This window comes from Babylonia areolata, chromosome 21 (genome assembly GCF_041734735.1).
Source record: "Babylonia areolata isolate BAREFJ2019XMU chromosome 21, ASM4173473v1, whole genome shotgun sequence".
Classification (NCBI taxonomy): Eukaryota; Metazoa; Mollusca; class Gastropoda; order Neogastropoda; family Buccinidae; genus Babylonia; species Babylonia areolata.
Genome location: NC_134896.1, coordinates 16,103,731 through 16,167,401, shown reverse-complemented (window position 1 = coordinate 16,167,401; position 63,671 = coordinate 16,103,731). Strand labels below are relative to the sequence as shown.

At 41.3% G+C, this 63,671-nt stretch overlaps 2 protein-coding genes across 2 annotated transcripts; both read right to left on the bottom strand.

Moving 5' to 3' along the window:
- Window positions 1–7,927: 7,927 nt before the first annotated feature.
- LOC143296346 (uncharacterized) lies at window positions 7,928–26,717 on the bottom strand. The gene is made up of 10 exons (XM_076608224.1): window positions 26,628–26,717; window positions 23,794–23,858; window positions 22,664–22,755; window positions 21,349–21,453; window positions 19,956–20,080; window positions 19,225–19,405; window positions 17,584–17,690; window positions 16,900–17,019; window positions 15,896–16,017; window positions 7,928–12,720 (listed from the first exon to the last, which is right to left on the bottom strand). The coding sequence occupies exons 2-10, from the start codon at window positions 23,846–23,848 to the stop codon at window positions 9,986–9,988; spliced, it is 3,642 nt and encodes a 1,213-aa protein (XP_076464339.1). The 5' UTR covers window positions 23,849–23,858; window positions 26,628–26,717; the 3' UTR covers window positions 7,928–9,985.
- A 2,131-nt stretch (window positions 26,718–28,848) lies between these two features.
- On the bottom strand, window positions 28,849–42,472 carry LOC143296289 (basal body-orientation factor 1-like). The gene is made up of 11 exons (XM_076608141.1): window positions 42,326–42,472; window positions 40,973–41,089; window positions 39,577–39,721; window positions 38,585–38,773; window positions 38,020–38,100; window positions 36,788–36,858; window positions 36,057–36,270; window positions 34,255–34,526; window positions 33,719–33,829; window positions 30,856–31,017; window positions 28,849–30,286 (listed from the first exon to the last, which is right to left on the bottom strand). The coding sequence occupies exons 1-11, from the start codon at window positions 42,361–42,363 to the stop codon at window positions 30,196–30,198; spliced, it is 1,491 nt and encodes a 496-aa protein (XP_076464256.1). The 5' UTR covers window positions 42,364–42,472; the 3' UTR covers window positions 28,849–30,195.
- Between the last annotated feature and the right edge of the window lie 21,199 nt (window positions 42,473–63,671).

Genomic DNA, 63,671 nt, shown 5'->3' with positions numbered 1-63,671 from the left:
TTGTGTTAAGAGGTGGGTCAAGGCTTGTTGTGAGGCCAGACTTCAAAGAGCTGAGTGCAGAGATCTGACGATGTTGTTAACGCCCTTTGCTGTCCCTGACAGTTTTAGAAAGTGACTGTCTGTCATGGCCACTGGGGTAGGTAAAGTTCTAATAGTAACGATGAATTCCAGACTTTACATTATTAATGTCAGCGAGTCCAACTCACAACGTGTAATAACTGACATCTACAATGTCCATCTTGATCTACCGCACACTGTGGTCGGGGTTGCCAATTAATGTGTGAGTGCGCGCGCGCGCGCGCGTGTGTGTGTGTGTGTGTGTGTGTGTGTTGACACGTCTCTTTGTGTGCCTGGAGGGTGATGGATTGGGGCCAGCTTGTGTGTGTGTGTGTGTGTGTGTGTGTGTGTGTGTGTGTCAGTGTGTGTATGTATGCGCGCGCGCGCGTTTGTGTACTTATATATGCGTGTGAGCGACGGTAAAATATTTATGTCTGTGTGTGGGGAGGGGGGCGGGGTCTTTGCGTGAAGGATGGTAAAATGTGCAAGTGTATGTGCATTTGTGTGCGCCGGCGCACACGTACACTCATGTACAGGGGGCAGCTGGGGCCCAACACATGTATAGGTACGCTCCCCATCTAACGTTTTTGCTTGCGGGCAACATGATGCCACGTTCCCAGGCGTCCCCCCATCAGAGTGCGGCCAGCCTCCTCCACAGGCTCCTCCTGTCCAGACTCCACACCCCCAAGTTCTCCACGTGATTCGCACTGGGAACGTCCCGAGTCGCTGTCACGTGCCAGCATGACTGGGCCAATCAACGTGTACCGGGCTGGCTTCAACGACGCAATGGCTCACCAGACTGCTGTGCGTCAGAGCGCCAGCACGTACACGAGTGGCCAGAAAGACTGGTAATTTGGCTGGGTTGGTGTTGTTTCTGTTTTAAACGATTTTTATTTAAAGAAACTACAAGGCATAAGCACAGAAACACAGACCCCCCCCGCCCCCCCACCCCCACCAAAAAAAAAAAAATCATGGGAAGAACACCTGAGTCAAGCATGGCTTATTTAAGCCCTTCTGCTGCTGTTGATGATGATGATTCTTTTGTTCTTTTCTTTTTCTTCTTTTTTTCGGTTCCTGTTTTTCGTTTCGTTTTGGTTTTGCTGGCCAACGAGAAGCAGTGATTGTCATCGAAACATAAAACACAAAACGTATTGCAGGCGACGCATTGCAACGTATTGGTGCAGGATGTTGATAATTTATTAATTACTCGCACACCCACATCCACCCACCCCACCCCTCCCTCCCCCAAACACACACACAAAAGTAGTTGTTCTGTGAAGAGCAGTGGAGAAGCCGTTTTTGTTCCACAGTACAGCAGTTAACGAGGAACTCGAATTACCAATTGAAAAAAAAAACATAACCAAAGGCAAACAGATTTATGGAAGAAAAAAAAAACGAAAAAAAAACTAGCCTCTAGATATGCATTTGTGCTCAGTAATTTGGATTTCCTGGTGTCAGCTAGAAAGTATTGGTTCAGTTTCAGTTGATTAAAAGTTTTGGTGGCATCAAAACTGTTTCCTTTGTTAGATATTTGGTCGCGTCTGTTTAACCGTTCATTCTCCTCCACTCGTGTATATCGCTCATCATGAATGTTAAAAACTTAAATATACACGTCTGTATGTACTTGTGAGATATTTAACTTTGCACCTATTGCTTGACGCAACATATATCTTCTCCTACAGTACGTACGCTCATAATGCTTTCTCTCAAGTCTTTTCCCTAAATATAAAATCAGAAATCAACTGGTGGTGGTTTTGAAAAAAATGTAATTGCAATTCTTTTTCAGTAGTTTGTTTTGATGCTGAGAAATATACTATTCATGATTTGACAATGATGCATATCGCAACTGCTAAGCAAAATCTAACTGAAAAAAAATGTTTTGCAATACAAAATGATGGTATGTTCCAAACATGAGAAATACACTACGCGTGGCTTAATAAGGAAGATAACAAGTAAGCTGGGCATGTCAGCTGTCATGATTTTGAGTACACATTAACCACCTTTAATGCTGTCGCTGCTCTGGTCTGTATGAATGAGTCTGAGTTTATGTGCAGCTGCAACTTACGAATAAAAATCTGTGAAGATCATCATGGAACTTTGCAGTATTGTTCTGTTCACCCGTTTCTCTCCTTGTATCTTTCTCTCTCTCAGTGCAGCCTGTTTGTTTTATGATGAGCTGATGTATTTCGTGTACATATATGCATCATTCTGACAATACATAGCTTTTTGTGTGTTTTTTTATGCATCCAGTACTCATTTTCATGTTATTTTTCAAAAGTTGAATCTAACGGTGTTTTGTTTTTTGTCATGTTAGGATGTTTTCTCGAAACGTTGTGTGTGTGTGTGTGTGTGTGTGTGTTTGGTCATGTAAGGATGTTTTCTCAAACAGGGAACAACTTTAGCAAAATATGTAGGTGAACATGACAAGTAATTTTTTGTTTTTGTTTTATTTTTTGTCTTTTTTGCTGCCACAAACATATGCGCCGTTTCAATGGCATTACTCCTGCGCCGCTCGTTCTGAGTCCCCCCATTCACAGCCACACCCGGATTCGTCTGTCACAGTCCCAGTGTCGCAATCCACGGGGAACCATTGATGTTAGGTCACCAGGAGGCCACACACCAGAGGAGACCCCGCACTGCTGCTGAGTCACTACGGACACTACCTACTAAGCCCCTTACTGACAACAATAGTGGCTTGGTCACAGAGCCAGACTGAGTGAGCGTCCCACCAAGAGTGGAGCCTGCCACTACGTCAGGCCCCCATGAACCTGCTGACACTGAAGACCTTGATAGAACTTATCCTAAACACGGAAGTAGAAAGGTATCGAAACTGAGGTCACCATGAGATCAGGGAATGGAAGGCTATATAATTTGGGATAGTTTTGCATTTTTTATGATGATGGGGTAGGGGGAGGATAACGGAACTGTTGACGTCGATGCTGCTATGGAGGTCCATTTAGGTTCGGGACTATTACAGGGCTGAACTCTTACGCTTCCTGTCATTATGATGATCAGCCATAACCAGGCCCGAGAGATACAGACACTTGCAGTGTTGGTCAGGAAATTAGAGCAACACACCCAGATGCATCCGTGAAGAGGAGGATACCCGACTGTGTGGTCTGTCTTTCCATTTAAGACCACAGCACACTCAACTCCGGGAAGGAGCCGGCAGCAGTCCGAAAAAAAACCCATCTCTGCTGGGAATTGAACCTGCGTCCTCCCAGCAGACAGTCCGCGACGCTGACCACTTCGACACGGCGACTGGTGCAGTTCAAAACTTGTACAAAATGGCATCTATCAGCTACTCATAACCTTACCCATGCACAAATATCAGCCAACAAAAGATATAGCTAAAAACGCCAACAGACACACACAAACACACACAAAGAGATTTGTTTACTCCCCATTGTATGGTTTATTTATATTCAAAACATGGTGAATTTAACAAATATGCACTTACAAATAAGGACATTGTACAAGTACCCAAATGATAAATATTACAAGTGTCCAGCTGCAGAATAAAAGATGGCAGCAGCAACTGATGTTAGGCACTACTGTATATCATACACGATACATTGAAACTATGGTCTGCACTCTGGGAATATTCACTCAGTTTGACTCCAAGACTAAGCAATTATTGTCATCAGTAGGGGACTTAGTAGGTGGTGTCCCGAGTACGTCAAATCAGAATACTCAGCAGGCACTACTGAACATCATAAATGAGACTAAGCAGCAGTGCTGGGTCTCCTCAGGTGTGTGGCCTCCTATTGACCTTACATCAATATTTTTCTGTAGACTGCCGACACTGAGACTGCGACAGATGAACCTGGGTGTGGCTGTGTATGGGGACTTGGAATGAGCAGCGTGAGAGTAATGCCACTGAAACGGTGCATGATGGGGCAGCAATAAAAAATAAAAAAAATTTAAAAGGCCTACAGCTGAGCTGAACAAAACAGAAAAAATGAAACTACATTCTTCACTGCCACACATGAACTGGAATGAAACGAAACTGATCTCATGCTGTGCTGAAGTCATTCTCAGCAATTGTTAACTACATCTTTCAGCCAGCTCAAACCAAGGTGAAAAGATAGTTTGAAAAAGCACGGTATTTTCTTGTTTTCATGCAACTCCTACCTCCACTCAAATCTAGCCTGCCATACTGCGACATAGGCATCCACACCATTTAAGGGGGGGTGTATGCTGGGTATGTTTATGGTTCCATTGCCCACCAAACACTGAAGTGGGTAATAAGATATAAAACGAGTTTATTCAATCATGAGGGCGTACACATGACCAGGGAGAATAGAAAAAAAGATCTCTATCTGGCAGAATGAAAGTCCAACGTTTTATCCTTTCTGCTACTGCACTCATCAGAAACGACTTGATTTGGAAGGAAAATGGACACCAAGGAGAGCAAGAAAGACACCATTTCTCGCTAAGTTTCTCCCCAGACGCCCGTTTGGGGGACATTCTGTAAAACCTGACACCCAGTCTGGCATGTTTCCGGAGGACAGAATGATTACTCGTTATTTTGGCTGCAATCAAATTAATGTGTACCCCAGCTGTAGAGAATAAGTACTACCACAGAGAAGATGAGCATCCTTTACAGCTATTCAGTTTTTGTCTCGTTCCTCTTTTACTGCACACCCCCACCCCCTATCCCCTCCCCCAAATTCAAGCTGTTTCTGTTCACAGCAGCTCTTCAGTTTTATTCCTTTGTGTAAATTCATGCTGGCTGAACAGACTTGACATCTGGTGAGAATCACTGTGGAACACCCGAACAGATTCTGAAGAGGTTAGCTTCCTTGTAATGTCAGTAAAACATGTTCCATAAAGAAAGTGGCATCCTAGAAAGCAAAAACAAAAACAAAAAAAACAAAACAAGGGGGGATGGGAGGTGGGAGGGGAGTCTAAATGAGAGTTGTGGAGGTTATTCGGTGGGGATGAGTGGTTGGTCAGCAGATTCATATCCAGAAGAACGCATTCACAGACTATGGTTGCCTATGTGGAGAAGTAAAATGGTTGAACATGCAAAACCCCACCAAGTTGTACACATGCATACAAGAGAACACGGGAGTTGCAGCCCATGAACGCAGACGTGTCAGGGCAGGGCTTTAAGTGGCGTTACTGGAAACAAAGCTTCAGACAGGTCTGCTTCCCCATTTGCAACAGTTCTAAACTTCTCTGCCTCAAATATTTTTGGTGGTTTATATCAATATCACTTCAGTTCAAAAGTTAACCGGTTCAGACAGTGCCTATAAGATGTAAGCTGACATCCTTAAAAAATTTTTGCCATGGTGTCCATAAGACGTCCATTCTGCATCTGTTCCAATTTTTCCTTCATCAGTTAGGTTCAATTAACACAGACATTATCTGAACAATTGTGCCTGGATTATAAATATACTAAACGATTAGTTTATTGTGTCTGGATTATAAACATACTAATTAAATGAGCATACGTAAGGTGGAGGTTCCCTTTCTTCTCAATAAAGTTTTGCTAACTGGACTTTTGTTGAGCATGCCAGAAAAGTGGGTTGGCATCATGCAAAAATAATGTAAGAAAATTTGTCCAGCTAAGACAGTAGTTACAGTCAACAGATTTACACAACTTTAGAAGCTGTGCAGATGATTATGTATGGTAATAACAATGAGAGACAAAGCCATCTTGTCTGATGATTGGTTTGAACTTAAGGTAATGACAACAACGATGAAACTGACAGCAGTATTCGACATCGACACTTTATCCAGTTCATCTGTTCAATCAGACATCAATGCTGAGCAGGTTACAATGACTGACAGTAAGAGTACAGTACATCCACTAATTTAAGAAGAGGGGAAGGAGAGAGAGTGGAGTAGTTTAAGACGACAGGTCGAAGACCAAACAGAAGGCATGGAAATAGGAGGTGGCCATCACTTCTGTGAACTCTCTTTCAGTGTTCATCTGGTAGGAACTGGACTGCCAATCATCCATGATTTTAATGAAATCCATGGTAGACAGACAGTAGATGGGTATCTTTTGATTTTATTTTTTCCTGCTTTTCCCCCGCCAATTTGTTGACGGACTCCTTTTTAGACCAGACAAGCCAGATGCACACGCCACAGCATACACAATGAGTTTATAGGCTCAATTGCAACCAGGAGGGAGCAAGTATCATCAAAGAGCTTCTCCATCTAAAGGGGTAACATTCTTTGGTGTGAAAAAAAAAAAAAGCTTGACTATTCTGTTTCTGAGAACATCATCAACATGACTGACTTTTTGTCTTGACAGAACCCTCATCTGTCATTGTTGGGACAGTTATTCACTTACATGTTTACAAGTGTTTGTTATCGTAACCATATAACCTGTTTTATTTTCTTCTACAGATATAATCAGACTATGAGCATGTTATTTCCAGTAGTATTTTGTTTATTTCTTTTCGGATATCATTCTAAGGCGGTGGAATTAAACATTTTCGTGCATAAAAATTATCATCATCACTTTTGTTGCAGTTTCAAATGCTTGAATAGTTACCTGCAATCAAAATAAATGGGGGAAAAGCTAAGATTCAGAATCCATATTAATTTTCCATCACAAAAACATTTAATTGGCTTCTGCATCCTGTATTACAGTATAGTTTTTGTACTGGATTTTTTTTTTTTTTTTTTTTTTAATTATTACCCTTGAAATGAATCCTCAAATTCCCTGGCAAGGGGAGTCACTTTTTTTCTTTTAATACAAAATTCCCTGGCACTGAATGGGTTAAGTATCTTGCCATGAATGTTAACTCAAACCTGAGGGTTCTCTCAAGCATCATCAATGATTCAATCATAACATCACACCACCTGGGAATATACTGAGATGGCAAATGTATTCTTTTTCACATTGTATACAAATGATAGCATGACATGTGCATGTTCTCATTCGCAAAATTTGAAACAACACACAAGGAATATGGCAAAACATATAATTAAGTACATTTGGACAATCCAGGAGCACTTAAAAAAAAAAAAAAAAAAAAGGCATGTATTCATATATATGCATACGATACATTCAAAATGCATACATGTACACTTACAAAAAATAAACATTCCATCTATATATACATACATACATACAAAATGTGCCATGACTTTTCATTAAGTAAAATACACTAATGCGCTGTGTAGAAACAGAGACTGCAAATAATCTAGGATGGGAAAGAAAAAAAAAAACAAATATATATACACACAGATACAGCAATATCTATAGACATTTGATAAATTTGCATGTTACCTGATTTGTAACCTGGTCAGCAGTTGTGTATCAGTAACACTGTAATAAGGATTCACAGAAGACTACTGTTTGAGAGTACGTTTCTTAAATACCTTCATAGTCCCAATACGACACCAAAAAACTCTTATCAACTCCCCCACAACATCCAAAGTCTTTGCACGGAAAAGAAAAAGGTTATTTGATCTTTACAAGATCAAGATGCACTTCAAAACTTCCTATGAAAATATCACTTCAAGCAAATTCAGGATTGAAATACACCTTTGTTTTCTTCAATGTTAAAAGAAGTTCGAAAGTTGACAAAAGCAGATAGCCATTTTTGTAAAATTTCAACAACAAAAAATGCTCAAGAAATAAATGAAGCAGTCCAGCAACAACTAATTATCAGTGGTGTTGGTAAACTTCTATTAACCTTCCAATAAAATAAATACTGAACACTACTGTGTACACTGGACAGAAAACTGTCAACAGATCAACCCCAACTATTTCATTCACCCAAATGCAAACTTAGAAAACCAATCATATTCATAAGATGCGTAAAGAAATAAACCCTAGGAAGCTTGCTCAAATTATTACACTCAAATCCAAGCGAATGACCGCCCAATGAAAGAACTGTTTAACAGCTGTTCTCTGTATGAAAATTCATAGGCAAGGCCTTATGAACATTGAAAACAAAATAGAACTGTCTGATCCTGAGATTAAAACAAATAAAGCTTCTCTGACTCTGAGGCTGATCTATGCTTGCTGCAACGTAGTCCAAACACAAAAAAGCATGACAGTCTACTTCAAACCATGTTAAATTAAAATGCCAAAAGCCACTGCAAGAGGCAGACAGAAGATCAGAGAAGAGGCAGAAAATCATGGATGGAAAAAGCAAAAGATACTGATTAGCTACTGCATCAGCTAACACAATTAAAGCAAATGAGTAGGGAAAAATCACTTTCATAGTTTAATCACATCTATCAAACTATAAAATCTCCTGATTATCATTATGGCACATTGATTAGAACAGCCAAAATGCAAAACTTTCCAAATTTATTATAGGATAAAAAAATCAGCAAAGAAAGCCTATTTACAGTTTATGCCCCAAAGATCAGTCAAGCTAGGGCTACACTGTGATTTCAGAAAATGGCAAAAGAGAATACTACACACTCAACTAAGTTCGAAACTTCCAGAAACTGGTACAAGTCAAGGTCTCAAGTGGTTTACATTGTTTATGGAAATCACCACATGACCCACTTCAAAAAACCCACCACAAAAAGCAATACATATCATATGGGACAGTATCTGGATTGGCATTAAGTCACACATGTGCAACCTCTGAAGCAACCTGCCTCACTGAATGATAAGTGGAAAGGAAATCTGCATGAGGACATACTGGGTAGATGTGCAAGGCATTACAAGTGTTTGCAACTTGGAACACCTGATATTAACTACCTGAATAACAAACAATACAAGAAAAGGCTTTCCCATCACCAAAAAGAAAAAAAGAAGTACCAGATCCATTTCAAAAGGGACAGCAAGATTAAGATTTAAAATCAAAATAAGATCTGATTTATTTACTGAAAATACTTCCCAAACAAGTGTAGGCTAGCTGGTAAAATTTGCAAATTCAACACATCTCAACAGCTCTAGTCAGCTGAAATGAAACTATTTAGTTTATGCCAGAACAAAATATAGTCAAGTTTTTTTCTTGCTACTGGTTTTTTAATTTGTTACAAATTGTGGCGATGATAACTGTGTGTGGCAAACATGTCATTAGGTGCATGCATCTGAGGTGATGAAATGCAGGGGCTGCAGTGAGTGATGACGCGACAAGGAACTGTCAGGGGAAGGCTACAGCAGGAAACTGGAAGGTGGTGGGAAGCATGCCACAGACATGCATGGATTGAACCTCCAACTTACAGACTAAGTCTTGCGTTCTTTCTGTTCATCTTAATGCATAGGTCACACCTATCTCCCTGTGTGCTTATGACTGTAATATATGTGTATGTGTGTGTGTGTGTGTGTGTGTGTGTGCACAATGCAACACACCTTACACACTATCTCATTGCAATACATGTTCCATTTCTTCAGCTTACACATGAAAATGCAAAAGAATGAATGGAGCCTTATGCATGGTACAAAGCTTCTCTATCATTCAAAAACTTTTAACAGAATACAAATTTGAGTAAATGTGTCATCTGACACACTGACTTGACAAATAAATTTTCTTGAAAGCCCAGTCCAGTACAGAGAAAAGGTAACACCACAAACAGTCAACAGATGGTGTCAAGATGGGGGTTTACAGAGAAGGGGTATTACATGCTAAAACTTTGTTGCAAAATCTGTCTATGCCATCCTAAGATACCATTACGAAATGCATTTGCCGTCCAAAGATATCATTACAAAATCCTTATGCTATCCTTAGATTATTAGATATTATTAAATCCCTAAGCAGTTCTAAAGCTGATGAAAGCCCTATGCTGTCCTAAGATATTACAGAATCCCTATGCTGTCCTAAAGAGGGCAAAGGCATATCAACACCCAAACAGTCTTCTGTTGGTCACTTCTGCAGGGAGCCAGTAAATCCAGTGTAGCATTCACATACTGCTGGCTGTTCCTTCCAGGCTGATGAAGGACCTGTGGGGAGGGTGGTTTTTGGCATTTGTGACGTCAGGGAGGAATGGCTGGGGCACATCATGCACACCCCGCAGCATCATACTGATAATGGCCCCACAAAACAGACCGCATTGACTTGGCACTGACAGCCAATGAGTAGCACGCCAAAGGGTAGGGCTGGAATGACGGACTCTCAAAGACTCCATCCAGCTCCATCCAACCGTCTGCATCACAGGAAGCAATAAAAGAGAGACATGTCCAAAATTCAGGCCCCACCGAACGACAAGTCAGCTGATAGTACTGTTCAACATGCTGTACACCATGTGTGATGGGATCTTCAGGGCTAGGCTGTGGAGGAAGAACACAGTTCCACTTAGGCTTCAGGGGCATGCCCATTGTCTGTGATAGAAAAACAACTGGATACCGCTCAAGCACAATGGGTGTTGGTGCTTTAAAATCAATAGGGCCTCTTCTCTGGTACTGCAAATTCCACACTGGGACTTTGCCAATCAGGTCTGTGGACAAGTCTAACAACTGAAACTGGGTATATAGAACACCAAGTGGAGACTGTCTGAAACATCCCCGGGAAGCAGACATGGTGTGAATAGAGGACCGACATGTCAAAGCTCCAGGAAGCAAGTGGAAACGCTCCAAGATGGCACAGGAAGGTGAAGTGGACAACAGAAGAGCAGTGTCTTGAAGTGGCGGGTCAATGCCATGGCTGGACTGTTCACTTGGAGCAACATTACCAGCTGCATTCTGATCCTGCCCTCCACCTGAAACCACATCGCCAGCTGGATTCTGACTGTGCACTTGCACAGGACCATCACGCGATCTCTTCTGGAAAGATTTTGATCTCAACTTGCGACTTTTTTTCTTCCTGCCTCTGATAATCAGCTGACAGTCCTGTTTCCTTTTTTCACCAGAAGATTTGCGTGAAGTTTCATTTTCTGCTGCATCATTCTTTGGGACAGATGCTGAAGTGTATGATGCAGGAAATGACTTCTCCTCAAGCTGGAAAGCAGAGCAGGTGTCAGCAGACAAAGTTGTGTCATTTTTCTGGCTGTTGTTCGCTTCAGTCACATCCATCATGGACTCTGTGCTGGACTGTACATCACCTGTGTCTGTCAACACGTCTGTTTGGGACGTTACCTGCACCAACACCATGGAATCAGAACCTACTGATTTGTTCAAAGACTGATTCTTGTGCAGTGTTGCTTCTTTCAGATCTCTCTTAGCCTTATCCATGATGGATAAACCTTTGCTGCCCTGACCTGGCACCACAAGGTATTGTGAAGTGTCAATGGCATCAGACAAGGGTTTCCTTTTCACAGTGAAATCTGGAGACTCTTGTCTGTATACATGGAAGACGGAGCAGCGAATGAGGGCAGATCGGGTCATTCTCCCTGGTCGCCTGAGGCTGCCAGAATCTGACTGGAGATGGCTTTTTCCCAGGCCAGCATTTTTGTCCGCCAAATTGTTGTTGCCATCACTGTTTTCAAGACGCTGGTTGTTGGCCCTCAGTTTGCGAGGCCTTCCAACCTTTCTTGGAGCACAGGCTGTGGAAATAGATTCATTCATCTGCAAGCGATGCCCCACTGTCTGCCTTCTGTGAGATGTTTTTCCCTTTTCCTTGTCCTGTTCTTGTGACAGTTTTGATCGCTTTGCTGCAGTCCACTCAAAAGCCTGCTGTTCTGAGGAAGAGCCGGCTCTCTTCAGAGACTGGGAGTGAGCTGATGCAGACCTGGTTGATCTTTTCATGAAAGTGGACTGACTTCGAGTCACACGTAGACATATTTTCTCAGGCACACTTTCATTCTCAAATATTAGGCGACGGATTTCAAGAGGTGTTCCTAGACACCTTTTTCTTGATGATTTCTTTCCTGTCCTCTGCTCCAGTTGCCTTTTGTTGGGGTTTACTGTCTGTCCAATATTTTGGTTTGTATTGTAAGGATTCATCCTTTCTACGTCCAGCTCTGTTGTTTCTGGTTCACTGCTCTGTGCTGAGATGTTCATAAAATGTGGCGTATTCTGCACAACAGGATCCACACTCTTGTCCAATGGGCCTGCCAGTGTCTGTGTGTCTTTCACATCCGTTTCCTCCCATGCCATCCCTTCTGGAGATGACTCCCCAAGGGATAATAAAGTGGATTTGGATGAACTTGTATCTGCACCTTCTGGAGAATCCAGTTTCATGTCAGCAGGCTGCAAATCCTGTGGTACTGTGGCAGGTTTCCCATGTCCTGGTGGGATATCATGCAGAGACATGGCACATGCTTCTGAAGAATCATGGGCCACTCGAGCATTCTCCGAGGAGTTTGGTGTTGTATCTGTCTGTCCTGATAGCGTCTGTGTCCTGTCAGAGTGGGGGCCATTCTGAACCAGAACAGAGCTTCTCCCTGGTGGATCCCTTCTCCCATGAGCAAGTGGTGCCACCACACTTTGATCTGACCCTCTATCAGCATCCTCACTCTTCAGCTGCCCTGTCCTCTTGGTGCCAGCTTCTGGGCTGTCCCCTTCAGCCCTTTCTACATACACCACTGGTATGCTGCTGGTCAAACGACGATCCCTCAACAGTTTTGAAGCTCCCACAGCATCCACATCTGAGTCCTCTTCCTGTGATTTGGCTCTGTGCTCTGCATGTGATGATGTGGTCGAATGTGGTGATGCTGATGAACTGGCATGTCGACGAGCTGCACGTTCGGCCCTCAAAGATGCAGCAAGTCGATCTTTTAACAGTCGCTGAGCATTCTCAACGCCAAGGTTGGCTTTTGGTGATGAACTCTTCTTCTTTGTCAGTTTTTTCTCTTCAACTGAAACACAGTGAAGGTGCTTAGGTTAGTTCCAGATCATTCTGTCTACAAACAAGAAATCTGAAGTATGGTTAAATTCCAGAGTGGTTAATAATATACTTGATGCATCAAAATGGTCAGTTCTCTATCATCCATCAGCAGTACTGTTTCCTGAATACTGAAACAAGGCCCAACTGCTCCTGAGAAAAAATAAAGCTCTTCATATTAAGGATGATGCAAAATACTCAACTGTAAGCCAATGTAAGCCCACTTCCTTTTTTCTTTGTATTAACCCTTAGCCTGCCAAGGCATTTGGCAAGCAACTGAATCCTATTTGCCCAGGTAGGTGTAGAAAAATAAATATTCTGGATACATTTCTCAACTGACAAGGCCAAAGGGTAAAAGTATACATTAATATTAACATACATACACAGGGATGTGAGAGGGACTGAACCAAAAAAGCATACTGTAGGCGGGTGTGTGGGGGTAGGGAGGCTGCAAAAGCCCTTGGTGTGATGGAAAGGTGGTACCTCACTGGGGGGTCTGGGGTGTGATGCCCCACTGAAGCTGACAACAACAACAACAAAAAATTTTAAAAAGCCCAATAACAGTGGAGGAATCACCAACATTTCACTGTTCTACAGGGGTCAATATTCGCTTTTTTAAGAAGGAACACAAACACTCAAAAGAAAGAACATTGTTTCCTATAAGCCTAAAATCTGGTATCAAAAAAAATTTTTTTTTAATTAAGAGTTGCAGGGTTTTGTTGTGTGAAGTGACTAACAGCTTTTGTGGATAGACAGAGACACAGAGATGTGTGTGTGTGTGTGTGTGTGTGTGTGTGTGTGTGTGTGTGTGTGTGTGTGTGTTTTCCATGTTAAAGCTTGTGTGAAAAACATATCCGCGCATCAAGTCATGGTAAATCGGTACGCTCGCGAGGACAGGAGTGAATCATTTTTGGCTTGTTTGCTTCTATTGCTTTGAATTCAAAGCACGTTTTGTTTGTTTTTTTGTTTGTTGTTCTTAATTCAAAACGTGCTAGATTTAATCAAAACAACTCAGAACCGACATTCAGCCAGATCTAAGTAATGCATAATGTTTTGTACTAGAGTTGGTTCCATCAACACAGAACAAATTTAAAACGGGCCTAAAGAGTTTAGCAGTTTTATTTTCCCCGATTCTGTCGTCAAATGCATCGGCAGTAGCGTTGCAACAGCTGATGTCTACGACATCATACATAAGTTTCACCACCTTCTCCCTTGCCCATTTTCCCTCCAGATTTACACAGATCTCAGGAATGGCCTCTGGGACTTTTCTGCACCAGACATGCCCAACTGACAGACGCTTTTTTATTTTTTATTTTAATGAAATGGAAAAGTGCATTTCTGTGTTTGCGCATCACTCTCACATCCCTGTATGAAAGGAAAATGAATGGAAAATACAGAAAAAAGTGCCCCATGATGTATATACAGGGTTCGTCACTAACGGGAGCGCTGAGCGGAACGCTCTGAAAAAACAAATTGCGCTCTGGAAAATTCCTTGACTCAGAGCGCTTGCGCTCTTGATTTTGAAAAGACATAAGCATACACTAGTGTATCTAAATTGTTATTCCATTGTCCATCACAAACAAGAGTCAAAAGCGCGATCGTTTTGCATTTACCGAAGTTTGAAAGCCGTCTGTTTACGTTTTGTTAGTTCAACCGGAAGTAGGCCTAGTGAATCAGGGGAGGCTATGCAAAAGAGCGCTCTTCAGACTTGAAGAGTAGAAAAGTGGAGCACACGATCGATTTCGCGAACGTGCAAAATCAAAATGCTGAAATATTTGATCCCAAAAAGGAAGGCTGACGGTGAAGGGGATGGCGAAAAGAAGAAGAAGAAAGAGGACGGGGAGGAAGACGGTCCTACTGACGATGTAACGAAGAAAGGTGAAAGCGGGTCCCGTGAAAGTGGAGGTGGGGATCGGAGCCGTCAGCCGGCGGCTGATCAAAGTGAAAAAGAAGAAGCAGATACGAAGACTTTGACCCTCTTCCTTCTATCCATCATTGGTCTAAGTGTGGTCCAAGGAAGAGAAGGCCAAACTTTCAAAAGCGTCAGAAAACTGAGAAGCCGGAAAGTGAGAGTGAGGAGAATGGATTAAGTGACTCAAGTATCGAGGAATTGATGTAAACAAGAATTAAAGGTGAGAAAATGAATTTATGTTTGAGACTTGTTGCTCTATGTTTTTAGTGTGCGCTCTTAGTTTTCAGTTTGCGCTCATCAAAATTCTGAAACTAGAGCGCAGGCGCTCATGTGAAAAAATGTTAATGACGAACCCTGTATATATATACTAATATGTCATGAAAAATGCATGGCTATTTGCCCCATCACGTATATATATGTCAGCGTCATTTCAGGAATTTTCACAGTTCTGTTTTAAAATAACAAGTGACAAGAATCTTTTCAAAATAAATTTAACACATGCACACAACCATCCCCAACAAAGGAATGTCTGGATCAAAATCATCAGCCCAATGTCAATCCCACTGATCTGAATACTACCTTTCATCCAGCCTGTTTGTCACACACTGCATGTTCTGTTCTCAAATCATTCAATGCTGTCTGCTAGGAAAGTCAAATTCCTCTGCTCTTCAGGTGAAGAGTACACTGATATTCCTCAACTTTCTCTTCCAAAGAATCATCAGACTGAAGTTTATCTTCATGTTCTTCAAGCATTCATTTTAAACTTCACTGAGCAGCAGCTAAATCCAGTGTCATGGCGTTTACTTTTGCTCACATTCATCTTGAACAAAGCATCACCATTTTGCTTGCCCACACAGATAATGAGTTGGTGACATGCTCCAGTCAGCCAATAAAATCCCTTGAAAAACCTGTATGATGTAGGGTGTTTTCATGTTATCGTAAGCAAAGCTAAACCTACTAATATAATTCTGAAACAATGTAAGTTTGTCTACTGCTTTTTCTGGCAGTGGTAGGAGATCAATAATATGCCGTTTGAGAACTGTTAAGTGGCAGTCTTGGGTGAAAGTTAATCCTTAGCATAATAGCTTGCCTTATAAGATAATGAATACATTTGATTTTTTAATATGTTTCTTTTTTCTCACAGTCATACCCTCTTCCCAAAAATATGTGACTAATATTGTTGCACAAGTACATCAGTACTTTTGTTAACAGTAAGACAGACTATTCAGTGACTTACTGATAGCGCTGATTTCAGAACATTCCTTGCACACAGAGTCCTTGCCAACCCTGGTGAAACCATTGCATCCGTTGTGTGTCCCACTTGATCCGCACCAGTCACACAGGATTATCTCCCAGCGGCTGCAGCACACAGAAAACAGACACAGCGTTAAGACAGCATTTTTTTCTTTATTCAGAGATACCGTATTCACCATCTGCGAAAAACACATGCGTAAACCAACACAGCTAATGACTGAACCTGCAAACTATGAAAACATGCCATTAAACTGGAGCAGAGGATATGCTGAGATGTTTCAACAACAACAAAATGTCTAGTGGTGTCTATGGGATACAATTTTACTTAGTTCAAAAAATGCCAGAACAGGAATCGGGTGTTATTGTTTTTATGTAACAACTTCTCAAAAAAACATGAAAACCCTGTTATGGACAAAAATTTTAATCAATCAAAAACCCTGAAGAATTTCACGATACTTCAAGTGCCAGCTTATTGTACTGTACTGTATTGTATTTTACTGCATTGCACTTTCTCTGTGTGAAATTTGGGCTGTTCTCCACAGGGAGAGTGTGCAAAACTACAGTGCAGCACCACATTTTTTTCTTCTTTCTGCTTGCAAGTGTATTTTCTTCACTTGTGTCCAATGAGCAAACTGACACTGACAGTCAAACATTTTGCTGCTTAGCTTTACTAATCATTGACAGAAAAACAAAATTTGCATTCAAGAGAGCTAAACTTCAAAACTTTCACAAACCTGAGAAGAGGGATATATGAATGGTAATAACAATAAACTCAAATGCAGCTTCGGAGTGAAAGCAAGTGAAAGGAAACTGACTTCAACAGCAGCAGCATCATTATCTTAACCATCATCAAATATAAAAATATCCCAAATTCTGGGAAACAGATACAGATGCACACACACACACAGAGATACACACACAATTAGAAATACATGTACAGACAGACAGACAAACACACAGGACAGCCCAACACAAGTGTCCCCTCACCTGCCCGGAGCTCCATCATGGTTCCGGCCACTTGGACACCTGCAGTCGTCAGTGTCACACTGACCATAGCGCTCCAGCAGCTCTTGAAAGGCTGACGGTTCTTGCTCCCATGCAGCGTCTCTGCACCACATCGCAATAGTTAAAATGGAACTACTGCAAGATTTTGCTCATCTTATCCATTTTTTCTCCACTTCCTCAAGCTCTGCATTTGGTCCGATTCTACTGAATAAGTATGTAAAAACAGCTTTCGTGATGCCACTGTAAAGTGCCTATTGCCATTCAGTAATGCTAGAAATAGCCATTACTACTATATATTGTCTGTTTGTCTCTGCAGAACTGGTGCTATTTTGTAATTGAAACATCTGCTCAGATTTAGAAAACGGTCAACAAATTGGTGTGACCATCCATATCCAACACCACGGATAAAAACTATTCTGTAATTACACGGCATATTTTTACTATTTCTTTTCATTATGTGCTGCTACTGAACACCTCTATCTAGAAAATTAGAAACAGCCAAGAAATGCACAAGTAATTACTATCTACATGGAGAGACATCACACTGCCTCCTGTGACCTTGATATTGACTCAAGCCACTTGAAAAGGTTTGAGTTTTCTGAAACTGGAAGAACTCCACACATCCCAGCAGGAGAAGTAAAGAGGTTAAGGAGAAAAAACACTCACTGTTCAGGAAGGTAGATTCCAAACTCCAACATTTCAGCCTCAAACAGATCCTTGTTGTTGCACAGAGGGCACTTGAAAAAATAGGCTCCTGCTGATGATGCATACCTCTGGAAAGAAAATACTCCTAAGTTATACAAAAAAATACAGTAAAGGCCACAGGACAGTTCCAGCAGAGGAAAGAAAATGGGGATGGAGGAATAATCATAAACAGAACAGTGGATACATTTGCAAAAGTCTGGAACTTGAACTAAGTTGCTCTTGATGGCTGTCCTTTAGAATGTCAATACATGTAAACTTTAGGAAGCTTGTTTTGTGATAGCATACATTAAACAGCATCTTTTGCTATTGTAATACAGAACACTATTATTACAAGTAGTGGTACTGCCCTACAATGTTACTGTTCACAACTGCTATCTTCACCATTTTCATTCTAAAATAAAGATAAGATATGGAAAGCAAAAGGAACCACGAGTTTGGATGAATAGCCATGTTGAATGAAATCTGATTACCAGCGCATGTGTTTGAATGGATGGGGCAAAGAAGGAAGCTCTGCGTATGTGTGTACATGCCTTTTACTGTTTGATCTGTAATTCAAAAATAAATATTTGTAAATGCAGACCTGTCTACCCTCAGATTTTCTTGACAGTATTCCAGAGAGTAAATTTCTGTACTTTCATGACTAAAACCAGATTTTCATACATACTCGCAAGAAACACAAAGAAAATATCAAATCTACCATTCAGTGTTCAAGATGAAAAAAGCACTTGTTTTGAACAGTTGCATTCAGTTTTGGAGTTAACTTGTGTCCACAATAGGCTGGCCACAGGAATTTTTCTCTCTTTTTTTTCTTCTCTCTCTCAATAACTTTGAAAGACTCAATTGATGGAAGAATTGATTTCCTCCTCTAGGATCCTCACTACTGAGTTTCTCTAATTTACAGTTTATCAGAGGGGCTGACTGCAAATTATAAATTTACTGTTCAAAACACAAACATTCATTTTTCCTATTTCAAACAAGCAAACAAATCTGTCTCAGTTGTGTTGTATTTTAATCTGAGAGTATGAACTCTTCAGGTGTAGCAGGTATTCACTAGTAAGGGATGTAGAAGGACTGGACTAAAAGACAAGGCCTCCAAGGTATCTTGGCCCAGCGATGCTCTTCGTCTGTAGTTTTTTTTCCTCACACAGGTGAACACTTTTTCTCATGCAGCCCTACTGTGGGGGATGGTGCCTATACCCACTATGAATACACCGAGAGCCTAAGGTCCTTGTGTGTGTTGCCAGTGGTTGCCCAGGTTTGATCCTCTCTCTTTTTCACTTTCTGTATGAAACAGATGATCCTTGACTGTGTGGTTTAAGTCTTCCAATTTGAGCCTGCAGCACTCTCAACTCTGGGTACAAGCCAACAGTCCGAAAAAATTCCACTTCTAATGGGGCTCGCACTTGCATCCTAACCAGTTCCTCATGGCTGCTGGTGACAGGAATCTATTCTGTTTTCTCTCTGGCAATACATTTGTTCTGCACAAAGTAACAGTTTTCAAAAATAAAGATGGTTGTTCATAGGTTTCAGTCATCTAGCTATAATATCCTGGATGTCCGAAAATTCCCCAACAACCATCTGATTTCACCCATGTCAGCTTACCTGAATACAGTTTCTGTGGAACCATGCTTTACGACAGCACGGTGAGCGAAGCGTGTCATTGGAAGCCCTGGCCTCCACAGACAACATACAAATAGAGCAGGTGGACTTTGCTGTCCCATAGAAAGCAAGACGATCGCTTGTGGGCGTTTCCTGGCAAGGCCGATGATCCGGGCAATACGATCTGAAACAGGAACAGCTTCTCACATTAAATAAATCATTGAATGAATCATCTTCACTGTTTTGGGCAACCGTGTCCTATCCAGGTTTGTTTACTCCACATGTGGCTGCTGAACACACACACACCTTGCACTCAGTCATGGTGATCACACAGACTGATTCTGTTTACAAATCAACGCCTTGAACACGTGAGAAATATGTCAACACCGTAGCAATATACAGCAAAATCTGCCTCTTCTCAGCAGAAAGTTTAGCCACAGAATGGATCAGAAAGCAAGTTCTTCTCCAGATTACGAGTTAACTCAGTGCGGACTGGCTGAGCTAGAGCATGGGCCGTGAGGTATTTTGTCACTCAACTTCCTTACAGATCCTGATCAGACAAACAAAACCAAGCATTCATAATTAGAAACAATGCTTGTTAGAAACAATCTGACATGGAACAAAAAATTACGCTCAAAATATGAAGCTGGAGAGAGAACCTGAAATGGGAGGAAGAGACAGACAAAGAGAGAGTGGGGACAGAATCATCCACCCAAATTATCTTACAGAATTACCTGAACTCCTGGAAAAACTGCATTAATCCACCTGCCTCCCTCCCACAGCGGAAATGAAAAGTCTTGCGGCAGTTGGTGATAACACAACCAATGGTGGCACCCTTCTTACGGCAGTACTGGCAAGTCTGTAACACAAAACATAGCTGGGTTTGTGACTGTCCTTTGTAGACATAAAAAAATAAAACACAAGCAATGCAATGCAGAACACATCTTCATTAATTCAATCTCTTCTAGAAATTATACTGTGCAACCACCTGATTCACATCTAAGTTGAACCACACAAACCACAGCCTGTCTCCTTACAATTTAACAAGCATGTGTATGTGGCAACAAGCAACAATCAGAGAAGCAAAACTGCAAGACAAGAAATGTAACAAGATCTAATAAACAAGACATTATATTCATAGTAAAATCAATTGTATTCATTCTGTCAGTTCTGTTGTATTGGTATTGTGGCATTTCCAAATAAACTACAGTTTATATCAATGAATATTCATGCCTAATATTTCAAAGAGAGACATTTAAATAGCGACTGAAAGAAAGAATAGTGTGTCTAAATGGTAGGATATAATTTGAATTAGAAATATGGTTTAAATGTCATTCAGAAGGCTCTCCTGCAATCAAAATGGAAAATTTCATCAAAAAATGTACTTAGAAGGTGCATGGTGAATCAATTAATTGGATGTAAGATCTATAAGCATACAGATACACATAAACTCATAAAACCACAAGCATACCTTTTTTGTAAGATCTGAAATGGTATAGAATACCTCCTCTAAACTAAGAGTTGTGTCTATGTAGTGTGTTCTGTTATCAATGCAACTCCGTGTGTGTGCATGTGCATGTGTGTGTGTGTTGATTGAGGGTGTCTCAAATTGACTAGTTTCCAAAAAATTTTTGGAAAAATCACATCTCTGAAAACAGACCATGCAAAAGCTAGTGGATTTTAGCCATATCAAAAGAAGGAAGGGGAAAGACAGGTCAACACACACATGGGAATGGATTGGGGGGAATACGGCAACGTCCACATTAAGCCCAGCCAGTTGCTGTCAGCCTGACACAGCAACACACTTCAGTCTGACACAGCCAGTTGCCGTCAGCTACAGCACTTCTCCTGACAGAAGGAACAAATATCATTGGGATTTACCCTGCTAGTATAACTGAGGAGTTCTGTGCCTTGGACCAGCCATCAGACATATGTGTGTGTGCACACTATAAATCAGACAGGTAGCTGTAGACGGCTGGTGACCAGTGTAAACAATTATAGCCAGCATACATGGAGGGAAAGCACAACATGATGTGCGCATAATTCTCGGACAGCTGTTGTCACCAACTGGGTGGGCCTAGTTTAAACGTAACCTATGGGCAGGTGGGTGAGATCACAGATACTGACCAGACGATTACCACGTTTCTGTTCACGGTAAATGTCATCAGGCATGAATCCCAGAATTCCATCTCTCTCCCGCTTCCCTCTCTGCCACAATCCACTTGAAAACAGCTGCAATCAAAATCACCTTCTGAAATGGGTTACAATTGGAAGAAACCTCTCAAATGAATACATAAAACGTTTTTTATTAACTGAAAAAATATTTCTCAAAAAGGGAGCATGAAAGTCTCTTGAGTCCTCTTAGGCAGTACACTCATTCACTCAGCTCACATCATACATTGTCATTTTACAGATTCAGAAATCTGGACAGGTTTGCCAGATTTACACCAATATTTTAAATAAAAACTGGGTCTGATGTTCAACTATCCTCATCTGTATAGTTTGGTGAGTAATTAAACTTGTTCATTTCACACTGGGCTGATACTGATCAAGACCACCAATGCAGTCTTACATGTCTCCAGCTGAAAAGAGTCCGACAGACCTGCTTAACTTCAAGCCTGTACTCAAGTACCTCTACCACTCAACAAATATATGTGCATTTTGAGAAAATAAACTGTGTACTTCACATTCGCCAACAAACTAATGGAACTTTTACTTGAAGTACCTTGGATCTTCACCTGTTGCACTCGTTTCAACCATGTGTCCTTGCCTACAATTAAGTAATAAATTGTCTCAGTTTCAAGAATACTTGTTATAAGATTGCCACTGCCACTATCATGTATCCATTTTGATGATCAGTTCTGCCAACACTATTCCCTGTTAGTGTTACCAGTGTCAAAGCATGTTGGACTGTTGACACAAAACCAATTACAGCACATGAACTCACAATCTTACTTTCTTCATGAATCCTTATCCATAAGCCAATGTTGTTTTTCCTGTCAATGTTGCATGATCACATTCGACTGAAAAGCTCTGATCAAAATTTGTCAAAATCATACTGGTGGATAGGTCTGTTCTGGTTTGGACTCTGTAACTGGAATAGACTCAGAAGAGAATTACTTATTTCTTCCTGTGTCTGGCAAGAGTCATGACATGAAATCAAATTATTTTATTTTTGATTATTTCTTTTCAACCAGAGTGACAATTTGTTGGGTAGATATACTCAAGATAAATGGAGAATTAAAAAACACATTACATCTACACACAGCAACAGTCATGTTTTCAGCATGGCTCTGGGTTCATTTTAGATTAATCGTCTTTCATCATACTTTTATAGCAGTCCTTTTATCTGACCTATAAAACCATGTCGATTCTGAAACATGTTTAACATGCCACACATCATAATCAATTCTCAAACTTGAAACTTGTGCATTGCTCTTACCATGCAAAAGTAATGAATAGTGATGCCCGACTTCTTCAGCAGCTTTCCGTAAGCCTCTTCATTGTTTTCATCAGAGTTGCAAAACAAACAGGCTGCAAATGAAACAAACTAATGAGTTAAACTAACAGTTAGTAAAGGAGAAGTTCAGACAACTCCCCCCACCCTACCCCCCATGTTAAAAACAGCGTCTGTAACATATACATCCCATCCCTCCAAATTCAATAAAGGATATAAAAATAAGTTTCACTTTTGGAAATTATACTTCCACTACGTAATTCAGAAGTAAACAGCAGTGTTTCACAAGCCAAGCAGGAAATTTCATTTATTTACACAAGTTAATTAAGAAAAGTTCTTTGATCTGCACAGAACTAGAAGAGCTTTTGTTTTCTTATTGTGCTATTTTATATCTTGACCCAATACCTTAAATTTCAGTAAAGTTTATGCTCTCACTACAGTCAATTACTTAATTAGTTGAATTACTATAGTGTACCTTCCAAGACTGATGAACAAGACCTAGGTTTGATGTTTCTATGTTTCTTCCAATCTTTTTGACTATGAATATGAATTATTCCAAATTTTATTAGTTTTTGGGGGGGTTTTTTCCAAGGTATGCTTCATAGTGACTTAGACATTCAATAATTTATTGATTCAACACCCAACTTTCTCTTTTAATAGGATTCATCTTTTCTGTTATCACTGGCCAATAACAAAACCAGATTGGAGGAAGATTAGATCAGAAGCAAACTATCATATCAATATCATGCTGACAAGCATGTTATATAGCAAATTATGCCAAGAACCTACCATGAACTTTGACTCAGATTTTGAGTTGCAAGCTATTTCATGAAACACACAGAAACAGATGGCAAGAATTATAATGTAGAAAGGTTTTATAAATATCTTTCGACCTGTCAAACTTGGCCCCTCTACCTCTGTGGTGGATGAGAAAATGCCAATGATTACTTTAAGTTGATAATGATATATCATGTGTTTCTACCATGGATTCCTCCACATGCATGGATAGGGGGATTTCAATTTACAGATTAATTTTCATCAGAGTTCAAAGCAAGAAAAGGAAAAGGAGAGAAAGAAAAAAGAAACAACACTAAGAAATAAAAAAATAAACTTACCATCGACAGATCGTGCAACATGTGCCTTTTTCTTGGAATTCTTTGTTCGAGGCATGGTTTATAATCTGAGGAAAGAAAACTTTATTTTAATCAATTCAAAAATTTATACAATGTCTAAATTTACATAAAACATCACAGATCAAACTATCACCAAGCATCATTGATAAACTAAAATGGTTGACATTCCAACAACTGTGACACAAGAAAAAAAAAAAGAAGTAAAACAGTGAAGATAAATTTCTTTAGACTTTCACAACCTATCCACTCTTATCAGTCTTTTCACTTCAGCTAACCCCAATCAAGATGTGAAAAAGAAAAGATATGTAAAATAAAATGGCATGATTTGGAAGATAACAGGGCTCCCATTGAGAGAAATCCAAAATCCCTGGAACTGTAGGGGAGTCCAGGGGCATGCTCCCCGACAAAAAAAATTGAAATTGAAATTGAAAATGGTGCAATGTGACACAAATAAGAGCAGATTTATAGCTCTTTACTGCCATTATTACAAATCTACAATTCACAATGAGCACCTCCAATATGATATCTACTGCGATGAAAAAGGAATGATACATGTATACCAGCATTTCTCAGTTTTCACCTTCACAGCTTTAGTACTAGTAGTGACTCACAGTAACAATATACCAAGTTATCACTTTAGGCAAATAAGGCATTCAGTTCAACTGCTCCTGCAACTGCCACTTGCTGAAATATTGATTTTTGCTAAAGCCCCCCCCCTGCTGAATTTCATTTTTAGGTTTCACTGAAATCCACAAATATGTTAAAAAGAGGGAGTCCTGAGATAGTTAAGAAGTTAAGTATAATTAGTAATACTTTTTTTTTTTAAGGATTAAGTTACATTCACAAATTTAATTACATAAGTTATAACATAATCACAATAATAACAAGCTTTGCATGACAATCCAACTCAGGTGCATAGCTCACCTGGGGTGAATATTGGGCTTGCACTTGTATAATGGCAGTTTGAATCCTAAGAACCAAAAAATAAAACAAACATTTATCTACCCTTCTCTGAGTTCTCACAAAGGCAGGTGAAAAATTTCCAATTTTTAAAACCAATATCCTGAAAACTGGCCTGCTCAAGTATTATTCCTAAGGGCACTGTGAAGTACAACCCTGATAAAAGTTTGAGTTGTGTGCAATGCAGTGCTGCTTGCACTATGACTGTCAATGTGTCATGGTATGTTTGACAATGTGTCATGGTAATTTTGACAGCAAGAGCTTGCTTACTAATACTATGCAAGGTGTAAGTCATCATTTTAGTTTTCACACAATCGCAATACGGCTAGTCCTTTGATTTCAGCATCAGGCTTCAAAAACTACGCGGTCCTTTTGATATTTCTTCACTTATCCAGACCCATCTTCATTTGTTTTCACAGCAATTTCTTGTGGATGTCTGCACTATAATTTTCTGTTCACTGCAATAGCAATAGACGGTAGTATAGGATATGAAACAATGACTGCATTGGGCATCTTGCATCCCCCCTAAAATTAGTAACCTAAAAGGTAAAACTGTTAAATTTGCAAAATCAAATTCGAGGTGCAAGATGCATGCCAAACAAAGTAAATTCTATTCAAATTCATCCCAGACATTTTTCACAAACATATGTGCACACCTCTGTTTATCAATATCATTTTTTCATTGTATCCTTTCAGGATGAAAATGAAATTTCACATTACTGTATAGTGCACATTTACATATTCACTTATTTGTCGTTAAGCCTGATTACTTTATTCAATTTTACTTAAAGAACTTTAATATTTACTTTTACAGAAACCAAGGGTTGGGGAGTAGTAGGCAATGAAGGCCTTATCAACGCATTCAGTTTATGTAAAGGTCAGGCATCTGCTTCTCTCTCTCTCTCTCTCTCTCTATCTATCATACACACACACACACACACACACACACACACACACACATATATATATATATATAATTCTACAGATCAGTCAGCATCCTTTGACACCTCCTTGAGACTGAAGGATATGACTTTATAGTTTATATTGTGCATGGATACTCAGTCATGCAAAGCATGTAATGTAAAGGTCAGTCAAAGAGTGGAGGGGAAGAAATGAAGAGAATACAGTTCAATGTTATTGACCAATTTGCTACTTTTTTGTTTCAAACGAAAAAGTAATGGGTAAGAAACATGGACATCGCCCACATATGCATGCACAAATATTTACAAACACAAATACACATCTCAAAATCTACTTTTGAAGGGTTCAACTTCCTGTACTACTTTCAGTTTCATCTAAGAATGTTTACTGAGTTTCTGTGGGATTTCTCTTCTGTCAGCTGAGTGTGGTGTTTGATCTGTACAGCACCACCTCTACTCTCCCCTCGCTGTCGTGGGCTTGTTATCCACGCCAGTATATTAGTACTAGTAATCATAAATAACTAACCTGAGATGGGTGTCCGACGTCAAAGTCGAAAGTGGGCATAAAACTGGAAATCAGCTCCCGTTTCTGATTTAACATTGCTGCACAGATTGTTAATTTCACGGTTACGCTCGCCTGAATGTTCATTATCACCTATGGATCTCTGGTAACAAATTAATGCAGCGAAAGCGTAATTCAAACAGAAAAACATGTTCAAGTGCCCATATAACTGCACCGGCGCGTGCGCGATTATGCATTCAGTTTCAGTAGCTCAGGGAGGCGTCACTGCGTTCGGACCTGCGTTATGCATTTCATTAGGCAAGGGGTCTGCGGTTTCTGACACTTTGTTTTTAATTTCATTATGTTGCACATCACGTGATGAGCTTTTTTCAAAACTATCAAACGAGCAAAAACATGAATTAAAAGTTACTTACTGAATTTCTTGATTATGATCGCTTGTTCATTATCAAAAGCCACACATACTTGCCGCCTTTTTGATTTTCACCCAACAATTTCGATTCGCGCACAGGAAATTACGAAGTAAAGCTAGCCCTCACCCATCATCAGGCTGTCGTTTCGTTATGCTGTAATATCACTAAGACTAGCCCATTAAAGGCTTTAAGTGGATAGACTAAAAGGATTCATTTTCTTCCTCCCCATCCTTGTTTTAGTTAGAACAAAGGACGTAAAAACACAGAATGTGAAAGTGCTTGTTCACATTGTACGAAAACAAACTTTAAGCTCAGATCATAATAAAGACTGTCCCGAGTTTTGCATCCAAAGAGAATGTAATGTTTACACTGTATATTTTGACTCAATGTGAAAAGTGAGTCTGTGTAACACACCGTATCAGTTGTCAATGTGTGTGTATACTTCTAAGTGATAAACTTTAACGTTGGCATTTTCTCGACAACCTGCAACAATTCCAAACTGGAAGAGTGGCTCTTTTTACTTCCAGGTGAGAGGTCAAAGGTTAATGTTAGGGTCTCCCCACCCACTCACCCTCTTTAATGTGCTAAGAAAAATTAGGCTCTGAGCCCAGTGTAAAAACCGATCACACACACACACACACACACACACATGCAATGATGTGCGCACGCATATACACACATACACACAGGCGAGAGGAAAATGAGACCAACGGGTGAGGTGGTGGGTTCAACGTTACAAAGCTGTGCCGGGGTTTTCATGGAATACTTGAAAGATTTGGAACAAGAATTCCTGATTAGCAGAGGGAGTTGGTTCCAGACAGATGGGCCATGAAAAGAGAAAGAACACTGACCGAAATACTTTGTTTGGACGGTGTCAGCACAATAGTCCCCCGTGTCGACCCAACAAAAAAAACAAACAATGAAAACGAAATACAGCAAGGCTGTTTTGTTTTGACAAACTAACTTTGTGTTATTACTGATTGATAATGGTTTCTGTTTTCTGATATTTAACCTTGATGAAAGATGTGTAGGGGAATGATGAATGTGTAGTACTCTTCTGACCAGCCGTCTGCCTTCAGAGTTGTGGTGAAAACATGCTGCAGTCAAGCAGTGTGCGGCGTGTGTTGTGTGGGCCCGCTGTTTGCTGCCTTTGTGAAACGTACTTACCATGCTCTCAGCTCGGCTCAGCGTTTTTTTAGAGGGAAACGGACCGAAATATTTTCGTCCGGATTTCTCTCTCTCTCTCTGATTCTTTCTCTCTCTCTGGTTTCCATCTCTGTTTCCTTCCCATATCAAACGCACCACCCCCTTTAGTGCTCTTTCTATGTACGTCTGCCTCTGTGTGTGTGTTTGTGTGAGTGTTCTGTGTGCAGCGTGTGTACGTGTGTGTGTGTGTGAACGTTTGGTCCATCTCTGCCTATTTCTAAATCCGTGTATACATACTCAGACACACTCGTACGTGCGCACACACATAATATATACTCTCTCTCTCTCTCTCTCTTTCTCTCACATGTGCGTACATGCGCACGCACACACACACATACACATTCACTCACACACTCACTCAAGTCTATGTCTCTGTCACTCTGTGTATTTATATCTTACGCACACACACAGGAGCAACGTACACCCACCCACTCCCACCCACACACGAACACACACACACACACAAACTCACACGTGTGCATGTGCGTACACACACACACATACACACATGCATACGCTAGCAAATTCACACTGCTTTGCCAAGGTAAGATGGGACACTGAGGATGATTTGAATGTAAATTGATAATGAAACAAAGAAACCGATGAATTGTTGGAACTGATTTCAAAGGCATCTGTTTTTAGGGGGTGGGATCATTGTTGTTTGCATTGGTTGTTCTTTTTTTACACACACACACACACTCAGACACACTCACACAGAGACACACGCATGTTGCCCCAGTTGTGTTGATGGATGAGTCGTCTGAGCCAGTAGTATGAGTGTACATGACAAGATGTTTTACTGACATGTGAGAAAGATGGAGAGAGGGATGGGGAACTGAGTGCCGTACAATGTCCCTACAATATCCCCGGCCATTAGGTGAGCAATGGCGACTACTGTTCACCATTACTGACAACCACACCACACACACACACTCTCTCTCTCTCTCTCTCTCTCTCTCTCTCTCATCAGAGGCAAACATGCAAGCAGACGGATAAAAGACACCACTTTATGTAACAATGTAGTATGCACATTTAATAAACAATATAAAACAGGTGCAAATTTTCAGCAACACATTTTTCTTCAAGCAAGCTGGAGCACAACTATTTAAATGAAGACCAAAACATCCTAAATTTCTTCAAGCAAGTCATACAAGTATCACATATAGTATTGTCAATTTGCTTGAAAAAAAAAAGGAGTCAATTTCACAAACACACTCACACAAAAACACATGCCCACATTCACAAACACGCTCCCATTTCCCACTCCAAACAAAGCTCCAGCTTCGTCTATAAAATCAACACCTTCCACCCCATAAGAAAATTCAAACTAATTTTCAGACTTTTCTCCTAACATTCAGTTTCATCCCTGTCGAAGTTCATGCTACAGACAGGTGGCAAGATCATATGTTTCCTTTGTGTTTAGGCATATTTGATTTATTCCATTCCATTCTTTTCTCTTTTTTTTATTTTCTGTCCTATTTGAAAGGAAAGCTACGTAACCTGTGATGTAAAAGTTGTGGAAAATAATATTTATACTAACTTGACATTACCCATGAATTACGTCACGACTTGTTCACTGTCTCCAATTGATGAACGGCCAGCTACCCATGAATTATGTCACGACTTGTTCACTGTCTCCAGTTGATGAACAGCCAGCTACCCATGAATTACGTCACGACTTGTTCACTGTCTCCAATTGATGAACGGCCAGCTACCCAATGAATTATGTCACGACTTGTTCACTGTCTCCAATTGATGAACGGCCAGCTACCCATGAATTACGTCACGACTTGTTCACTGTCTCCAATTGATGAACAGCCAGCTTAACCTGTGATGGTTGCCGCGAGATTGTTGAACCAGCAGAGATGTGGATTAGCCTGACTTGTCAACCAACTATATTAGTGTACTGGCATAAGTGTGAGTACTATCCCAACTGTTTTAAAGTGTTAAAGTGGTAGATACGTGAATTATTACTTGATCCTATTCAGCAAGTGCAGTGCTCCAGTTCACCCCTTGCCCTACCTGGCGTTCCCTTTACCCTACCCTACTTCCTCTACATCCCCTTCCATTACACTACCATACCAGTCACTGTTCAAGAACTTAGTACTACACTTGTTGAAGAGATGGGGTTCAAACAACTCATTTGGAAAAAAAAGCATCTATTTAATCTCCTGACAAATATCATTTACCATCCTGCATCTTCAATACTTTTCAATATATCACAGTTGCTCAGCTGCATCAACCATTTAGAAAATAATAAATAACTTAACAAGGCAGACTGTTGTACTACAGGCCAGTCACATGTTTAGTAAACACATCCTGTGCCTTAATTAGTGTACATCAAAAAGACCTCAGGTTGTCGTTTTCAGCTGGCCTGTTCTTTCATGGAAAGATCAACATCCAGGTTTGCTTGGGTCAGGAAGGTCAGGGAATCATTGCCCTGTTGCTCCTCACCCCTGAAACGTAGGAACAGTATCATCAATCACTTTCCCCCTTTCAGTGACCATACATAAAACTGCTTCTGCTGTAAGGGTAGTCAGGTCACAAAGCACACACCATAAGCTTCAGATGGTAAACTAAAAAAACAACAACAACAAAACAATATACCACAAGCAAAATAAACATGCATGGTGTGGGAGGTTATCAAGAAGCAACCTTATGACCTGCCAGTAATACTGTTAATTCCAAAGTCAACTGACCAGTCTCTGCATGCTTGCCTCTGTGTGTGTGTGTGTGTGTGTGTGTGTGTGTGTGTGTGTGTGTGTGTGTGTGTGTGTGTGTGCTACTCTTGTTGTTTTGGGGGGTTATTTTATTTTATTATTTTCTCTTCCTTATTTTACTTGTCACGGTTAAGTATGTGTAATTAAATTTACTTTTTATAGGCAACAGACTTTGAGAGAAATGCATATGCGTACATACATGCACATACACACATATGAACACAGATACACACTCTCTATCTCTCAAACACACACATGCACACACACACGCACACACACACGCACACACACACAATTACACCCACCTCTCAGTGGAAGATGGAAGTGGGGTGAGATGTGGAAACTTGGACTTCTTGCTCTGCTCTGGCTGTTGGGTTGTGTTCATGCGTGCAAACAGGTACCGAAGTACACGCTCTCTCTGTTCCCAAGTAAAGTCACCAATATCCACCTTCCCAGCTACCCCGTACCTGAGCAACACAAACCAGAAAAATAAAATTCTTACACTAAGTGACAGTATCTGTTGCACTGCTGTTAAATTTAAATCAGTATTTGATGAAAATGGTAGCAGTAATCATTTTGTGCACAAAGCATGAGCCTTATGGCAAAGTAGTGTTGATAATATGAAATCAAAATTGTACTACTGAAGAAGCCTTGTGCATATTTTCACCCCCATTATGGTTTTGTGCATATTTTCACCCACATTGTAATGGACCAGAGGCCCCTATGATTAAACCATTTTGAGTTCTGTTGCAGTTTTACACAAGCCACTGACTTCACTGTTAAAGTTTCTAAAACCAGCAGAAACTAAAAACTTATAACCTGAGGGCAGTTTCTCCAAAGAAGCAAAATTGGAAGCTTTTTCAAATCCAGGGCAATTTTCACAAAAGTTACATTCCATTCTTGCACAATAAAGTTCATTATAAATGTTTAAGCACTGGAGTGAGCTGCTTTCAGAATTGCATTGGCTTGAATCCCAGCGCTGTGTTAAGTTCAAACGTTTCAGTGGAAAAGAAAACCAGGACAGAGAGCCTGCAATTAAAATGCGTCTACACATAACTGAATTGAAAAACATGAAACTGATAATTAATGTGGGTGTGTCAGTTTGCAAGAAGACATCAACATGAGCTGTTATAATGTTGTAAGCATGTTATTTTCTAATGTTTATGTTCAAAACATGAAATTTTCTGATAATATTTCCTTTCGTAAGAGATGCAGTAAAGAGGAGAATCTTTAAATTCTTGAGATGTAGTTTTGATAGTAAAGTACTCCTTGACAGCATGTATATACATATTAATGGCTGAAACAGGTGCCACAGTCTATGCATGAAAAAAACAAATCAGTTGAACACAGTCTGTATATGGGAATAAACTAATCATTTTATGTACTCAAAACTAAGAACCACTGTCTACATTTTAGTAAACTAATATTTTTTTTCACTCACATCTAAGAACTTTTTTCTTTGTTTTAATAAACTAATCATTTTATGTACTTGCAACTAAGAACCACTGTCTATGTTAATAGACTAATCATTTTATATACTTTCAGCTAAGAACCAATCAATGTTTAAACCTTTGCTGGCTATCGTGGGTCGTACACGACCCAGAAGGGTACAAAAACGCAAATATCTCAACCAATTCTTAATATTTTTCTACAAAATTTCGGAAATGCTTCCTACACCTAAAAGGTCAAATTTTGTCAAAAAATGAAAAAAAATCATTAATTAATGAGTAATTAAAGGTGGCGTTTTAACTACACACGGACGCTTGTGTGGGTCGTGTATGACACATGCTTTTTAAAGAGGAAAAAAACGTGGTCACCCCTCAAAAGCTCGTGTGGGTCATGCACGACCCATACCTTTTTAATAGTGATTTCAGAAGTTTTATTTGCAATTAGTGAAGGAAAATAAAGACATTTTACTTTCAATAGCCTCACTACCCCACTACTCTCCCACTACCCCACCCGCTCCCCACCCCGTCCCTTTTGCCTGTCTTCAGCTATAACCCCCTTCCATCCCTTTCTCTAACAGCATGTACCTGTGTGACTGAATATCTTTGATTGTGCATGTATAGGATGCTATGAGTCATCTCTCTCTCACTCTCTGTCTCGCTGTCTGTATGTCTGTCTGTCTCTCTCTCTCTATGTCTCTCTCTCTCTCTCTCTCTCTCTCTCTCTATCTATCTATCTATCTATCTATCTGTGTGTGCATAAGTAGGGTTTGTATGTATGTGCATGTGGTGTTATGCGTTTGTGTGTGTGATCAGTTGTGTGTGCGTGTGTGTGAGTGTGTGTGTGTGTATGTGCATGTGTGTGAATGTGTGAGCATGTGTTTCTTCTGAGTGTATGTGTTTGTGTGAGTCTGTGTGTGCATGTGCGAGTGCATGTGTGTGTAATCAGTTTTTACAATATGCTTTCCTTTTCTATATTTTGTTATAAGCTTTGGAGGAATATACAGGTTTTTGTCCCTTTACAAAGTATGGGTCTTGCATGACCCACACAAGCTTTGGAGGAATATACAGGTTTTTGTCTCTAAAAGGTATGGGTCGAGGACGACCCACATGAGCTTCCATGTGTAGTCAAAAGCAACAGCGGTATGGGTCGTGAACGACCCACATGAGCTTCCGTGTGAAGTCAAAAGTGACAGCCAGCGAAGGTTAAAAAAACAAATCTGTTTTTGTTCTGTTAACTTGGAACCACTGTTTGTATCAATAAACACATGAGTTTTATACTCACTACTGATGGGCACTACAGCCAAATGGTTCAAGCATTGGACTTCCGATCTGAGAATCCTGGGTTTGATTCCAGTAAATGACCCTGATGATTTAAGGGTGGAGATACTTTCAATGTCCCAGGTCAACAGTGCAGACCTGCTAGTGTCCTAACCCCCTTCATGTGAATGTGCATGCAGAAAATCAAAATTGTATGTAAATTAAAGATCCTAATATCCACATTAGCATTTGGTAGGTAATGGAAACATGAAATATCCAGCATGCACAATCCTGAAAAAAGAGTATGGCAGCCTTAAATAACAGCAGTGTATGAACAGTCATGGATGTAAAAGCCCACTCATGCATGTGAATGAACATGTGAATTACAGCCCACAAACAAAAATAAAATACAACTGTGAAGCACTGTCTATGTTTTAACAAAGAGGTCATTTTGTGTACTCACAACTCTCCGCCTGCCTTTCCCCCTTTACTGGCACTGATGGCCACAGTCTGGCTCCCATCCTCCACATGGTCGGTGAGCATCTTGTGTTGAGCATTGAGCCTTTGTTGAGCTCTGTCAAACACAGATAGTCATCTGGAGTTTATTTCCTTGTGGTTTGTTTCAACTGCATTGCTATGGCTTTTTGCTGGGACATTCAAGATCAGTACTCAGTTCATATGACAAAGAGTAAAAGAAATGCTGAACAAGATTCGGCACACATGCACGCACGCTCGCACGCACGCATGCACATTCATACACACATACCAGCTGACCCTATAACAACACTAACAGCAACAAAGAAAAGCAAAATACATCTATCAAATTTGTACACAACTGATTCTTGACACTTTACATACCTGTATCCATAACTGTAATTCTTCACACAAGCAAGCCAAAAAGCAGATGTGGTGTAGCGTATATGGATCAGTCTGTAAGCTTTGACGTCTCCTTAAAAATGAAACCGTAAAACGAGAGAAACCAGCAACAAGCACACTCACTGTGTGACAACAATTTCCTGTTTGACCTGCTCAAGCGACTCCAGAAACTGCTGTTCCAGGTCCGTCCTCTGGTCCAAAATGTTTTTGGCAAGGCGCTTCACTTTGGCCATCTCCTTGGTCTTCATTTCAATGACACGCTGCAGCTTCGCCAGCTCCACGTTGGCGGCTTCCGCCTCCACATGAGCATTGTCCGTGGTGAGTTTGCACTCCATTTCAAACTCCTTGACAATGTGACACAGCGACTTCTCCAATGTTTTGGCTTTGGACTGCAGCTGTAAACAAAGCGCACTATTAAAGAAACATCAGCATTTCCCCCACCAACATAAAATACTCAGTTCTGAAAAAAAACTCAAATAACACATTGATGGTTTTTTCCCAGTAAAATAATTTTTGCAGTTCATAGCAAAATAGCTTCCTTTCTTTCCCCTTCTCCAATACATGTGGTTTCCAATACAAATTGTACTTTATGTTGACACCAAAGAAAACAAAAAGCATATCATCAATCAGCTTGGTTTCAAATGATATTTGTGTCCACCTGAAGAAAGGTTTTTCTTTTGTGTGTGTGTGTTTAACATTTTTATTAAATTTTAATATGTCAACATTTTATTAAGCAATCAACTCTGAAAGCATTAGAAAATATACACAAAAAACAACAACATAAGAACAAAGCTAAACAGACAGATGGCAGACAGGTCGACACACAGACAGCAGACTGAGCATAGGTTGGATGCTATCATGAAGTGTTGTCATTCATTTGTTACGATATTTGAAAATGGACCCTACACAACCTGTTCATGATAAGTGATTATGACATCCATTTCTTGCAAAATTGCATAAAATACAAAACCCTCTGGATGGCTATATTTTTCATTAAGTGTAAAATGAAGACTAAATAATTGCAATTGATAATTTGTATGCCAGTCATCTGGAAGAAAATAAATATAAAGATTTGTTTATCTTCTTTTTTGTTGTTGTTTATTTAAGTTTGGGTACTTAAGCAAACTGATCAGATCTTTTTTTTTTTTTAATAACTTAATACAAAATTATGCACAATGCATTATCAAAAATTTTGTTTCCAGAAAGATACAATACCTCATGGCTATAGCTTGGAATAAAAACCTTAACTCACTTAGTACTGCCAGATTGCTCCCCTGATTTTCCCCACAGATGGCCCATTTGAATGGGTAAGAAATAAAATTGCCAAATTGAAAATTTCCAAACTGATCAGTAATATATAACGAGTTAGATGGGGACAAAATCTAAAACTTCCTCCCTTCTTATGCTGTCATTCAATGAGATGATGAAAGTATCCAATGAGATGATTAAAGTATCCATAATTTTTTTTTTATAGAAATTTGCACACACTGATGACTTGTATAGAATCCAGGAAAGCACATTTTGAAACAGGCTGAATTCAGAACGTTATATTGACCTGACAGGGCCCCTTCATCCAATTCTGTTATCTGCCTTTTGACAGAGAAGAAACTGGGTCAGACGCCATTGTTGACATGCACTGTTCACATGAAACAGTCACCATTAAAATTACTCTCCTGCTCATGAACAAAGCAACACACTCTTCATTTCTTGGTCACAGTGGAGAGTGGAAAGGTCAGTTAAGACATTTGAAGCTTTTAACATCATTATGCAAAGAAGGTGCCACTCAACCAATCCAAAACTTTCTAAAGCCCCCATCAGGCTCCTTCATCTGAAACAGTTGTAAACAGCAGGGCCTCGATCAGGGGGCCCATTGTGCCGGAGTGAGTTGAAAGAAATGTCAACCTCATCCTTGCATGTGGGCCTACCTCTTTAAGGAGTTCTTTCTGCTGTTTGGTGTGTACAATCTTATCCTGAACCATAGCTGTGTCTGCCAACTTCTCATCCATCAGAACAGAATTTTCCTCGCTCAGTCGCTCTCGCTCTTTCTTCAGCAGGTCAGCCTCCTTCATGTGATAGTTCAGGGCTTCCGTCAATCGCACATTCTCCTTGTACACAGACTTTGTGGTTTCATCCAGATTTCTGATGAAGAAGAGATAAGCAGAAATGTTAGCCTAAATAAAACACAGATTTGTGTTTTAGTGAAGTATCAACAACATTCACTTTTCATTTTTTGTATTTTCTGCGTTTTTTCCCCAAAAAATTCTTGAAGAAATAAAAGACAATGAAAATATCACATGCATTTTGATCAAGCAGTTGTGAAAATTATTGTTAAACCATACACTCCTAAATTTTTGTTTTCAAAAAATTTTTTATGGAAAACAAAAAGTTATGTTTTTTCTTTCAAGACAATACCTTCTTTCTTTTTTTTTTCCTTTTTTTTAACCCAGCTCTGATTACTTGTATGAATGTCCATACTGTTACATGGTGGCTGTAATAATAAGATATGGTTTTTGCTTCCAGTTTCTGTTTCATGTTTTAGTTTTAAGCTGTTTTAATAGATATTTTTCACAATGGATATTTCACAGTGAATATGGGAATCTAGGCCATCTATGTTCTTAGAATATACAAAGGTAAATCACATCACAATATCACTCACGCTATTGCTTCAGTGTGGGCTTTTTCTGCCAGTTCTGCTATCTTTTGGTTGGCTTCTTGCTGAAGTCTCATCTACAACAAGCAACAAAAATTTATACAACTCTGGAAAAAAAAAAATCACAAAAATGAGACTATTTTATAGAACGCAATAGTTGACATGCTTTGTACTATGACATGAAGTTAAATTCTAAAATTAACTTACTTTGATGTTCTATTAGTGTGCCAGTAGCTTCACCTGTTTTATACTGCAGTCATGTAGGAATCACGAGTTAGTGTGAAAAAGAAAATTCAACTTTAACTCTGTTAATCATGAAGAGGATGGAGCAAAATCGTGCTAAGGTGGACACATATCTCCACCTGACGACACAGAGGACAGACACAGCACTGGAAACATAAACAGACACTTAACTTTTATAAGATGATATTCATGGACACTGCCATGACTTTAGAAGGATATGTGTGAGAAACACATGCCCACAACCATTATATTTAAAAGTTAATCATTACCATGAAAGATGATCAATTATATATTAAAAATCAGGACAAAAACCCCAGCTATGTTCAGGAGTGTAATATTAGATTTTTCATTATATAAACTTCCCAACATTTATAACTTGGAAGGTGGGGACATATCTTTTTTCTTTCTTTTTTTTTTATATCTTAAAATTTTTTTTCCATCTTTGGGTTTACAGATTTGACACAGTGACACAAGAGGTCAGTGGGGACACATCTCTATTCTATTGAACCAAACCCATGAAACAAATGACTTACATTTCACTTTCTTTTTTTTCACAGAACAATAGTTAAATTTGTTAAATTTGCTTTTCTTTTCTTTTTTTTCCCTTAAGCATTATTGCCTTAAGTTTTGGGACTGAACCTATGTATAAAGAAACTCCTGAGTTCCCACAAACATGTATACCTAAATACATCCAAGTTCTCACTGTACTTACTAAAATTATCATGTGGCTTAACAAACAAAAGCAACAGCAACACCACAAAACCACCACCACTTCCACCACCATCCACCCCCCAACCTGCACACATATGTATGCACACACACACCCACACACATGCACACACATGCGCGCGCGCACACACACACACACACACAAAACACACACACACATGATCAAACTCAAAACATCAACAATTACAAGGCAACTTGACATCCCTCAATAATTGCTGCCCACGATGCAATGCCTTCCCCACCATTCCATCTGACACCAAAGTCACCTTTTCTTCAAAGAACTTCTGCTCCATGCGTGCTAAGGTTGACTTGTGGTCTCGATTGGCATTGTGCATTGACTCCTTAATCTGAAACAGTCAAATATAGGCAGAATGACCAATCATCAAAAATATCCCCGCTTGTACTTTTGAAGTTACAGCAGGGGATGAGTTCTACTATTTGTTTATTGTAATCTGTAACAATCCGGATAAAAACATGCTTGCTTGTACTTTTGAAGTTACAAGGAACATACAAGCTGTGCTGTTTGAAAAGGTGGATTATTGTAATATTCCATGAATATCAACTTCTTCCTCCTTTTTTGTATTATTATCATTATCATTGCTATTATTATTATCATTATTATCATCATCATCATCATCATCTATATAGTAGTAGTAGTAGTTGTTGTTAATTCTTTTTTCTCTTATCATTCTTCTTCTTATTATTGTTGTAACTATCACTACTATTATTATTATCATTATCATCATTGCTACTATTCATGTTGGTATTATGTATGCACCCTCAAACAAGTGTCAAAATGTATACAATATATATCCTTTTCCCCTCAGTCACCTCATCTAGCTCCTTCTGCATGAGGCCCCGCTTGCGCCGGAACTCCTTGACCATCTTGAGCTCCCCCTGCATGATCTCCACCTCCCGCATCTTCTCCCCCAGCTTGTCCTCCAGGTCACTGATCTGCTTGCTGAAGCGCTGCACGATAGCCTCCCTGTCATGCCGTTGCTGGGCCTGCATCTCCTTCACCTGTGATAATAACAATAATGATTACAATCATGATAATGATAATAATGATAATAACAATAATCTTGTTGTAAGGTTTGTTCTTCTTCTTCTTCTTCTTGTTCTTCTTCGTTCTTAGGCTGCAACTCCCACATTCACTCGCATGTGCACCAAGGGCTTTTACGTGTAAGACCATTTTTACCCCACCATATAGGCAGTCACACTCCGTTTTTGGGGGTGTGCATGCTGGGTATGTTCTTATTTCCATAACCCATCGAACACTGACACGGATTACACAATGGTTAATGTGTGTATTTGATCTTCTCTTTGCGTAAACATATGAAAGGGGTTTAGGCACAAACAGGTCTGCACATATGTTGACCTGGGAGATCAGAAAAAATCTCCACCCTTTACCAACTAGGTTACCAAGATTCAAACCCGGGACCCTCAGATTGAAAGGCCAACGCTTTAACCACTCGGCTATTGCGCCCGTCAGTTTGTTCATTACATCCAGACAGAACACTGGTTGGACTTGTTTTTTAAACATTTCATTTCATTCAATTCTGGCATTTATTCAACTATAGTAAAGAGAGGTCTATGCACAAAGAGAGTAAGAGTGGAAAGTACCGTAAGCTGTGGCATCATGCCAGGAATTAAGAGGCAGAGCAGAGAAAAAAAAAAGCGTAGTGCTATAACGTGGCAAAAAGGATGGTTTGTTTACATTCCTTGACTGGTGGTGCAAGAATTATCAATTTTATTCTTAGGGTTGCTGCAGGTGTTGTACTGGCCAAACACCACCAGCTGTAAAAACACAACTGCTACGTCACCTGGCACTCAAACCGCTCCAGCTGCACCTCCTTCTCCAGGTCCTGCTTCTTCAGGTAGGAGATGACGTCAATGGTGTCCCGCTCCGTGGTCATCAGCTGGGTCTGGAGGGCATCATTCTCCAGCAGCAGCTTCTTAGCGTTCTCTCTGGAACAGAGGAATGGCACCGGATCATGGACAGTTTAAGCTAACGAGGGGCATGGATGTGACACAAGGACAGAGACACGAGACACATGGATGAAGAGATGCAAGGACAGACACGCATGACGCATGGACAGTGTGATGCAAAGACAGACACATGTGGCACATGGACAAAGAGACGCAAGGATAGACATGCATGACACATGGACAGAGTGATGCAAGGACAGACACATGTGACACATGGACAAAGGCATAAAGGGACAGACACACATGACACATGGACAGACTGATGCAAGGACAGACACACATGACACATGGACAGAGATATGCAAGAACAGACATGCATGACACATGAAGAAGAGATGCAAGAACAGACATATGTGACACATGTATGAAGAGATGCAAGGACAGACACGCATGGCACATGGACAAAGTGATGCAAGGACAGACACATGTGACACATGGACAAAGTGATGCAAGCACAGACATGTTACACATGGACAGAGATGCAAGGACAGACACATGTGACACATGGACAAAGTGATGCAAGGACAGACACACATCGCACCTGGACAGTGATGCAAGGACAAACACACGTGACACATGGACAGAGTGATTCACATGGACAGAAAAATGCAAGGACAGACACAAGACAAATGGACAGAGACAAGCCAAGATAGACACATGACACAAGGACAGAGTTTCATGGACAGACACACACATGATACACAGACAGAGTGATGCAAGGACAGACATGCAGAAAAAGTCAGAAACAAAAAAAAGATGATCAGGTACATCTGTATCTATACATAATTATAGGAATAAACAAAAGATTCACAGGTAGAAAGACATACAAATAAACAAGGCACTGAAAGTTTAACGAAAACACACACCCACACACACATACTCACACACACACACACACACACACACACACACACTTGTATCAACACACACACACACACAGAGTGAGAGAGAGGGGAAGAGACACACGCACACATATCCACAATTGTATATACACACACACACACACACACACACACACACAACGCACACACAAAGCGAGAGAGGGGAAGAGAAAGACAGATACACAAATAGAATATATAGCAAACACACAGTCACAGACAGATAAACAAATATATATAATATAAATGTATACAGCACACACAAAGTGAGAGAGAGGGAGAGGAAAAGAGACAGACATGTATTATATATACATGACAAACACACAGTCAGGTACACAGACAAGCATATTACCTGTACTCATCTTTTGCTCGATCACATATCTCAAGACGAGCTTCCCATACTTTTTCGTTGGCAGCAGCAATCGCTGTGACGGATTCTGGCTTCTTGGTCTTCTTGCCATCCTTCTTCCTGTCACCACACATCAAGTCAATGAAATTAATCTGTCACAAACTTCTGCTTTGAGTTATAAGAATCACAAATATTTGATTTTTGTACAACACATGCTTCAGTTTCAGCCTTTATCCACAATATCATTTGCTTTTACTTCCAGGTGTAGACTGTTTGTCAATCTTACACTCAAGACAGGTTTGCGCTTTGTCTTACACATGTGAATGGTGCTACTAAGTTGAAGAACTGATACTTTTTTCTTGTCATATATGAAAGTTGAATATGTGCTGCATGTGTGCAAAGTGACATACGTCACACAACGTATGGCACAAATTCTCCTTCTTCTGGGAGAAAACACTGCAAAGCAGCAATAGGGAAGACTTTTTTTTAAAGTTTCAAATGTCATTAAATTAAGACTCAGATTCAGGATTTGAAGCCTTCCAGGGTTGGGCTGAGGGCAATCTCAGCAGGAAGGCTGTTCCAGTTTGTTATGGTTCGGGGAAAGAAAGATTTTTGTCTGTACAGCGTCCTGCAGTTGGGGAGATGGTACGCTGCTGGGTGCGATTCTCGGGTCCCCATGGATGCTGAAGGATTTTGAGAGGGCTTGTGGCATGTGTTGATGATAAGACTGCTGCTGTGGAACTTATAAAAGTTAACCAGTCTTGCCTTTCTCCTTCGCTCTTTGAGGGGGGACCACTGAAGAGTCTCCATCATGTCTTGCATGCTGGATGTTTTCCTGTGTCGATGGGTCACCCAGCGAGCAGCCCCGCATTGTACTGCTTCAAGTTTCTTATTGTCCTTCTCTGTATAGGGGTCCCACACAGAGCTGGCATACTCCAGGGTTGGGCGGACCAGTGCTTGGTAGGCTTGCTGTTTGATGCGCTGGGAGGCTACTTTCAGGTTCCGTCTGAGTAGGCCTAAGGTCTTGTTGCTTTCACTACAGGCCTCTAAGTGAAATACTTTGATCAAAATACTGGAAGAAAAAAGATTCTAGATTGAAACTTAATCTGCACAAAAAAACGGTCAGATATATTTTCTTAAAGACCATTTGTACTTAGTGTCATCAACATAACATAAAAATGTACATTCCATGACCTCTAGACATAAGATATTAGTAAAGATTTCCAGAGGGCGTGGACATTAAACTGCAGTGGGAAAAAAAACAAAAAACATTTGGATGACTTCCGACATGATGTTTATTTTATTTCCGACTCATTATAGACATAATGAAATCTTTATGTCTTTTGCTCAACTTACCCCTTTTTTCCCTTTTTCCCCTTCTTCCCTTTAGGCATTCTGTTCTTTTATGTTTCCACAAATAAACCAGTCAGTAACAAATAAAAGGTTTGACAATGCTGCGACTCGGCCACTAGTCGAGTATCAAACGACAGCCATTACTGTACATTATCGTCGCTATGGGTACCCCATGCACAATAACACATTAAGTTCAACAAAGCTTTGCCAACATGCAGCGAAAAAAATATCTGGGCTTATGAAAATTTTGATTGTTAAATTTGTTTTTAAATGCATGCTTTGTGTAATCATAATAATCTCTCCCCAATTTATCATTCCGAGGAGATTTTTTTTTTTTTTCTGAGCTGAAGAAAGGTACCTGACGCGAACGAACCGCTAGAGTTACCCCTCTTTACAGCTGAGAGGAGAGTGAGTGGTACAAGGGGAGGTTTGAACACAGACAACTACGAAAAGAAAGAAAAAAAATCTACACGAACGATTTCAATAATTATGCTTGAAAGATCTTTAAGTCTACCATTCAGGCCTTTTCATATTAATGTCGCGCGCGTGCGTGAGACCGGAGAGAGAGGATAGAGAGAAAGAGAGAGAAGTTGAGTCACTCCCCCCCCCCCCCCCGGTCCCCCCACCCCTTCAACTCGTGACTACACACATGCATAACAGATATGCAACAAACATGCAGTTTCACATATATGAAAGCACAAACAAATACACATAAATGTACACGACCCCCTCAGCTTCCACGGCACACACACAGACACACACACACACACACTTACTTATACAAGCACACACACATACGACCATACGCCCCACCCCCACACATATACAAATATATCGATATATATGTATGCACACCCGCACGTCACGTTCCAATCAGTATCAGTAGCAAGGAGGCGTCACTGCGTTCGGTCAAATCCATATACGCTACACCGCGCTTAGTCAGGCCTTGAGAAAAAAATTGAAATAAGGTGAAATAAAAAAAAAAAATAAAAAAAAAATAACAATAACAACAACAAAAATAATAATAAATAAAAGTATTCCGTTCAGTTGTTCCGTCAGTGACAACTTCATACAGACATGCACACACACACACACACACACACACACACACACGGCACACACACACTGACACACACACGTGCACAGAGCTCTCCTGAAACATGTGTACACCAGTACACACCCGCTCACGCACACAAACACACAGACACACACGCGCGCGCGCACGCACGCACGCACACACACACACACATACACGCTCGTGCACAGAGCTCTCCTGACACTGATGTGTATACTTACACACTCGCTCACGCACACAAACTGAGCACTACACACACACACACACACACACACACACACACACACACACACACACACACACACACAGAGGCTGCCACTGAATGGCCGCAAGAGGGGGGGGGGGAGATCTCTGATGCCAGTTTGCTCAGTCTGTTGTATTTGGAAAAGCCCACAGAGACTCTGTTCCGTTTTGAAGAAATTTGCGCAGTGCTGGTTTGGAAATGATGTCAATATTCGTTTGATTTGTAAAGCATCGTGCTCTGCCTTTCATGCTAGACTTACAGTCACTCCCTCTCTCTACCTTTATTTCTTCGAGGCGGTCGATGGTGTGATGGCCTGTGTTGTACCTGTTCTTTTTGGTATTCTCTAAGTTTTCTAAGGATTTCCGATTTTCCTAGATGTAGGCCGCTCGTTGTTGCTGCGTTACCAGCAAGTCTGTCCGCTCGTTCATTTCCCTTAACACCTGATGTCCCGGGCAGTATGACCATGTAAGTTTTTGAATCTGAAAGTTGCGCCGTTGCCTCATGCCACTCTGGGCTTCCCATTCCACTTTCAATTTTCTGTATGAGGTTCATTGAGTCCGTTAGAATCATGACATGTTGGTTTCCAGGCATATGGACAGATGATAGCCACTGGAGAGCATGTGTCGCAGCTTCAGCTTCCATCGTTGGGCTGGAGATTGTGACTTTGTAGGCAGCATTCTCTTCCCCAATTGTTTTTCTTTCTTTTTTTTGGCAGTGAATCCCCAACCGGATTGGTCTTTGGTGACTGTGTATATGATGATGTCCTCTTCTTTACTGTTTTCTTGTATTAGTAGCTTCACTTCTGCATCAGTTTTTCCCTCTAGACATTCCAGACAATGTCTTCCTAGAGTGGGTGAAATGGCTGTGTTGAACAGATGATTAAGGTTTTCGGGGTTTTCCTTCCATTCTTTTGTTTCTTTCATGTCTTGTAATTGGCATACTAGATGGATTGTGTCTTCAGCTTGCCCCATCCATGATCTTCCTCGTCCTAGACGGCTGCCTTTTGGTTTCTTGACTGCATCATGCAGTGGGTTTTGAGGGTTTTCTAATGCTCTGGAGTAGGTCTTAACCTGTTCTAACTTGTTTCTGGCCTGCATTGAAGGAAAGTCAAGCAGGTATTGCATGGTTTCCGTAGGCGTGTCTTTTGTTGTTCCAAGGATCAGCCTCATAGCTTCATTTTGAACTCTTTCTACTTTTAGGAGGCTGCTTTGAGACGGTGTTGTTTGCCCAAGTCCGTAGTCGATCACACTGAGAACGAGTGATTGATATAGCAGGAAGAGGTGGCGTTGTTCGATACCTTTAGTTGCCATTGCCTTTAAGACTGAAAGACCTTTTTTTTTGCATTTGAGAACGGTATTTTCCGTATGTTTTCTGAAGGTCAGCATCCTGTCGAACTGTATTCCTAGGTAGCGTAGGCATTCGGTTTTCTCGATCTAAATTCCGTCAAATGACACAGGTGGTGGTGATTTGCTCGCGGTTTTGTTGTTGAGGGTGTACAGCAACGTTTGGGCTTTCGCTGGATTGATGGAAGATCCTGTGTCCTTGCGCCGTTGAGCGATATTGCTCAGTTGTTTCTGGACGGCTTTAGTTCGTTCTTGAGCATATTTCGAAGTTTTGAAGACCAGGCCATCATCCGCAAGAGTAAGCACCCGAGCTATTCCGTTGTTGTTTAAGTCTGCAAGGCCCTTCGTGTAGACGTTGCAGAGGACAGGAGAGAACGGACACCCTTGTGGCAGTCCCATGGAAAGTTTAGAAGGTGCAGACATCCGGCCAATCTCCGAGGCGTAGGACGACGGTTCTTTCCTGAAGCGCTGCTGCTATCCCTCTTGTCAGTGTCACACTTACTCCATACCTTAGTAGCAGCTCCATGAGGTGCGCAAACTGGACTTTATTGTAAGCATCTTCAAGGTCGATTGCTACTGCTAGTGTTTCTTCTTTTCTTTGAAATCCTTCATATACCTCATATGCGAAAGCAGCCGCATTTTCCCATGTAGACTTACCTTTTCTGTAACCACTTTGATTTGAAGGGAGAATGTGCCTGTGTTCAAGATCTCTTGCAAGTTTCCTGGCTATTATGTGTCCACGATCTTTTCAGCAATGTTTTGCATGGTTAGGATTCGTTAGCTGTTCACCTGACGATGGCCCTTTCCACGTTTTGGTATGGGTTTTAAGAAGCTGTGTGTCCAGTCCTCCGGCACATGTCCATTGTGGAAACTGTTTTGATACAGATGGAAAAGTTTGCTTCTGTTTTCTTCCGATAGCTCCTTTATGTCGGAAGAGCGAACTTTGTCTGGGCCAGGAGCCGATTCTTTCTTGCATTTAGCTATTGCTTCGTTTGGATCATCTATTGTCAAGTCATCACCAGGTCCAGACTGAATAAGCTTTTGGTTAAACACCTCAACATATTTCTTTTTTTTTTCATCTAAGTTTCTTTGATCACTCTGTTATATGAACCGTTTGAGCGGGACGGATCCTTTTTCTTCATTTGTCTTAAACTTGGTTCCATCAGTATCTAACATATCTGGGGTTGTTGTTGTGCACGTTAGTGCCTCGCAAAACTGTTTCCACTTGTCGTTTTTGGCTTCTTGAGCAATGACTTCAAACTGTTTTGTTTTTTCTTTCATTTTTGTTTCAATTTCTTTGTCCGGAGAAGGCTTTGTTCTTTCTTTTGCCAAAGTTTGACAGCCGAATGTTTTTCTGTCCAGGCTCTCTCTGTGTCAGTATTCCACCATGGGGCTGAATGGTTTGCTTCCTGTTCAGCGCCGTTCTTTCGTTTCTTCTGCGTTTTAACTTTTCGATGATGGTTGTCTCTTCGATTTCATACTGAAATGGATTACGTACAGGGTTTATCTGATAGTTTCTATAAACTGAAAACTACTGGGAGGTGAACACTGCCTTGGTGTGGAAGCGTCTCTGCATTCATTTCGGCTCTAATTTTGGAAATGTTAGAGCTATGTCGATCACACTGTCACTGTCCCCTTGTCTTGTTCCAAGGCCAGATGGGGATGCGGTTGTTAATGGGCTAAGAAGAATTTCCCCAATCATTCCTTCAAGTGTGAGTCCTTGTGGGTTGGTGTTCCGCTGGTCCCATAACTTCGATCTTGCATTAAGGTCTCCACAGATAATGACAGTCTCCAAATCCATTCTCTATTTCCTCTGAAAAAGCTCAATCCGCTTTTGTTGTGCAGGTTCCTGGGTGAACATGGGCATTGATGAGCACGATGCTTTTGTCAATTCCGTCAGGTTTTTCAAGACGCACACCTACTGGCTCACATGAGTTGGGCATACCATTTCTCTAGATTTATGGTGGGAACGTTTTAGATTTTTGTTTAGTATGATTGCTACTCCTCTTCTTTCATGCCTTTGAAAGACTGAAATTCTCAAAATTAATTGGCCTGTCTGCATTTGTCCTGTCTTAGGGACATAATATGTCAAAGTCATATGCTAACTTCTCAATTGTTGAGATTCTCATTCTCGCGCTGGAGCAATTCCAACTGTCGATTCTAGCAGTATCGTCATCATCCTCATCTTCAGTTCATCCCTCTCCTCCTTAAATTATTTGTCCTTTCATGCCCTGTTCATATGGTGACCTCAGTTTTGATCCGCGCTTGGGGTGAGTCCTGTCAATGTCTTCAGTCAGTGTCGGCAGATTCATGGGGAGCTTTTGTTTGAGGGATGTGGTGGCGGTCTCCGCGGCTCTGGGAGGGACGCTCACTCAGTCTGGCTCCGCGCCAAATCTGGCCATTATTGTCGTCAGTAGGGGGCTTAGTAGATAGTGTCCCAAGTATACGCCAAATCAGAACAGGCACTACTTAACACCACTGAAGTGACTCAGCAGCAGTGCAGGGTCTTCTCTGGTGTGTGGCCTGGCGACTTAACATCGATGGATCCCGGATGCGGACTGCCGACGATGGGACTGACAGACGAACCCGGGTGTGGCCGTGTGTGTGGGACTCGGAATGAGCAGCGTGGGAGTAATGCCACTGAAATGGTGCAAATGGTGGGGCGGCAACACAAAAAGAAAAAAGAAAAGAAAAAGAAGGGGGCGGATTGGAACGTGCTGATGTGCCCACGCCCTGATGTGTCAGTGTGTGGAAACACACCATGCATGGATTTCACTCACACACATACATTCTGACACTTACGCACACACCAACACACACAATGAAACATACACATACGCATGCACGCACGGACGTGCGCACACACATACATTTCACCATCGTTCACATATGATATACACAAACACGGATTATCACAAATAAATCACCCCCCCCCCCCACCCCCCAATTTACACACAGATGCGCACACACATATCCAGCCTCTGCCATACTTCCCCGACACACTCACACATATAAGCGTACCAGTACACACACACGCGTGCGCGCCGCGGACACACATAAACGCGTGGAAAAAATAGACGTTGAACCTTAGAACACAGATATGGAACGGAATTCTTTATAATTATGAGAAACAGTTTGAAGAGGAATGCATATAGACTTGTTTTAATGGATGCGAGTGAATTTGACTGATGGGCTGAAAAAGGCAGTGAATTCCGGGTTTCACCAACCGAAGAACTAAAAGTTCTCCCGCCATGTTTATTTCTGTTGAATTTGGGAATTCAAAAGATTCTATCATCTGCGGAAGAGCTGAGAAACATTGAATGGATATGATTTTATCTGCTTAAAAGGTCAGAAAATACACTGAGGCGCATTACCAGAAATCACACGAAAGCATAGACATGAGATTGTATCATAAATTCTGTGCCAAGTGTAATTCTTTAAAGACTGGAGAAGTGCATACTGCTGGGGCTTCCGTACCTTAGAATGACTTTGGATGAAGTAGTTTTTGAACTTGTTGGAGAGGTTAGAGGTACGTCGGTGGATAGCGGCCAGCGAGAAGGATAAATTCAATTGTTTAGCCTTGACAAAATACAAATTTGTTGCTGCTTTTCGAGTGAAGTATATGCGTATGGAGCTGAGTTTCAGTTTCAGTAGCTCAAGGAGGCGTCAGCGTGACTGCGTTCGGACAAATCCATATACGCTACACCACATCTGCCAAGCAGATGCCTGACCAGCAGCGTAACCCAACGCGCTTAGTCAGGCCTTGAGAAAAAAAATGAATAAATAATAGATAAGCGTACATAAATAAGTAAATAAATAAATAATAATTATAATATAAAAAGGTAGTAATAATAATAATAAATATGACAACAATGATGATAAATAAGCAAATAAATGTAAAACATGAAGACACACATTCACACATACACCCACACATGCATAACAGATATGCACCAAACATGCAGTTTCACAGATATGAAAGTACAGTCAAATACACATAAACGTACATGAGCCCCAACACACACACATACACCACACACACATTACCCTGCACCTCCTCTACCCCCCTCCTCCACACACTCATTTCTAGGCTACGTATCGCAGCTTCCACGGCACACACACACACACAGATGAACACTTACTTGTACAAGCACACACACATACGCCCATATCCCCCACCCCCAAACACATATATACAAAGATACATATATATACACACCCGCACGTTCCAATATCCCGTTGCTCCCACAGTGTAGGCATGCATACACTCACATACCTCATCCTCTACCCCCCCCCCCCCCCCTCACACACACATACGCACGTGCACAGAACTCTCCTGACACTTGTGTACACTTACACCCTCGCGCATGCACAAACGCACTCAAACACACAGACCCACACATACACGCACAGAGGCTGCCACTGATTGGCCGCAAGAGGGATGGGAAAAGATCTCTGATGCCAAGAACGTGGCGCCTAGTGTGTTGCTCAGTCTATTGTATTTGGAAAAGCCCACAGAGACTGTTCCGTTTTGAAGAAATTTGCGCAATGTTGGTTTGGAAATGATGCCGATATTTGTTTGATTTGCAAAGGATCGTGCTCTACCTTTCATGTTAGACTTACGGACGCTTACTCTCTCTGCTTTTATTGACTCACTTGTGTAAACAAAGTGAGTCTATGTTTTAACCCGGTGTTCGGTTGTCTGTGTGTGTGTGTGTGTGTGTGTCTGTGGTAAAATTTAACATTGACATTTTCTCTGCAAATACTTTGTCAGTCGACACCAAATTAGGCATAAAAATAAGAAAAATTCAGTTCTTTCCAGTCATCTTATTTAAAACAATATTGTAACTCTGGGATGGGCACAAAAAAATAAAAAATGAAGCCTAATTATATGCAAACTGCATTTACTGTTGTATTCATATTTTTTGTATTCTCTAAACTTGGCACTTTGATCTGATATTCTGACCCAACAACAAGAGCAGTCATTATTATCATTTTTTGTTCAAACAGGAACTTCTTTTGCTAGCATGGAAGTTTTATTTATTTTGCAAACGTTTTGGTGCAGAGAGTAAAAAAAGGAAAATTACTCTAATTAATGCTAGGGGACTTAATTTGCTTTAAACTGATCTTTCTCATCTTAAACATTACATTTTGAAACAAGAGAGGCAAGGCCTTCAAGACTCACTTGTGATGCACTTTTACAAAAAAAATCCAAGCTTTTTATGTATTGAGTATAATTTCAAAATGTAATGTTTAAGATGAGAAAGATCAGTTTAACCTTCACCGTACTTGGTTATTTTCCCACTTATCCATATTTTGTGGGTCTCACAGACCCACACTCGCTAAAGAAGGAATCCAGAGCTTACCCCCTATTCATACATCGTGGGTCTGACAGACCTATACAAATTAATGTGGGCTTTTCCAACTTCAATAGACTGAGCAACACGTTCCTGTCATCAGATCTTTTCCCACCCCTCTTCCGGCCAATCAATAGCAGCCTCTGTATGTGTGTGTCTGTGTCTGTGTGTCTGTGTGTGGCAGCCTCTGTATGTGTGTGTGTGTATGTGTGTGGCAGCCTCTGTATATATATATATATATATATATATTTGTGTGTGTGTGTGTGTGTGTGTGTGTGTATTTGTGTGCGTGCGCGAGCGTGTAAGTATACACGTCAGGAGAGCTCTGTGCGCGCGCGCATGTGTGTGTGTGTTCGTGTGTGTGTAGAGGATGAGGTATGTGTGTGTTTGCATGTGTACTGTAGGAGCAACGGAATATTGGAATGTGCGGGTGTACACACACACACACACACACGCACGCACGCACACGCACGCACGCACGCACGCACACACACACACACACACACACACACACACACACACACACACACACACATATATATATATATGTCATCGTCAGGAAAAGGGATAGGCAAGATGTACGTGTAACAAAGACCATGTGCGGCGCCGAGTGTTGGACAGACCATCGCCTTGTAGTCTCGAAGCTGAATATTCGAATCCAGCCCAAGAGACGCCCCCAAGGCCAGAAGGCTCCAAAACGGCTTAACATCGCTAAGCTGAAAAACATCACCATCAAACAGTCCTTTGTGGAGCTGCTGGAAGATCGTCTGGAATCCGCCTCTCTGGACAACCAGAATGTGGAGTCTGACTGGAGGACCCTGCGTGAGCTGATCTATAGTACAGCTTCAGAGACCCTGGGACCCATGACCAGAAAGCACAAAGACTGGTTTGATGAAAACTGTGATGAAATCAAGCAGCTTCTGGATGAGAAACGCCGTCTGCATCAAGCCTACCTCAGCAACCCAAAGTCCACATCAAAAAAGGATGCGTACGATGCCATCCGCAGGACTGTTCAGCAAAAGTTACGCCAGATGCAGGATAAGTGGCTGAGTGACAAAGCTGATGAGATCCAGGGATATGCTGACAGGCACGATATGAAGAGGTTCTATGATGCCTTAAAAGAAGTCTACGGCCCCACATCCTCAGGATCATCCCCCCCTCCTCAGTGCAGATGGGAATACCTTGATCACCGAGAAGGAGAAAATTATCGAACGCTGGGCTGAGCACTTCAACAGTGTCTTAAATCGCCCTTCCTTCATAAATGATGAAGCCATAGACCGTCTCCCACAAGTCCCCATCAACGAAACACTGGACGATCCGCCAACACCTCTTGAGACCCAGAAAGCAATCCATCTGCTATCCAGTGGCAAAGCACCTGGCTCAGACTCCATACCAGCAGAGGTATACAACGATGGAGGCACTGTGCTGACTGAGAAGCTCCATCAGCTGTACTCACTCATGTGGAAAGAAGAGATGATCCCCCAGGATTTCAAAGATGCATCTATCATTCACTTGTACAAGCGAAAGGGGAACCGGCAAGCCTGTGATAACCATCGGGGCATTTCCTTGCTCTCCATCGCAGGCAAGATACTTGCCAGGATCCTACTAAACCGCCTCACAGCACACCTTGACCAAGGTCATTTGCCTGAGAGCCAATGTGGATTCCGGAAAGAGCGCGGAACCACCGACATGGTGTTTGCTGCAAGGCAGCTGCAAGAGAAATGTCAGGAGCAAAATGCTGCTCTGTTCTCCACCTATGTCAACCTCACCAAGGCCTTCGACACCGTGAGTAGAGAGGGACTGTGGAAGATCATGGCCAGGTACGGATGCCCTACCAGCCGCCGTGGCGAAGTGGTTAGCGTCGCGGACTGACGGCTGGAAGGACGCGGGTTCGAATCCCAGCGGAGGTGGGTTTTTCGGCCCGTGGCCGGCTCCTACCCAGAGTTGAGTGTGCTGTGGGCTTAAATGGGGAGACTGGGACCACACAGTCGAGTGTCATCCACTTCAAGGATGCGTCTTTGGGTGTGTTGCTCTAATTACCTGACCAACACTGCAAGTGTCTGTATCTCTCGGGCCTGGTTAACGCCGGGATATCATTATGACAGGAAGCGTAGAGTACAGCCTTGTCACGCAGTCCCAAACCAAAATGGACCTCCATAGCAACATCGTCATCATCATCGTCATCCTCCTCCCCCTTCATCGTCATCAATATAAACAAAATAGTCTCAAAGTCTGTGACCTTTCATGCCCTGCTCTCATGGTGACCTCAGTTTCGATACCCCTCCACTTCCGTGCTTTGGGTGAGTCCTGTCAATGTCGTCAGTGTCGGCAGATTCATGGGGGGGCTGTTGTTTGAGGGACGTGGTGGCGGTCTCCACTCTGGGAGAGACGCTCGCTCAGTCTGGCTCCGCGACTAAGCCATTATTGTCGTTAGTAGGGGGCTTAGTAGGTGGTGTCCTAAGTACGTTAAAACAGAACAGGCACCACTGAACACCACTGAAGTGACTCAGCAGCAGTGCAGGGTCTCCTCTGGTGTGTGGCCTCCAGGCGACCTAACATCGATGGTTCCCTGTGGACTGCCGACGCTGGGACTGCGACGGACGAACCCGGGTGTGGCCGTGTATGGGGGAATCTAAATGAGCGGCGTGGGAGTAATGCCACTGAAACGGCGCAGATGATGGGGCAGCAAAACAAAAAAACAAAAACAAAAAAAAAGTACGGATGCCCTCGGAAATTTATTTCCTTGGTCAGCCAATTCCATGAAGGCATGCAGGCTCGAGTCCAGGACAATGGCGAAACATCTGCTCCTTTTGCTGTCACAAATGGTGTCAAGCAAGGCTGCGTCCTGGCTCCAACGCTGTTCAGCCTCATGTTCTCTGCAATGCTTACTGATGCCTTCAGAGATGGCGATGTTGGAATCGACCTAAAGTATCGAACAGATGGCAAGCTAACTTGATGGCAATTAATAAACTTGATAATCATCAAAATATAACTTGCCTGAGGCAATGACACCGGTAGCCTGCTGTACTGTTGTGTTCTCCGTGAGAGCCGGATGCGATGTGCCAGCCAACTACAGAAGCAGTGAGGTAGCCTATGTGTCATCAGTCATGTACGCACAATCACTTCGTTCCACGTAGTACAAAGGGATTATTGGTTTGTTCCCTTCTTTTGCGAGTATGGGTCTGAGAGACCCACGAATTACGAATAAGGGTACTTAGTGTTTTCTCTTCTTTGGGGAGTATGGGTCTGTAAGACCCACAACGTAGGAATGCAGGTAAAAATTTTCACAATTACGTAACTGATTAACTAATCAGTTAAAGTGTACATTAATTTACTAAAATGATGCATATGTTGTGACAACAAAAGTCATGAAATTTCAAATTAATTGGACACCAAATATATTTTAAAGGCATTTTTTAAGGCAAAAATGGGTCTGTCAGACCCACAAAGTACGGTGAAGGTTAAAGCAAATTAAGTCCCCCAGCAGAGTAATTTCCCTTGTTTTACTGTCTGCACCAAAACGTTTGCAATAAACAAAACTTCCATGCTTAGCAAAAGAAGTTCCTGTTTGAACAAAAAATGATAATAATGACAGATCTTTTGTTGGGTCGAATATCAGATCAAAGTGCCAAGTTTAGAGAATATAAAAAATATAACAGTAAATGCATTACACTCAAGACATAAAAGCTTGGATTTTTTTTTTTAAGTGTATCACAAGTGAGTCTTGAAGGCCTTGCCTCTCTTCTTTCTTTGAGGCGATCGATGGTGTGATGGCCTTGTACCTGTTCTTTTTTATATTCTTTGACTTTTCTGAGGATTTCCGATTTTCCTAGATGTAGACCGCTCGTTGGTGTTGCGTTACCAGCAAGTCTGTCAGCTCGCTCATTTCCCTTAACACCTGCATGTCCTGGGCAGTATGGAGCTGATATGTCTAAGTTCAAGGTATGCCGAGCCTTACACGAACTTGGGGGAAAATCCATCCACTTCAGGGGAAGATGAGTAAGGAAAAAAATGGTTCCAGAATTGCGTCATCGGCCGAGTCAATGCACGAACGCAATACACACATTTACGTAATGTCTGACTGGGGTTGACTGACGCTTCCAGTCCACGCTGATGTGTCATGTGCCGCGGCTCTTCTTCTTCCGTGCTCAGCTCTACCGAAGACCCCATTATTCATCAGTCATTCGGATGACACGATAAACCGAGGTCCCGATGCAGCATGCACTTCAATGACGCACGTAAAAGAACCCATGGCAACAAAAAGGTTGTTCGAAATAAACCGATCCAGTTTCATAGAAAAACAATTCACATTTGCTGACAGAATAAGGGGTGGCACAGCACTCTGACGACTATCTCTTCTCGGTGGGGAGAGCAGCCTGAATTTCACACAGAGACTCCTGTTGACACACAAAACTGAACTACAGTACAATACACATGGAGTCCCTGGGGAAAATCACACAGACAATAGGAGTTGCAGCACGCTTTGCGTTTCATCACAGGCCTGTATTTATAACTCAGCTGACATCAGTGGTTTCAGTTTCTCAATGAGGCGTCAATGTGGTCGAATAAATCCATATACGCTACACCACATCTGCTAGGCAGATGACCGACCAGCAGAATAACTCAACAGGCTTAGCCAGGCGTTCAGCGCATATACGTATATTTGTGTGCCTATCAGAGTAGATTCCTTCTACAGAATCAAGTTTTGCCAAAGGACAGCATTCATGTTGCCGGATGAGTCTTTTCAGTGCCAGCGCCAAGTGCTTTCTTCACACGGACCTCGGTTTATTGTCCAATCCGAATAACTAGATGCCCAGTTTGATTTTCAAGTCAACATGGGATAAATAGCGAGGCCGGGATTCGAACCCAGACATCCACGGATACTGCTGCACTGGCAGAAACGCGACTTAACCATTCTGCCACCTTCCCTGATCTTTACATTGACATAAACTATATAAAATACGTGCACGCATACCGCGTACAGTGTTGTCGAGTGCCTTTTACTAAATATTAGATTTTGTTTAAAACGAAAAGGGCAACTGATGTCTTTTCAAGTGTACAGGCGAACTGGGAATAGGTGTCTCGGGAACACCAATTTATTCACTGATTGGCGAATCGGGAGTAGACGATCTGGGATGACACCACTCTCAATAAACTAATGTATCGAAAGAAGCATTCTTTGGCTCAATGGAGACACTCTAAATCGATGACGAAACTGCGAGGCGATTACACACGTCTTGCCAATGCTACAATTAAATCCGCATGATTGTCAAAGTTTTTGTGTTCATATTCTGTGTGTGTGTGTGTGTGTGTGTGTTCACCCACTCCCTTCTTTTATCTTTCCACGTCTCTGATTGCCTGTTTGTTTGTCTTGACTTCACCTGGATGCCTGTCTGTCTACATCACATTGTGGGAAAAATGCTTGAAGGATTGGTGTGTGTGTGTGTGTGTGTGTGTGTGTGTGTGTGTGTGTGTGTGTGTGTGTTAAACTCGATTAAAAACATTTATTAAAAAAAGAAAAGAAAAAAAAAAATATATGAGAGAGAGATTAGCATTCGAGCATGCATGACCTTTGTGGAGATTGTCTTATGACTGTCTTTGCCCAATAATGACTAAGAACACCTCTTGTCGTTCATATCTACTTTTAATCAGTGACATATGTCGTCTTTGTCCACTGTCAGAAACGTTCATTTGTTTCATATAATGTATAACAAGCATTATAGAGTCACACAATGTCGCAACACTAACTACGCACAAGCATGCCTAAAAAAACGTATCTGATTGTGCAGCAAAGAGAAAAATCAAGACAGCTACAAATAAAAATGTTGGTTAACCAAAGTAATCATAGAGAATTTCAAGTGTATACATGTACTGGAAAGAAGCAAACAGAAGTCTGTCATACTGATAAGCTTTCCGGCAGTCACAAACTCTGTTTAGTTGACATATTCTGATTTCAGGTTGACGTCTGGCATTCTTCACACCAAACAAAGAAGACTCACACCACCACCGCCCCCGCCTTTTTCTTTCTTTCTTGTTTTTCTTCTTCTTCTTTTTTTAATGTATACAATTTTTTTTTCTTTTTTCTTTGTGTAAAATGTGTGGAGATGACTTTCCATCGTGTTGTATTCCGTGGTTTGATCAATATTTCAAACTCTTTTCTTTACTTCAGACTGTGGCAAGATGACTTTTCATCATGCTTTGATAACCGGTTATCCCGTGGTTGATTGCTTCGCTTTCTCTTTCTTCACAGGCTACAATTTCATCCCCTCTTTCTTTTTTTGCGGTGGCGTCTACCTCGTTTTCGTTTATGCTGTCCACGTTTGCCGCCTCTTTTTGGTGATCTATTTTTCTTAGCTGTGTGGATCAACAGATGTTTTCCTTTATGCTGCTGTCTGCGTTTGCCGCCCCCTTTTCTGGTTTTTGATAATCTGTTTTTCTTACCCGTGTGAATCAAGAAGTGTTTTCTTTTATACGGCTGTCTACCTTTGCCACCCTTTCTATTACCTTTGTGTCTAGAATTCTTTCTTTTGACCCCCTTATTTCTGGTTTTTAGTCCTTTTCGAGAAGCAACTGTTTTCCGTCGGGCGTTTCCCTTGCTGTTTATTCTTTTTTTCTGTTTTTTTATAACTAGCTTTTCTTTTTTCTTTTTCGGCCTCTGTTTTTTTTTAGTGGGCTTTCGCGACGACTTTGCTGATTGCAGCTTTTCAGTCTCCATTTGTTTTGTTTTCTTACCTGTGTGAATCAACAGGTGTTTTCTTTTAATCGGCTGTCTACCTTTGCCCCCTTTTTGATTACTTTTGTGTCTAGAATTCTTTCTTTTGACCCCCTTACCTCTGGATTTTAGTGCTTTGCGACCGGGCTTTCTGATTCTTTTTTTTCGAGAAACAACTGTTTTCCGTGGGTTTTTCTGTTTTTTTATAACTATTTTTTGTTGTTTCTGCTTCGGCCTCTGTTTTTTTTTCATGGGCTTTCGCGGCGACTTTGCTGTTTGCGGCAGCGTTTCATGTGTCTCCAATTTTTTACTTTTCTTTCGCACATGTGTCTCTTGCTTCACCTTCTGTTTTGCTGTCTGAGGTTTGCCCTCTTCATGGGAAGAAATTACTTTATTTTCTGTCTTCACTACGGTCACCTCCGTGTCCCCTTGCTTGCGCTTTTCATTTTCTGCTTCATGTCTGGCCTTTTCTTCCATTTTTCTTTTTCTCTTTTCTTTTTCTACTTCGTGTTGCATTTTTTTCTTTTCCGCCCGTTGTTGTTTTTCCATTTGTTTCTTTTTGAACTCCAGCGCCTTTCTCTCCTCCTCTTTCTCGCGGAGGGTCTGTTCTTTGATCTCCTTCTGCCTCTTCTGCATCTCCTCCTCTCTGGCCTGTATGTCCTTGGCCATCGCTATCTTATCCAGTTCCGCTTCCTTCTTCGTCTGGCGCAGATCCATGCTGAGAACGCTAACCTTCCTCCGTATGGACTGCAGCTGTTTGAGAAGGTCCTCCACCCTGTTGGATGTTTCCGACTGGGTTCTAACGAGATTATTCACCTTGTTTAAGGCGGGCTGCGGCTTGATCATCTTCGCTGTCATGTCTCTCTGAAAAGAAGAGAAAGAGAGAGTGACTCGGTGGTTTGAATTGGTAATCTTGCCGTTTGTTCATTCTACAAAAGACTCGAAAGAGAATTAGGACACGAACAAAACAAATGAAAATCGAGTTCGTTCTTGTAGGTCCGGTTTTATCATTATCATCATTTTTGTCATATCTGTTTTTTTATGATGCATGTTTTTGTTTTGTTTTTGCTTCTTGGTGTTGTTTTTTCTATCTTATGTATGTATCGATGAAAATGAATATAAAATATTTTGAGATAAATGAACAAAATCTAGACGTCATCGCGTACACGCCCGTGACTACGTAATACTGATATACATACATTATCAAAACTGAGAAAAGGGGAAAAAAAAAGATGATGACGATAAAATAATCATTAACTCTTCCATAATCAGCTTAAGATCATCATGGTCGACACACTCAAGTGCGGTAAACAAAAAAACATGTCATGCTTTCCCAGCCAGTTGCTGATCAAAATACATGCTTGAGTGCATAATTGTCGCATCTTAATGATAATGATACTATCTAATTTTCTTTTGAGAGACAGGGGAGGAATAGAGTGGGATAGGGGGATAGAGAGACTTACAGGGAGACAAACAGACAGGCAGAAAAAGACAAAGACACAAAGACAGACAGAGACACAAAGGGAGACAAAAGACAGACAAACCTGACAGAGGAAACAGAAGCAGAGACAGAAACAGAAACAGAAGAAGAGTAAGCTAATACTATTGATAATCATTAACAACTGCAGCTATTCATCACCAGTCTTAATGACCAAAGTAAGAAAGCATTTGTCTCTGTTTCCTATTTTCCCAACAATGAAACTATCAGTTGTCGAAATTTGGATGAGTTAACAAAACGAAAAAAAAAAAAAAACCAACAAAAAAACACACACACATACACAAAAAACAAACAAAAACAAACAAACCCAAAGCAAAAAACCGAAAAAGTATTAAAAAGAAAAAAAAAAAAAAGAAAAAAAAGAATTTAAGTTGTTTCGAGTGAGACATTCCTTTAGTGTTTTCAATGAAGATTACGTTCAATACGGCAGATTGTTTATGTGCGCTTTTATCACATGAGCTAAATAGGATGCCATATATTCGTTGATTACTATTGTTTTATATTGTTAATTACTATGAGCTGTGGCCTCGTGGTGATGCACCCTACTACAAAGAGAGCGACTGTATTCACGGGTTCGAGTTCCACACGGACTGGGTTTTTTGTGCTCCCCCCTCCAATGAACTTTTTGAATGGTGGTCTGCCGGGTCTGATAAATCGAGTTTCTGTGTGCAGTGTGTACTTTCTGTGTGTAAAAAACCACACGGCAACAATTCTGAAGTTAAATAACTTTAAATCGAGTTTTTGTGTGCAGCATGTACTTTTTGTATGTAAAAGAACCCAAGGCAACAATTCTGAAGATAAATAACTTTAACAGTTTTGCAGGAGAAAGAACTGATATCTTTAAGTGTTTTTTATGTTAGGTTTCTCTGAACGTTCTGTACATACTGGTGAACGTCGAAGTTGCAGTCCATGAACACTGAGCAAGATGAGGAAGAGGAAGAAAAAAAAAAAAAAAGAAAAGAAAGAAAGAAAGAGGAGGAGACTGACCGCTTTATCAAACAGCAGCTGTATCTGTTTCTCGAAGTTGGACAGACGGTGCTCCAGCATTTCCACAGCCTCCTCAGTGTGGTTCCTGGTGTCCGCGGACTGGGTCACCTGGGTGGCCAACTTCTTGACGGCGGTGCGGTACTGCTTGAGGTCCTTCAGCAGGAGAGCCTCCCGGGTCTTCAGGCGACTCAGAGCCGTCATCACCTGCTTCTGCATCTCGGCCACCTTCACCCAGCTCATCGAATCCTTCTGTAGGTTGGATATTGGACATTAATTTTGACAGCGTTCAACACTCAAGACAGGTTCACCTCCATCCCGCTCATCGACTTCTTGAGCGTTGGATACTGGTATTTGATTAACGTTCAGAGACTCAAGACTGATTGTTACTGTCTGTACACATGTACAAATATTCATCTCTGCCACCTCCACCACGCTAATCGATTCCATCTGTGTGTTTGATATATTGGACATTTAACATTGGAAGACTTAATACAGTTGTATTGTCTGTTCACACGTAACAAAAATTCCCTGTTCGACATGTGCAAATATCAAAAGATGGGTGTGATATATGACATTTCACATTCAAGACCGGTTAATTGTCTATACACTTGTAACGGAAGTTCACCGTCCGACGATGTGCAAATATCAAAGTATGAATGTGATACTGATTGGACATTGTACATTCAAAGACTCAAGACTAGTTTATTGTTCATAAATATGTACAGCAAATCACTGCTCGACATGTGCAGACATTAAAGAATGGGTGTGATATGTAGCATTTACCATTCAACACTCAAGACAGGTTTATTGTCTATACACACGAACAGAAATTTACTGTTCAACACTAATATGCGAACACAAAGATAAAACATAAATGAGATAAAGCTCAACGAAGTTAAGAGTAATCTAATATGACATTGTTGCTTATCGTCCAGCCGACCGCACAAGGCCATATAACGACTGCCTAGCTAAACCAAAAGAACAAAAACAACAACAACAACAAAAAAGAAGAAAACTTAGTTAAACATAAACCTATTTCATAGTGAATGAATAGGGCATGCTATTAACCCACTAACTACTGCTGACAAGTATGCTCGATAGTTAAGGGTTGTCATCTCACTGTGATGAAATTAAGATTACACGTAAGAATATCAGTCATCACTCTGCATTTGGATTTCTTCATCTGGGGATTGCATCACTTTCGTTCAGCAAAATCGATTACATCACTTAAAAGTACCCCCCACCCCGCAGAAAACAAAAAAGCATAAGGCAAAGCAATTTACATTGATGCCACACTTATTTCATTTTACCAATGTTCAGCAGTTACGGGTTACAGGATAGCGATCTTATCTCACTGAAAACAGAAATGCATATTTCCTTCGAAGTTTAAACTTTATACATTGCTAATGATATGTGGTATGGCTGAGCGCGCTGATTTTGCCCAGTGCGTACGGACGTGTGTGAAAGTATGATGAAGTAGGGGAGGTGTGTAGGTGGGGTTATTAGGTGTGTGTGCATGCGAGTGGGGTCAGTGTTGATGTGTTGCAGGAAATGGTTGTTTGCTTTTTCTCATATTTCAGTCTGAATGATAGGTAGTTTTCTTGCCTAGTCGAGAATACTTTTATTTCAATATTTTTTAGTTATTGTAGTTTCATTTTAGTTTCATTTTGATAATTAGAATTTTTTCAAAGTAAATTTTCATGTTATGAAAAATGACTTCGCTGTATGATTATGTTTAATGTTAGAGTTCTCGAGCCAAAAGACACATTTCTGTAGGCTGTCTACTTGCTTCATGAACTCGAGCCAAAAGACCACTTTCTGTAGGCTTCCTTACCTCTTTCCGTTTAAGGAAGGCGATGTCCTGACGGACCTGCCGGTTGAATGTGACCACCTGGTTCATTCTTTCCCTGAAGTTTTGGGCCAAGACCTGTGCGTGGGCCACCTCATGCACCAGGCGGACAAGCTCCTCCCGCTGGTCTTGCACGTCGGTCTTCAGCCCTTTGTCCATCCCCTCCAGCATGGACACTTCCGACTTGAGCTTCATCAGCTCTCTGGCTCGCTTCATGTTCTGTGTCGACTGTGAGAAGAAGAAGAGAAGAAGTAGCAGTAACAGTGGCAGTAGTAGTAGTAGTAGCAGAACCACAGGGCAGTACACAGTATAAAGATTGGGGGAGGGAGGACAAGGGGGGAAGACCCATATCTATTAAACATCTATGTGAAGTGGTGGCTTAGTGGTAAAGTTTCCGTCTCGGAGGCGAGAGAACCTGAACACACGGGATCGAATTCCATATTCGCCAGCATTTTCTCCGCGCCCTCTTCCAGCTAGAACTCGAGGGGTGTTATGGACGCTAGTCATTCGGATGAGGCGATAAACCTCAGTCCCGTGTGTAGCATGAACTTAGGGCAGGTAAAAGAACCCACGGTAATACTGAAAAGGGTTGTCCCTTGCAAAATTCTGTAGACCAAAAACTCACTTTGTAAGGAAAATGAATACGCTTGCATGCAGAAAAAAAGGTGACGCCACTACCTGAGGACAGCATCCTGAATTTCACTCAATGCAATCTGTTTTGACAAAAAGGTGATGCAATATATGTAAAAAAGAAATAATAATAATAAAGAATAATTAAATAAATTAAAACCCAATTTTCTACCAGCCGCCGTGGCGAAGTGGTTAGCGTCGCGGACTGACGGCTGGGAGGACGCGGGTTCGAATCCCAGCGGAGGTGGGTTTTTCGGCCCGTGGCCGGCTCCTACCCAGAGTTGAGTGTGCTGTGGGCTTAAATGGGGAGATTGGGACCACACAGTCGAGTGTCATCCACTTCAAGGATGCGTCTTTGGGTGTGTTGCTCTAATTACCTGACCAACACTGCAAGTGTCTGTATCTCTCGGGCCTGGTTAACGCCGGGATATCATTATGACAGGAAGCGTAGAGTACAGCCTTGTCACGCAGTCCCAAACCAAAATGGGCCTCCATAGCAACATCGTCATCATCATCGTCATCCTCCTCCTCCTTCATCGTCATCAATATAAACAAAATAGTCTCAAAGTTTGTGGCCTTTCATGCCCTGCTCTCATGGTGACCTCAGTTTCGAAACCCCTCCACTTCCGTGCTTGGGTGAGTCCTGTCAATGTCGTCAATGTCGGCAGATTCATGGAGGGCTGTTTGAGGGACGTGGTGGCGGTCTTCACTCTGGGAGGGACGCTCACTCAGTCTGGCTCCGCGACTAAGGCATTACTGTCGTTAGTAGGGGGCTTAGTAGGTGGTGTCCTAAGTACGTTAAAAACAGAACAGGCACCACTGAACACCACCGAAGTTATTCAGCAGCAGTGCAGGGTCTCCTCTGGTGTGTGGCCTCCTGGCGACCTAACATCGATGGCTCCCTGTGGAGTGCCGACGCTGGAACTGCGACGGACGAACCCGGGTGTGGCCGTGTATGGGGGAATATAAATGAGCGGCGTGAGAGTAATGCCACTAAAACGGTGCAGATGATGGGGAAAAAAAAAAAAAAAAAAAAAAAAAAAACAATTTTTTTTATTTGTTTACAAACAAAATAACAACATATCTAGTGGGTAAATGCAAAAATCATTAGTGAAGAAAATCATCAGATTAAAACGAAAACTGATATAATTAAAACTGACTGAGGTATGAAGATTTAAATGAAAGTGTGGGTAATATTTCATCCAGAACGATGTCAGGCGAAGGTTGCACTATGCCAGTTCCGTCACACACACACACACACAGACACTCACACACATTGGCACAACACACACATACACACACATTGGCACAACATGCACACACACACACACTCACACACATTGGCACACCACACGCGCGCGCGCGCTCGCGCGCATACGTAGAATACATTCGTGCATGGTTTTGGAAGAAATCACTGTTTCGACTACACAGTTATTAAAAGATAAGGCAGACGTAAAGATATTTCTCAAAGGGTGTGGATAATGGGGTATGGAGGCAAATAGGTAGTGTAGGTGCAGAAAAGAAAACCACCCCCAAAACATGGGTGAACATCCACATGGACAACGATAGGACAGATGTCCTGACCTACCCAGACATATTCGGTCATTTGTCGTCTTTACACTGAGATGAATGGGACATTGATGTCAATCGATCA

Coding starts and splice junctions, on each gene's coding strand:
- LOC143296346 (XM_076608224.1), bottom strand. CDS start 23,848: ATGCCTCGAACAAAGAATTCCAAGAAAAAGGCACATGTTGCACGATCT. Junction 19,406..19,955: donor CAGTTTTTCCAGGAGTTCAG/GTAATTCTGTAA, acceptor TTCCTGTTTCAG/ATCGTATTGCCCGGATCATC. Junction 16,018..16,899: donor CATGATGGAGCTCCGGGCAG/GTGAGGGGACAC, acceptor TGTGTGCTGCAG/CCGCTGGGAGATAATCCTGT.
- LOC143296289 (XM_076608141.1), bottom strand. CDS start 42,363: ATGCCTAAAGGGAAGAAGGGGAAAAAGGGAAAAAAGGG. Junction 38,101..38,584: donor TGCAGAAGGAGCTAGATGAG/GTGACTGAGGGG, acceptor TGACTGTTTCAG/ATTAAGGAGTCAATGCACAA. Junction 36,271..36,787: donor GCCCACACTGAAGCAATAGC/GTGAGTGATATT, acceptor CTTCTTCATCAG/AAATCTGGATGAAACCACAA.